Genomic DNA, 72,089 nt, shown 5'->3' on the forward strand with positions numbered 1-72,089 from the left:
TCAAACATATAACTATGCATCAAATTTAAATTTATCGAATAAACATATAGTTAATAACGTAATTATTTTTCACTTCTAAGATCACATATATATCCTTGACCAAATATATTCATTCATATATGAATGCACATAAATTACAATTACAAGGTCACATATACCTAACATTTAGCCAATTATAGATTTTCATATACGCATGTACTTTCATTTGCATCATGAATACATCAGTAGACTGAATGTATACTTTCACATATACATACAAATAGTTCACATTAACATGTAACATTTATATCATTAATTCAAACATCCAGCTTACCATAATTTCATAACTTAGTATGAATATATACCTGAGCCTTTTAACTCGATTTTTCATTCGGTCTTAACTTATTATTGCCTGTTGAACCATTCAGAATTGAATAGGATACTCAAGTAATCACACATATCGTACAACGCCAATGTCCCTAACGTGGTCTTACATGTAATCACATATCGATGCCACTATCCCAGACAGGGTCTTACACGAGAACACATATCGATGCCAACTTCCCAGACGTGGTCTTACACGAGAACACATATTGATAATCCTATGTCATGACATATGTATCCTAGCTATTCCTAAGGTTCGTACGAGGCTTTTGGATGTCAAAACTCGATCAAATCGAACTCATACACATAGCTTTCAAGCTTATTCATATTCGGCTTCCACATATATATACTATCACATTATTCATTTCCGCATATATAGTTTGTATTTAATCAAATAAATAACATCTATTTACTTATAAACGTACCTCGGACAACAATAATCGAAATGGGATGATTAATTGATAACTTTGGTTTCCCCCGATCCAAATCTGATTTCTTTGGTTCTTGATCTAAACATATTCAAATTAAACTCATTCAAACATAATTTCATTCAATTTAGTCCGAAAACACATAAATGGGAAAATTACCATTTTACCCTTGACATTTCACACTTTTTACAATTTAGTCCAAATTGCACAAAACATAAAACATGCAAAATTTGCACACACCATGCTTAGGCTAAATGTTACCCATGCTCATACAAGTCCATAAATTTCATTTATTTCACAATTTAGTCCCTCAATTTATTATTTTTGCAATTTAGCCCTAATTACTCAAATTCATCAAAAATTCCAATATAAAACATATTAATCCAAAATATATCTTTCATAATTCATCAACTAACTTCACAAAAATTAATTATTCATCAATGGCATAACTTAAAATATTCATCAAAATCAAAAATTAAAGCATGAGCTTTGTACATTTCACTGCAACGATCTCAAAAACGTAAAAATTATCAAAAACTAACTAGTTACATACCTTGATTATGCTACCAAATGGCCGAAACTTAAAATATTTGTTTTTCTTTATTTATTTTTGTTATTCGGTCAACACCAAAAAGATTAACATAATGGCTTTTAATTTATGTTTTATTATAATACATATTGTTTAACATTTTACCATATTAACCTTTACCATTTAATATAACAACTCATGCCATTACCGTCCATTCATATAATCAATGGCCTAATTGAAACATAATACTTCAAATTATAAAGACATATTCAATTCGGCCCTTACACATTAAACCATCAAATTTTTATTTTACGCGATTAAGCCCCTTTTTTTAAATCGGGCACTCAAACAACAAAAATTAAAGCACGAAAATTTCACACATACAAATTCACACATTATAAACATAGAAAATAATATTAAAATATTTTTTGACTCGAATTCGTGGTCCCGAAACCATCATTCCGAATAGGGTCTAAATCAGGCTGTTATAGAACCCTTGCTAATATTTAGAACCCCACTTTCAGCTGTATATTTGTGTCCTTTTGAATCAAGACTATTAATGAAATCAAATTCCTCTTCAATTTTGGTACATGTCATACGTAACTAAGTGATCTAATGACTCCATCAAACATATTGATTTTGATTGTGCCAAAACCTGTGATTTTACATGAAGCATTATTTCCCATCAAAACAATACCTTCAAACACTATTTCATAAGTTATAAACCAATCCCAATTGGGATTCATATAGAAAGTGCAACCAAAACAAGGATTCACTCCTCACTCACTTTAGAGATATTGGAAGAAACAACTAAGAGTTCACTATCATTGTAGTTTTTTACATCATCAACTTCACCAGATTTTTCTAGTTTTTATCCCTTTTGATTCGCAACCTCTATTTTTATCTTGTTCTGTAACTTATAGCACTCAGATTTAATGTGTCCTTTCTTCTTACAAAAGTTTCAGGTTTTACCTATGTTTAAAGATCTTGATCTACCTTTAGATTTACTGTGAGGATTTTGATCCTTTGTCCTTCCACGATCGTCATCGATATTTCGTTCTTGTCTCCCACAAATAGTGAGACCCTCTCTCTAGGAGTCGGATCCAACCACAATATGTTTCATCTTGTCATACGAGGTCAAAAAAGAATATACCTTATCAACTATAAGAGATTCGTGACTATACAAAATCATGTCTCTAAAGGTTGAATAAGATGGGGGCAATGAGCAAAGTAAAACCAACCCTAAATCTTATATATCATACTAAACCTCTATGGCCTCCAGGTCCTAGAGAATTTCTTTAAACACAGTTAAGTGTTCGTACACAAATGCACTTTCCTCCAAACGATGAACATAGAGATGCTACTTCATTTGTAACTTACTAGTTAGGGTTTTCAACATGCATAGCTGCTACAGTTTTGCCTATAATGTTGCGGCGGTCTTCACCTTCATCACATCCTGCAGAATTTAGTTCGACAAGTACAAATGTATTGCATTGAAGTCTTTCGATGTTTACGCTTCTTTTCTTCCTCCGTTAATGTCGAAGACATCTTAGCTATCCCTAACAGGGCATCCTTTAAATCCATTTGTCCAAGGCCTGCCTGCATTTTTATTTGCCACAACACAAATCTAGTGTTGCAATCCAACAGCAGAATTTTATACTTCAATGATGCCATTACCGTGATCGAGATAAGCAACCCAAAAAGCTTTGATACCAATTTATTCAAAATTGAACTTCGATAATGTCAATGTAGAAAGATCACAAAGAAAAAAAAGAAAAAAAAGAATATATATTTTATTTAGAAACCCTTTCGAGAAAAACCACGGGCATAGGAGAAGAAAATTTGACATTAGTGAATTTTATTCTCAAAAATTTTCTTCTTCTCTGCCCGTGGTTTTTCCCGAAAGGGTTTCCATATGAAATCTCTGTGTTTTTTTTTTTGCGATCTTTCTAAACTTCCATTATCGGTATTCAATTTTTAACACCAGTTAATATCCCAGCTTGATTCAATCTTGCTCCATATTGGTGGTGAAAAGCTGTGTCTCTTATGGCAGGATAAGAGAGTTTGTGGTCCCTACACAAATGATCCGGATTCTTAGTTGTTTATTATTATTATTATTATTATTGGAGGGGAATGGGGTTGCTTGGGATTGAACTTAAGTTTTAATGCCTATAGCATAAAGCTCTTGCTATTGGGCCAATGGGTTTTACTTGTGTTTATTGGCTCATTGGCTCTTAGGTATTGCATTGAATCTTCTAAATCATTTTTGATCGATAACTCGATGGCCTTGCGTTCCGCCATTGTTATGTGAGTTATAGCTTTGTTCTGTGCTAAGCTACTTTGTATTTATTTTAGTCTTTTTGGTTTAGGTTTAATCAGATGGATAGGTTGATGGATATACAAATGGATGGATGTATGATGCATGCTTAGATACATGAGAGTCCTTCAGAATCAAATAGCCCGAGTTATATTATATATTTTTCATTCATTACATCTAAATATACACAGTGAGATGTGCTTGTTTTCGATTTTGGTGCAATTGCACCACACTTCTCTGTTTGGATCACTTTCTGTTAAAGAGTAAAAATTCAATAATCATAAAAGAAGCGGAGGAGACGTAGCCTTCCGAAAAACTGATTGGTGCAAGCGCAGCATGTGTTGATGAAGTGATTATTAGAGAAATTGATGAAACTTGAATTGAGTGAATTGGGGGTTGTAGTTTGATTAGGAAAGCCCAAACCTACAATGCTCAATGATGCAAGGGTACTGATGCATTCTTTTTTGCTCGGTTCACTTGTGGGTATGACGGTGCTGATTGATCGATTTTTGGGCCTTAATTTTATCATTTATGGGATTCTGCCTTGGAGTTGTGACTATTTTTGAATGGAAACGAGTAATTCGTGAAGATCATATGATGATAAATATGAGAGAATGACTTTACTTGTTTACATGTGATGCTTTCTTCAATGGGGTGCTCTTGTTTTACTTTGCTGTTATTTTTCTTTTGCATCGTGTATGGTGAGATTTTTTTATACATAATATTAAAAATGTGAGATAAAAATAATACGATTCAAATTGATATGTGACAAAAAGTTTAGCTAAAAGTCTCGTTTTAAATTTAAATTAACGTTTCCGTGGTGATTTTGGTGGGGTGATGCAAGGGCATAATGTTAATGTATTGGGTATCACTTTTACAGCTTTGCACATGTTTGAGTTAGGAAGATATAGTCTAAAGGCCATCAAGTGAGGAAAAATAATTAAGTAAATAATATGGAAAACGATTCTTTATTTATTGGAAAACCTAAAATTTGGTCTCAATTTCTTATCCTATCACCTTTCAAATAAGTTTTTTACCATAAGGAATAGATAAAAACAAACAACAATAATACACGATCTTTAGTCTCCAGATTAGCAACTCCAACCCCGTCACCAAATTGGTACATGCATTGAGCCATCCTTGCTATGTTCTATGCAATATGTTTAATCGGAAGAGATAAGCAAGAGTGAGTCAGTAGATATTCTTCATTCATCCTTTTCCATGTTGCATCAATTAACGTCTTTATTTGTTCACGAGCTTCTACTTCAGAACAACCAGTTTCATGCATATAACATTGAATTGATTTAGGGACATCACCACTTTTCAGTTCACTACAGGAAAACAGACTTTTAGCGGCATTTTTTTTGCCTTTAGAGGTGTTTCTAAGCGCCGCAAATACTTTTAGCGGCGCTTTCCCAAGCGCCGCAAAAAAGGTCATTATATGCAGCGCCACAAAAGTTCACGGCGTTTTTTAGAAAAAAAGGCCGCTAAAGACCACGATCTTTAGCGGCCTTTTTTATAACAGCGTCGCTGAAGACCAGGACCTTTAGCGGCGCTCTTAAAAAAGCGCCGCCAAAGACCAGGACCTATAGCGGCGCTTTTTTAAAAAACGCCGCTATAGACCTGTACTTTTAGCGGCGCTTTACAAAAGCGCTGCTATAGACCAAGAGCTTTAGCAGCGCTTCTGTAAAAAAAGCCGCTATAGACCTGTACTTTTAGCGGCGCTTTTGCAAAAAAATGCCGCTAGTTTGCCCAGTTTTGCAATATATATATTTTTACACCTATTTCCAACCCTCCTGCAAGAAATTCAATAAAAAACAACAAATCTACCATAAAATCCAACCCAACCAAAACACGCGAATTTAAATAATACAAAATTATACAAAAAATATATTATATAAATTGGAAATGAATATTCAAAATATTCTTAAAATAATGTTAAAAGTTACAAGAAAACATGTCTATGATGGCGGATTTTGAAATTGGTGGAACATAGTCATCATAGACTGAAGCTGCTGCAGGAGTTCATTGTATTTCCTATTCTGCTCCACCTCCCTCGCTGCTGCCTCCGCATCCCTCGCTGCTGCTTCTACTCTAAGTTGAGAAATTTGCTAATCTGTACTAGCTTGTATCTGAACTATCTGATCTTTTAACCTCTGAACTTCAGCTTGACTTTGACTCTCGGAAGGCATGTATTGGTGTGAGGTGGATCCAAAATATTGGGTCGGGTTAACACCAGATCCTTGAAATCTAACCCGACCATACCTTTCAGGACCCAAAACTTCATTAATAATTCTGTTATCAATATCCTCAAAATTAACAGAACTATCAGTCGAAGCAGTCGCTTCATACTCTGCCTTCTTATCTTTAAGTTTCTCCTAATAAATCAGTTAAAGAGTTAGAAACGAAATATACAATAAAAAGAATATAACATAACATTATTTAAATTACACTAATAAAAACGACGAATTAAAACATTATAAGTAAATATTATAAATATTTATAATGAATCAATTTTTATTTGCTAAATATACCATAATTTCTGCAGCCTCAGATGACATCGGAGTTCCATCTTTTTTCCTGTGTGTAATGTCAAAAAGTTGAAGGCGTCCAACTTTTTGACCAGGCGAGGCTTCGTACAATATAGTAGTAAAAATATTATTTAATAGTAAAAAGTTATTAATACTTGATAGATTTAATAAATCCATAGTACCTCGGCCTGAGCTACACAAGCAAAACTTTTCGACCCTGCCGTGTGCGTAAATTTTTGTTTTTGCCTGCTGCTTGTTCCAACTCGCTCACGGTCCTACATAATGAAATTACTATTACGTATATAGTAAATACTATAAACCGAAAAATTTCTAAGAGTATGCAAGTACATAATACCTCTCCTTTCTTCGAATTCCAAAATCGAACCGCATCTTCCCATTGGTACCTCAGCATTCCCGGTGGGACATTTTGCAATTTTTCTTCGAGGCTTATGGGTTTTTTAAAATATTCTTTTTTCAAAATGATTTTATTGTCTCTCCATTTTTTACCCAATGCCTTCTTGATATAGGCATCAGAGACCTCTAAAGCAAACCTATCCTAAAAAACACAAGTTTAGGAAGTAAATATAAATGAAACTTAAACAAAAGGATTATAATTACATTAACGTTTTGTTACCTTAATATTAGAGAGAGCTTGATTTTTATTGCTATCAGGCATGTTATGCCATGATTCGTAGTTGATGGGCAACATATTGGCATTTCGTGCTATAATTCCCAAATAGCCTACTAAAAGTCGAGCTTCTTGTCCAATAGGCTGACCATGGCTGTTTCTAGTTACTTTGACACGCTCGACAGAATTTAAGTTATATAAATCTGTTAGGAGCATACGTCCTCGACCTCTGCGCGTCCCACCATTTTCAGCTGAAAAATAATAAATTATTACTATATTGAAATTTAAAAATAAATCAGTAATAAAATTTAATACAATTTGTAAAATAAACTTAACATTACTTTGAATTTCCACAGACTCGTCAAGTGTCTCCGGCACGCTTGAAGATCCAACAACTGTCTGCTGTTCAGTACTTACTTCTTCCGAATTGTTAGTATTCTATACAATACTAAGATCTCTTAATCTTCTTCTAGGCATTTTTCCTGCAACACATAAAATAGATAAAATTTTAGTAAGAAATAACAATAATAGTAAATATAAAATAGTTAAATTATATAACATGACCAATGTTAATATTGTAACAATACATATAAATAAAAAATCATAAAATCTTACTACATCAAAAATCGTAAATATCTTCGTCTACATCCTGACGAACCCATTGAAATTGTGTACTAGTACTAGGGATATTTTCATCTAAGTCTTGTTCTGGAAAAGGCAAAGTTTCTGATCTTTCACCGATGTCATCTCTACTTCCATTCCCCATGTCAAACAAGTCTCTAGGGGTGTTTCGGAGTACAACGTACCAACCCTCATCAATTGGATCTTTCGAGTAAAAAACTTGTTTAACTTGAGAAGAAAATACATACGGCTCGTCTATCAATTGTTCTCCAGTGTGAATTAATCGAGAGAAATTCACCATTGTAAAACCAAACTGATCATTTTTAATTCCGCGAGCAGTATTAGCATCAGCCCAATCACGTCGAAATAAGACAACTTTCCATTTTCCATAATAATCCACCTCAATAATGTCGGTTAGAAGTCCATAATACTCAACATTTCCCTCGATAGGATTACTGTCCCTAGCACTAGCGTAACTTGTAATTAAAGAATTAACAACTACTCCACAATTTTGAGTTCTCCTCAATCTCTCGCGATATTTGGTATGAAATCTGAATCCATTCATGATGAAGCCACTATATCTTTTTACTACTCGATTCGGACCTTGGGAAAGCCATTTAACTTCGTCATTAACGATATTCCCACTCCAAACCTATTGAATCGAAAGTAAATTGAGTAATTATAAATGTTATGAGAAAACATTATTATTTGTCAACAAAATGTTGAGTTGCATACCGTTTGGCTTAACCATTCATGAAAAGATTCTACGAATAACCTATTAATCTCGCGATGTTGTAATCTTCATGAGCGTGGACGAGATCTTAAGATTTGTTTGTACTCACTATGTTAAACACATGTTTAATTCGTTAAAAAATAAACAAATCAAAAAAGAAGAATATTTATCATATTCTAGAACTTACTTGCGTAATTTTTCAAGTGCATCGTGGTGGAAAAGAACATATCTATGTGCTTGTATCCAAGATCGGTCATCTAATTCTACAATTTCAACTTTGCCGATTGGTTCTCCATAACTTTGAAATAAATAAGTTTTGTCCAAGTTAAGATCATTGAGTCCGGCATTTCTACTTGGTTTATTCAATCTTGTTTCAACATCTAAATATCTAGAACAGAATGTCATACACTCCTCTGCCAAGTAGCCTTCAGCAATTGATCCTTCCGGATAACGCTTGTTACGGCAATAAGACTTCAATTTGCTTAGGAACCTAAACACCATATACAACATTATCAAAACTGGTAACTATAGGTATAAAGGTGAATGCCTTTGAAATAAATTAGCACCTTTCAATTGGATACATCCAACGATAGAAAACCGGCCCACCAATTATTGCTTCACGAGGGAGATGAATGACAAGGTGCACCATAATAGTGAAGAAGGAAGGTGGAAAGATCTTCTCCAAATTGCATAATGTCAAAGCGGCTCGAACTTGTACTTTTTCAAGTTCTTCAACATTTAGAACTTTGCCACAAATTGCTTTCATTATATTGGACAGCTCAATTATACAGGACGTTACCTTCTTTAACATACATCACCGTAAAGCAACTGGAAGTAGATCTTGCATCAGGATGTGATAGTCATGTGATTTTAATGAATATAGTCTTCGATCTTTAAGACTTACACATCGAGATATATTTGATGAATACGCATCCAGAACCTTTATATCCTTCAACACCGTGCAGAACATTTCTCTCTCTTCCTTTGACATTGCAAAAATTGTAGGCGGTAACCAATATTTTCCATTAAGAAGTACTTGGGGATGAAGATCACGCCTAATTCTCATGTGAACTAAATCAAGTCGACTTTGAAGATTATCTTTTGATTTACCATTGACGTTTAAAATTGTCCGGATGATGTTCTCGCAGACATTCTTCTCAATATGCATCACATCAAGATTGTGGCGTAATATGTGATGCTTCCAATAAGGCAACTCAAAAAAAATACTTCTTTTCTTCCACAAGTCCTCCTCATTAGGGTCATCCTCCTCGTCAGATTCATCATCAGATTCATCCCTCGATCGTCTATTTGTTTGCCTATTAGATGGTTGATTCAGCTTCCCGTAACTGAAATCCATATCTTTTAACATGAATAAGATTTCAGATCCAATGGTCTGCTCAGGAGCTTTTTTCAACTCTTCAGTACCGTCAAATAAAGCCTTCTGAAATCTATATCTATGATTTTCATCTAACCACCGACGATGCCCCATATAGCAGAACTTCTTCCCATTATATAACCACTGTGAACACGTTTGAGCAGCACAACAAGGACAAGCATAACGTCCTTTGGTACTCCAACCCGATAAATTCACATATGCCGGGAAATCATTAATTGTCCACATCAAAGCAGCACGTAGGTAAAAGTTCTCCTTTCTCAATACATCATACGTCTCAACACCTGCCCATAATTGTTTTAACTCTTCAATAAGTGGCTGCAGATATATGTCAATATCATTTCCGGGGCCTTTCTCTCCGGGGATAATCATAGATAATATCAAAGAAGATTGCTTCATGCAGAGCCATGGAGGCAAATTATAAGGAACAATGACCACAGGCCAAGTACTGTACGAGGTGCTCATGATTTTAAAAGGATTAAATCCGTCAGATGCTAACTCGAGCCTTACACTCCGAGGATCACTTGCAAAGCTTGGAAATTTATTGTCAAATGATTTCCATGCAAAAGAATCTGCAAGATGCCTTAATAATCCATCATCCATTCGTTGATCATGATGCCACGTCATAAACTCAGCTGTCTTTGACGACATGAATAGCCTTTGAAGCCTTGGGATTAGCGGGAAATATCACAAAATCTTGTTCGGCTTCCTTCTTGACTGTGGCCCATATTTATCCTCATTAACATCTTCTGCATCTCTATTCATCCAACGAGATTTACCGCAAACATGACAAGACTGTTGATTTCTCCGATCACCCCAATACAACATGCAATCATTTGGGCAACTATGAATTTTGTTGTACCCAAGGCCCAAATCTTTTATCACTTTCTTCATGTCTTTACATGATTGAGGGATTTTTGCAAATGGGAACATTTCTCTTAAAAGCTCTAACAGCATTGTCAAAGAGTTTCCGGTCCACCCTCCCAAACATTTTAAGTGGAAAAGGCGAATATAGAATGACATTTTCAAAAATTTTGATCCCTCATAAAGTTCTTCATTCATTTCACCAAGTAACGTGTAGAACTTCGCTGCTTCTTCATTCGGTTGTTCATCCGGTACACTTCTTCTCGTTTCCATAAAAGTATTCCCACCAATATTATAATCATCAGATGCAACATAGTTTGGTGGAAATGATTGGAAACTTTCACTCCGCATATTAAATGCATCCCGCATCATACCTTCCATGTCATCTTCTCTAACATGCTGACGGTAACCATTATAAGGATAACCTGGATTAATCGTCAAAGAGGCTCCACTAGTTATACACTCTCCATGGAAATTCCATTTTTTATACCCCTAAATGAAGCCATCAACAATTAGATGTTCGTAGACAACTTCACGATAATGCCAATAGATATTGCCACACTTCTTACACGGGCAAAGAATCATATTCTCTTGGCTTGAATTGTGAAATGCAAAATCTAAAAAAGATTGCACTCCATTTTGATACTCGTTGCTTGCCCTTGAGAAATTCATCCAAGTCCTATCCATTTCGTAGTTGTTGAAGTCTAAAGTTGGCAATAAGTTTCACGGGTAAGTTGTTTATTATGTAAGTCTTGATATGATATATATTTATGTTTTATGTAAGATATGTAGATTATGTAAGTTATGAAATTTGAACTTTTAAACTATATGCTTTTAAGGAAATTATTAGATTAAACTACATGTATTAGTTAAGTTATGTAAGTTGTTATGTACGTTATGTGAGTTATGTAATTTATTTAAGTAATGATCAATATTAATACTATTTTGATAAAAATTACTTATAATATATTTGATCAATAATGTTATGTTGATAAAATAATTTATAATTGGCCATTCAGTCGTTGAAATTTTTAATTCTTTTTTAAGGTCAATAGAATTATTTATAAGCTCCATAGAACTTTTTTGGAAATCTTATTAATAAAACAAAATTTTAAAGACATTTAAAAATAATAAATATTAAAATCAAACATGTTTAATATAACAAAATAGTAATTTGAATATAATAATATCAAGAAAGAATCGTAGTTTAATTTTTATAAGTAAACTGGAAATAAATTAAGGTTATATAAATATTCAATAGCGATAGAACATTTTTCAATTCTTTTTGAATTTTTAAGATTCATCATACGTGGCGTTGTTACACCTAGGGAGGATCCATTATATCTTGCAGCTCGATATAAGGCAACCCGTCAGGTTTCCAGCCTATATACTTTGAATCTTTAAAATATTTAAAATAAGGAATGGACAAACAAGCTACATATATGGTAATAAAATTAATTCATACTTAAGTTGAATCAAATAATACTTAAGTTGAACCAAAATATAAAAACTTATTCATACTTCAAATAATAATTAATAATACTATTTGATAAAAATTAGTTATAAATTTGAAAGACATTTAAAAATAATAAATATTAAAATCAAACATTTTAAATATAACAAAATAGTAATTTGAATATAATAATATCAAGAAAGAATCGTAGTTTAATTTTTATAAGTAAACTGGAAATAAATTAAGGTTATATAAATATTCAATAGCGATAGAACTTTTTTCAATTCTTCTTTGATTTTTTAAGATTCATCATACGTGGCGCTGTTACACCTAGGGAGGATCCATTATATCTTGCAGCTCGATATAAGGCAACCCGTCAGGTTTCCAGCCTATATACTTTGAATCTTTAAAATATTTAAAATAAGGTTGGAGAGAAGGTCAGCTATTGTTGTAATTATAATGGACAAGCAAGCTACATATATGGTAATAAAATTAATTCATACTTATTCATACTTCAAATAATTAATACTATAAGGTCAGGTTTCCAGCCTATATACTTTGAATCTTTAAAATATTTAAAACGTACCTTAATAAAACGTACCTGGTCTACTCCACTCTCACCAGCAAACAGAGGCTGGAGTCCAAAAAGTAATATTTGTTAAGTAATTTAAAGTGAAAATGCATAGAAATAAGGAAAAAAATTTAGCAACTGAACGGCCTGTACGTACCTAGAACAAATGTCAATGGCTGTGGTGTATTTAGTTGCACCAAATATTATTTCAGGTGTTCGATAGTACCTAGAACAGATGTAAGATTATAAGAGTAGCACCAAATATATTTCAGTTTAAGAAAATATAAAAAATTATCTATATCAGTACCAAATTTTAATTCGAAGATTAAATGGCAGCTTCAGTTGAACCAATACTTGCAGGAGGAGCAAGAAGCAGTAAATGAAGCTGTACCCCTCAGCAAAATCTGGCAAAACTACTCGCACAAGCAAGTAAAGTGTCTTTTTCTTGCATGCTAAAATTATTTTATTTGATTCAAAATGCATGAAAAGGAAAAATCAATATTAGGCTAGACTCTAGAGACAGCCGAGGAGAAAATTAGAAAGAATCTTCACATAATTTCAAGAATGGTGAAATAGAACATAATGTCAATAAAACTGTAAATTCATCTAAACCTGGTTTTGTTGCAGAGATTGAAAAACCAAACAACAGCCCAGTAAGCTCAAAACTCAAAAGGTCCCTTTCCAGGATGCAGAACAGTAAATGCAGTTTTTAACATTCAGTACCAGGCAAATAAATGCAAAACTACCCCAGGACAATTCCAATTCAAACAATAAAAAATAATAAACAAATGGATAAGAAAGCAGTCAAAGCACAGCCAATTTCTTCACATAACTGAAAGAAAATGAATAGAGGAATTCAACAATATAAAACGTGAGCAACAAGATAGCAATAAACTCTTAAATCAATCTAAGTCCGCACTAAACACATAAGTTGGATAGAAACATGAAAACAGACCAAAAGAACATCTAAATAACCAAAATGGAATCACCATTATTATGTAAACATGAAAATGCACAGATTGAAACAAACCAACTTTGCATGTGCAAAATCATACTCCACAAAACTCATAAACATTAACTTCTCCTAACCAGAATACCAACTTTATGTTTACAGAGGCCTTGATGGAAACTAACATAATTGTTGATATATAACTTATCTAATAAGAATCACAGAATATGCAGAAAGTACCTGAGTATTTAGTATCAAGAGAACCATGTATCCAAAGAAAAAGAGCCAGAAATTGATCAATGTATGCAAAACTTCAAATAATAATTAATACTATTTTGATAAAAATTAGTTATAACTTTTAAAGACATTTAAAAATAATAAATATTAAAATCAAACATGTTTAATCTAACAAAATAGTAATTTGAATATAATAATATCAAGAAAGAATCGTAGTTTAATTTTTATAAGTAAATTGGAAATAAATTAAGGTTATATAAATATTCAATAGCGATAGAACTTTTTTCAATTCTTCTTTGATTTTTTAAGATTCATCATACGTGGCGTTGTTACACCTAGGGAGGATCCATTATATCTTGCAGCTCGATATAAGGCAACCCGTCAGGTTTCCAGCCTATTATTTTGAATCTTTAAAATATTTAAAATAAGGTTGGAGAGAAGGCCAGCTATTGTTGTAATTATAATGGACAAGCAAGCTACATATATGGTAATAAAATTAATTCATACTTATTCATACTTCAAATAATTAATACTATAAGGTCAGGTTTCCAGCCTATATACTTTGAATCTTTAAAATATTTAAAACGTACCTTAATAAAACGTACCTGGTCTACTCCACTCTCACCAGCAAACAGAGGCTGGAGTCCAAAAAGTAATATGTGTTAAGTAATTTAAAGTGAAAATGCATAGAAATAAGGAAAAAAATTTAGCAACTGAACGACCTGTACGTACCTAGAACAAATGTCAATGGCCGTGGTGTATTTAGTTGCACCAATTATTATTTCAGGTGCTCGATAGTACCTAGAACAAATGTAAGATTATAAGAGTAGCACCAAATATATTTCAGTTTAAGCAAATATAAAAACTTTAACTATATCAGTACCAAATTTTAATTCGAAGATTAAATGGCAGCTTCAGTTGAACCAATACTTGCAGGAGGAGCAGGAAGCAGTAAATGAAGCTGTACACCTCAGCAAAATCTGGCAAAACTGCACATCTTTTCAAACCATTTCTGCAAAAAAATACAAAATCTTTTATGAGCATACAAAGGACTTCCATCTCTGCAAAAAAAATTGTAAATACAAGGCACATAACACAATTAGCAAATCCAGTCAGCTGTTTCTTCAAACCTTGACTTTCCTAAAGTGCCCAAATCGAACACATTATCCTACATCTGAAAACAAGTTTCAGAATAAGTACAAGCAAATACTAGCTAGCATGCTCATTCCCACTCACACATGAATCAGAGCATCATAGGAAATAATATCAATATTCTAAATACAGAAAGAAAAAGAAAAAAACTCCAATACTAACAATTTCGTTTAAGGACAATAGCCACCTCTTGTTCTCTTAACTCTCATCAAGAATTTTCAGCATGGCAGGCAATTCTCTTCTTTTTGGTTCATTACCAACATTTCAGTAACATTTTTTATAAAATTTCACAACCATCATTTTTATTAAGTTCTAGGTTTGGTGAACAAAAACTTTATAATGAAAAAAATATCTTAGAACTTTTGACTTTGTCTCACAGAGCACTTCCTTTTTGGTAGTATGGAGGGTATGAAACTAAAAAGAAACCAACAGGAAACAAGTGAGGATAAAATGATTCACACAGAACTAGACATGAACAGGTTAATAACCCAATGTGTAGGTTCCCAAAAGACCATGAAAAATTACTCTCGCAAGCAAGTAAAGTGTCTTTTTCTTGCATGCTAAAATTCTTTTATTTGATTCAAAATGCTTGAAAAGGAAAAATCAATACTAGGCTAGACTCTAGAGACAGCCGAGGAGAAAATTAGAAAGAATCTTCACATAATTCAAGAATGGTGAAATAGAACATAATGTCAATAAAATTGTAAATTCATCTAAACCTGGTTTTACTGCAGAGATTGAAAAACCAAACACCAGCCCTGTAAGCTCAAAACTCAAAAGGTCCCTTTCTAGGATACAGAACAGTAAATGCAGTTTTTAACATTCAGTACCAGGCAAATAAATGCAGAACTACCCCAGGACAATTCCAATTCAAACAATAAAAAATAATAAACAAATGGATAAGAAAGCAGTCAAAGCACACCCAATTTCTTCACATAACTGAAAGAAAATGAATAGAGGAATTCGATAATAGAGTTACAAGTTTCAAAACCCAACATTAGAAAAATAGTAATAACAATAATAATTTAACAAAAAATCCAGACAGGAAAGCAATAAGAAGTCAGTCAGTAAACAAAACCCAAATCTTAGAATCTCGAAAAAAAAACTACACCTTGGGTAGGACACATGAAGAATATAACTTACCTTAAGAAAGGAATCAGATTGGAAAAGATAAAAAGATAGGTACTTCCATTTCTTATGGATGATGAGAATCATCGAGATCAAACCCATTTCAAACCATTTCAAACAAAAAAAAGGCAAGTAATAAAGTAACTACACATTCATCTGAAGGGGAATAAAAAACTAACCACTTTATACCCATGAAGCGAATGACCGTCGACGAGAGGAAAGGGAAAATAGTTAGGGATTTTGGGGATGGGGGAACAGAATAAGGGAAAAAAAGGGGACTTGGGGAAAATGTTAAGGATTTCGGGTTTGGGAATTAGGGGATGATTTGGGGAAAAAAGAGAAGTGGTGTTTTAGGGATTTAGGGAAGGAAGCTTCAGAAATGGGGGAAAATTACTTAGCAAAAAATGAAACTGATTTAGGGTAAAGGGCATAAACCTCAGGAGAGAAAAAAACGACGCCGTTTCAAATATGGAAATTTTGTGGCATTTTCAGCAACGCGCTGGTAATGAGACCTTTTGCGGCGTTTTCAGCAAAGCGCCACTAATGTCTCTTTTATCTACACTACAAAACGACGCCGTTCTAATACGAGTTGTGGCGTTTATTACAGAAACGCCGCTAAAGCCATTACTAATTCAGAGGAAACGACGTCGTTTTACTGTAATGTACAATGAAATTTTATGGCGTTTTCTTGAAAAACGCCGCTATTTCCGATCTTTAGCGGCGTTTTATGTATAAATGCCGCTAATACCTTAATATTTTATAGAAATTGATCAAAATTAAAACTATATATTTAGAATTTCTTTTAAATTATATCTAAATAATGTTACTGTGATGAATGTTAGTGTAGTATAATATCTATATTTCATATATTTATATTAGGTTTAGTACAAATTCCCAAGAATCTCATAAAATTCTAAATATTAAATATTCAATAATAATATACCTTAAACTTTAAACCTCAAACAATAAACATACACTTTAAACCCTAACTATAGTTGAAACTTTAATTTTGATTTAATACACATTTTAAAATACATATTATGTATGCATATAAATTAATTTAAAAAATACATGATGCTATTTATTATATCAATAACGCGTAAATATTTTACAAGATCTACATCAAATTACAGAATTCATGTACATAATTGCACACTAAACCACTTTTCATATATATATTTATATATATATTCAAATAATAATATATATATTTATCTTATATACATTTATCTTCTAAATTAAAATCCAAAATTATACTCTAAATTTAAAACCCTAAACCTGAGACTCTAAACCCCTAAACCTTAGACCACAAACACAAAACCCCTAACCCCAAATTACTTTAAACCCCAAAACTATTCGGTAACCTTAAACCAACCATAACTCCTAGACCATAAAGCCCAAACTATAAAGTACTTTAAAAATTGCTAACCTTAAACCATAATCGTATACATATTATTGGGAATTTGTGTGGGCAATGTTAGTGTAGTACAAATTATATAAAACACACATATATATATGTTTATATTCTTATATTAAATAATATGAGTACGTATATACAGAATAGCATGAATCTTAAATGTTCTTCAGTTAATTTCTAGCTAATAGTTAAACAAATGCTAATTCCACATAGTTCAACAAATGCTAATTCCACATTCAAAATCACCCTTTCTTAATAGCATCCCATGTAAGAATCTGGAAAGAAAATTATCTCCTAAGAAGTTAATAATTGTCCCATTGTAAACTTCAACCCTAACCTTTAAACCCTAAATCATAATCCCTAAACCCATAATTCATCATAAACCTTCAAATACTAGTTAACTCGTAAACCGTAAATCTTAAACCATATATAGTTAACTCATAAACCTACTTAAACCCTAAACCATATATCTTAAACTATAATGATAATTAATTTAATCAATATTTTAAATTCAATACTATATATCTCTTTTACGATTATATAAGAAAATATTTAATATATTGTATAACCATAAATTTTAATAATTATTGTTTTAGGGGTTATAAGATAAGTGTTTATGATTTTTTTCGGGTTTAGGGGTTTATGACTTTTAGCGGCGTTTTACCAAAAGCGCCGCTAATGATCTAGTTTTTAGCGGCGTTTTACCCAAAGCGCCGCTAATGATCTGGTTTTTAGCGTTGTTTTACCTAAAGCGCCGCTAATGATCTGGTTTTTAGCGGCGTTTTACCTAAAGCGCCGCTAATTCTCTATTTTTAGCGGCGTTTTTTACTAAAACGCCGCTGTTGCTCTGTTTTTAGTGGCGTTTTCCTTAAGACGCCGCTATTGCTCTGTATTTTAAATTTTTTGTGGCGTTTGTTTGTAAAACGCCGCAAAAAACGCCGCTAAAGTCCTATTTTCCTGTAGTGGTTTATCCTAATCAACAAACACATACACAGAAAAAATATTGAATACATGAATCAAACAAAAAAAATTAACTAAGAAGTGTACATATATTGCATACCATTGATGTACCAAGATCATCAACGAGTCGTAAAATCATTGACGAGCAATAAGTTAGATTGGAATCATCCTTCCAGTACTCCAAGCACTCCTTTGTTGTTACATTTGATGAGAAAAAAACATGTGATAGTATTACGGGAGCCGCAATAGAAATCCGTGCATTATCGATATACTCTTTAAATGTTGGAATGTATCCACTGTGATACCACTTTGCCTCCACTAGGTAAGATTTCCATAACTCTGCCCACTGAACACTTAATAACTCTATTTTAATATGTAAAAATTAAAGGAAAATAGTGATGAATCAAAACTAAGATGAGAACTTAGTACTGCTTTCTTCAAGAAAGGAATGGTAGGAAATCCATGTTCCTTGAGATCACCAAATGCTATTTCGTTTATGGAGTTGTAAAGAGCAAAGAAACATATCTTCATATATTCTGGGAGAAGCTCCATTGCATTTATATCCCATTTAAAAAATTAAACGCAACTTTAAAGTTCTTGCCTATAATTATCTTAGATTTGGACTTTTAGATAACCAACCTTATCCAATCACCGAAGTGGGGGAAAAGAATATTAAACTTTAGAAAAGTCATATCATACCTCTCAACAGCTTGAGTGAAGTGTTCTAACTCGTCCAATGTACCATACACATCATCAGTACTTGTTATTAATGCGGCAATCTTTGTTAGAGTTCTTCTAAGGTTCCCAAAGTGAGGATCAAATGCAACGCCCATTGTCCATAGAAAGTTCTCCATCAACCTGTCTCTTGCAAATGGTAGTTTTTCTCCCAGACCTATATCCCTCCACCACCTGCACCATCGTTTTATTTCAAAAGATTAGATCACAAATATATATGTGTATTTAATTAATAAAATTCCATTCTTTGTTAGACCATGGATGCACTTACTTGGAAACATATCTTAGATCATCCTGGTGCACGGCTTGCACAATATTGAAGTCCAATTTAGCAAGCTCCAAAAGCATAGGATTTCTTTCCTCTCTTTTCTCGTACACATCTATAAACCACCTGGCTTCCAACCTTGACACCCTCCAATGTAGAGGAAGTTCCAACGCATGCTCCATTAGCATCCTAACATATTCATCTAATTTCTTTTGCTTCAGATATTGTTGAAGCTGTTTAGCCGCGAAATCCCTTGCAATGTCTAAGATACCTTCACCCTCCATGGAAAGATGTGAAGCTTCATACAAGTTTAGAAGCCCTTTGCAGTCCTTACAGAGACTCGACTTGAAATTCCCCATCTCGTCCATGAAACCGGAGAAAATCTCTGCACGTATAACAAATTTTATATGTTTATAATTGTTATATTTTTACAACAGCTTATTTTATACAAAATATCTGCACTTCTTACCTTGAGTTACATTATAACCATGCTGCCTTAGGAGCCTAAATTCAAGTGCTGTAGCATATAAGTTTCCTTCCTTCCATAAAGCCTTGCTCTGATCAGCCCGTAAATGAATATCCTCCAAAATCCTCTTGGTTTCATTCTTAAAATGATAAGATAAACCGAGCCTCTGCAAGGAATCGATCAGCTCAAGTTTCTCTAAGGGGTCCATAACATTCTCAAGCATCATTCTCACTTCTCCCACTAGTCTGATTGCTTGTTCATTAAATGATTCCCCCTGCATGGGTAGTAAATATATTCTCAGCTTGCATAAAAAATTGCATAATATATAATCTTTGTAACTTTAAAGTAATTTCCATGCTAATGTAAATAATATATATATATATATATGTACCAGATAGTCGCTTTTGAGCGACTGAATAAAATCGTACTCCCAAATGGGAGGATGGTACTTAGCAGACCGTCTAACAATTTTTTTTATCCGAAACATTGGCCGTAGCAACAGCTTTGGAGGCTCCAACAACACTCAAGTTACTGACATTTGATCTGTTGGAGGTGCCTTTCCTATTTGCTCTGATGAAACTGCTGCTAGGAGCTACAGTTAGGAGACGAAGGGCCATGACCAAAGCTCCACTTAGGCAACTTTAAAAAGATTGATTCAACTTTAGAGATTAGCTCTTCTTTACTTTACAAAACAAGAAGATTGATTAAACTTCGTGCGCAAAAACCAACGAATGCCACCACCACATATATATAATCAGTTACAAAGATTACGCTGTCTTGAAAAAAATAAAAAATAAAGGTTTCAGTTTCGTTATTGATGTTTTAAATGATTAATATAGTTTATTTTTAATATATATATATTACATTTTGAAATGAGTTAGTATCATAAGTTAACCGATTATCAGTTCAGATGGATAATGAGTAAATTGTTATATGTGAATTATCTGGTTATTAGTTACATATATTTTTTAGGTGCATAAAAATTTTAAATTTATTGCATAAAGTATTTAGCAATAAAACTTTAGAATATATGTCTAAAGATCAAAATAATTTTATTTAATTAGAGAATTAGCCACAACAATTTTAATTAAATGAAATTATTTATTGTAGTAAGGATCTCATAATGTTTATAGACATTAGATGTTGCATAATGACTTAGCAACAATCTTGAATAAAGTTTAAGGATTAATATCTAACTGAGTGATTTTTATAATTTTATTTACTTAAAAACTAGCCACAATATTTTGAGTTAAATAAAATTATTAAAGTTAAAAATCACATATGGAAAGCATATGTATTAAATCTATCAAAACTAGAGCTACGAGATGGAGCAGTCGGGAGAGAGAAGAATAGTGGAAACAATTTTCGTTTACAACATTCCAAACTCTATGCATTGAAAAGGATTGTGGGCATTATTTGGATACCATGTTGATGTTGTCGATGCGTTTATTCCATCTAAAAAGAGCAGAAATGGTAAAAGATTTGGGTTTGTGAGATTCTCTAATGAAAGGGACGTGCTAAGGGCAATAATGAGGTTAAATGGTTTCTTTTTACTGGGGAAGAGAATCGGGGTGAAAATGGCTAGTTATAATAGCAAAGGGAAGTCTTGGAGGATTGGTTCGGATAAAAAAGGTAAGGAACAGAGTGCTGGAACAGATCAAGAAGTAAAATGTGAAGAAATGAGTGATAATAACGCAAGAGGAGATATGATAACTGAGACCAAAAAATTGTAAGAGTATGCCCAAAGATCAATCACGAGATGGTTGTAATAACATACTTGATTTACCATGTTTATTAATATAAGGTGTTTCCATTATTATTTCAGTTTCTTTTCTGTGTGGATAAATAAACTGTTTTATAATAATGTCCTGAGAATAATATGATTGTTCTTAAAAGATCATTAGTCAAGTATTATTGTTGACTAGGACAACAATAATGCATTAAGACTAACATGTAGTTGATTGATGATAAAGAGTTTTCATTGATATGGAGTGTCAAAATCAATGCATGAATATATGTGTTAGAGAACAACATATTGGACTGACCCACTATGAGTATGTTTTTTGGATTATTATGTAATTGTCACAACATTACTCATAGTGATTAATATGTATATGATCCTTAGACTTGAGGTCATCATTATCCTAACATCGTGAGTTGTATATTTTGATAGAGTCAAATGTAAACCGTAACTGGTTGTTCTATAAAAGGCTGATGTTGGATATACCACAATCTATGTAGAGGGATATGGTTGATCAATATAGAATAAGTCCCTCCTACATAATGGGAGTAATATCTTAGGCCACTTGATTGAGTGAGACTAGAAATATATGGCCATGCTCAAATAAGTTGATATGATATGTCATACTTATTTGTATATCATAGTCTACTCAAGATATCAAGAAACATGAGATGGACTATGCAAGTGTGACTATTCCGTGACTTGTGTTCATTCCAGAGATAAAGGACTTAAGGATTAATGCATGAAAGGTAAATCACAAAAGGTTATGTCGAATCATGACTTCTTGTAACTTAGGTAGCAATGATGCATTGCTAGATGCCACTCATTGTATGTAACATTAGAATCGTTCTAGTATTACTGCTAATGTTACAAGAGCCTACAGGGTCACACCATATGATTGAAATGATCAGAATAAAACATAGTTGGTATTGTGTTTGGTTGTCACATGAATTAAATTAATTATAGAATTAATTTAATTGGGAAATAAAATATCGAACATATTATATTTACAAGGATGTTGTACACATAATGTGAACATAATTCTATTAATATATGAATTTGGTTCGTATATAAATTTAAATAAATATAGTTTACCGAAATATTTTTTATAATTAATGTAATTATAATTTTCGATTAAAACATTATTATATTTATTTATTTTAAAATTTTGTGAATTAAGATTCGTTATAAATATACCAATTCAAAAAGGGAGTTATATATAAATAAAACTCGAAAACCTAGCTTGAGTGGTCTAGCAGCCGTCAAGCAAAGAAATCTCTAAAACAGTTTTGGGGACTTCTTCCATTCATTGTCAATTGGGTGGGTTACGTAGAGGTCGAAATTTGAAAAAGTTACGACTTGGTTCGATAGTGGTTCTGAATTCTCGTTGCCGAGGCGTCGCTGTCTACTCAGATTGAAGTTTCGGTAATTTCAAAACCATTGTCATAATTTTTTTCCGATTCATTCCTCGCACATGGATCCATGGTTTGGATTGTCAGAATTTTATTTTTTCGCTGCACCTTGGGGGCACCAGCATTCCAGCAAAAAGTTCAAGGTCATGTTGAAGAAGAACTATTATGGAATTTACAGAAATGCTTGGTGTGCGAATAGATTTCGGTATGTGATTCAAAAAGCCTTGATGATCGTTTAATAAAAATTTGTCTTGGGGAAATAATAGTAAGAAGAATTCAAGGAAGACATTTCTTGGTCGAAATTCTGGATGAAGAACTGATGGAGTTGTTAAGGCAAACTGAGTGGTCATATTTGAAAGATTTTTTCATTAACATTGAGCCGTGATCAGAGAAATTGAAGTTAAAAGAGAGGGTATCGTGGTTTGAAATTTCTGGAGTGCCATTGCATTGCTGGAACTATGAAACTTGTAAAAGAGTTACTGGGTTATAGGGGAATCTGGTGTCAGTAGGTGAAAATCTAACTAAAGTTCACAATTTCGAAAAAATTGAGCTACTAATTTTTATCTTGCAAACAAACATGATTTATGAAGTTGTCAGCTTGGAAGTTGGTGATGTTATTTTTTTATCAGAGTTAGGGAAAAGGGTCTGTCAGAGCTAAAAGATGTTAGTTGTTTCAGCAAGGCTAGCTAGAAGAAAAAAGAAGAAGTTAGCATCTCGGAAACTGGTTCGGTGGCGAGCACAAGGTCAAAAATTCCGTAGGGGGAATAGAAAGCGTCAAGTCAGGATCATTAATGGTAGTTAATCTTGAAAATGAGAAGAAGAGTAATGAATGTCAGAAAATGATGGAGGTGGATAATGATGAGGTTGAGTCAGAGCATGTGTCTAAAGAATTAAATATAGAAGGGGCAGTTGTAACGGATAATGTCATGGAAAGGGCATTGAAGAATGTAAGGGACATGGGATTGGTTGTTGTAGAGGATGTTTTAGGAGTTTCAAATGATGGGGGTATTAAAAATGGATCATAAGTGGATTGTTGGAATGCTGAAACTTTTAGCCTCGAAGTTTTAATTAGTCTAGAGGAAGGTAATAATAGATGTCAGGAAAATGAAAAAAATAGAGATGGAATGATGGAATCAAATTTGGAATTAGAAGAAGAATTGAACTAGATGATTAGTCGCAGGAAAAAAAAGAAAGGATTGAATAGGAAGATTCAATCTATGTATGAAATCCAAATCAGTCTTTTAACGTCTAAAGAGAAGAAGATAAGGGATAGAGCCAAGCTGAAGGAAAAAGAAAGGGAGTTTCGAAAAGAGGATGAGAGGATTGTTAATCTTTCCCTATCAGATTTGGATATAAGTAATAGAATGGGGGTGGTTTTTAGGGAAGCTAATAACTCTTGGGCACTCAGAAAAAATTAGGATCTAGTATTCATGGTAATGAAGAAGAGGTAATTGAGGAAATAATGAGAGCAAAGATTCAGTAACTATGTTTTGAAATTAGTACGTGAGAGGTGATCAGGTTTAAGTGGTTAATAAACGGGTGATTGAAGCTCTCGTGCAGTTTTTGGTGTTGATAAGGGAAGGTGTTTCAGGAGTTGTTTGGTTTTTTTTTGAAGTAAGTAGGTTCTTAAAGAATGATAAATTTTATGAAATGTTGATGGTGTGAAGGGAATTATTGGAAGATGTATAGGACATTTTTAATAGATTATGGAATGGCAAAGAATTTTTGTGATGGGTGTTTGGGATTGAATTGTCTATGACGGCTTGGAAATCTTAGGGTGTGTTTATTGTTTATTTGATGTTTGGTTGCTTTAGGATTTTTTAGTTTGGCTTCAATAGGTAAAGGATATCCATAAATGGTTACAAGAAAAAGGGATTTATATGATGCTACTAGAAGCCTTAGTAGTTAGTTGGATAATATGATGTTGCTTTGTTTGCTGGAATTTTTCTGGGTGCTGTTGTTTGAATAAGAGTAGGATTTCTGACTATTATTTTGGTTTGCTTATTGCTTATGGTTTGTTTTTGTTCATTGAGTATTGGTTTTGCTTAAAGGTTTGAGTTGGAGTAATTGGAGATGTATGAAATTTTGAATTGTTGTGTGGATGGAGGAGGATTTAGGTTTTGTTTGGGTTGGGTTGTTTTATTTTAATGTTGTTGGGGTTATTTTTATTGTGTTCGTGTTGTGTAATGGGGTTATGGTTATCGGTCGATTAAGGGGTGGTCTTTTTTTCTTGGTTGTTTTTTGGTTTTATTTTCTGGTTATGGTGCTGGAGAGGTCATGGAAAGGGTGGTCATATTGGCAAGTAATGAGGTTGCAGTGTTGGTTAAGGTGTTGAGATGGAAGGAGTAGGTTTTTTTAACAATGGAATGCAATTCAATCAAAATATTAGATTGGATGTAAGTTTGTCGCATTCGATCGTGGTCGTTTTAGGAGTTATTCGTGATTTTGGAAGGTAATTTTGGTTGTGGTTGTGGTACGAATTGAAATCACATGTCGAGGTTTGCATGGTGCGAAAGTTGTTTCGTTTTTAGTAGGTTTCCCGTTGTTTATCTTGTGTAGAGCATTTTGGTTTCATTGTTGGGGAATTCTGTTGTGCTTTCTTATGTTTTTGGCATTGTTCTGCTATTGTTGCTTTACTTGTCGAACTTGTCGGGTTGGGTGATCCCAATGCCTTATCTTGTAATTATATGACTGAGCAAAAAAGAAAAATGTATTAAATCCCATTGCATAATTTATTAAGATAAAATTATTAGATAGACTTTTTAGAGTTACCCACAGAAATCATAAAAATGAATTTAATAATTTTTATCAAAAAGATAGTAAATAGTTCTATCAGACGACGGCTAGTAGACACATCATTGAAAAGTGCAATGCTTAATTTAGGTCATTAAAACTGACTAAGTTAATGTTCATAATATCTTTATTTAGCTCTATTTTCTTGCATGGTTTTTAGATTTATTGTAACGTCCCAATTAATTTATTCTTGCTTCTGTAAAATTTGACACAAGTATTTGTCTGCTCCAGTGGTTACATGTTTTGGGTGTGTGTGAGAGGTCCCAAGTTCAAGCCCTACCTTAAGTAATTTTTTTTTATTTTTGGATCCAAGCCTTATCATTGTTCGGTGGGATTATATTAAATCATCTGTAAATAAATCTTAGAATGAGCCTACTGCTTTGAGTGGTAAAGGGGTCTGTGTGTTAGCGGTCCTATGCTCAAATCCCTGCGCATGCATGGATATTAATTTTGCTTGGTTTTGTGGTAAAGTTTCAATGGAATTTAAATTCTGAAGTGGTTGAGATTGAGATGATAGTGGGAAGTTGGGGAATATCAAATTAGTTTTATTTTGTTTTGTTTTCCCCAAAAAATCCTTTTTTCCTTTTGACGTTACTGTTCCCCATATCCTCTGATCAATTTTCTTCTTTTTCCTACCCATTTCCGGCTTTTCTAATTCGATTCTCTTTGTAAAAATCCTAGCTGTGTTCGTTCGGTAAGTTCTATTTTGTTTAATCGTAACACTTTTAGGCTCAATGTTGATGAGGGGTTTGTTTTGTTATTCTCGGTTAGGTGAAGGACAAGATTTGGCTGGGGCTTCTACAGCAATTTAAGTGTTCAGGATCGCTGTACGATAGTAGTAATTTTTCCCATGCGCTGTGTGGTGTAAGGCTTCGATTGTGAATTAATTTCAGTTGAGTCTTCGTAAGTGTTACTAATTCGGGCTCTAGAATATTGATTTTTAGGTTTTGGAGGGCTCGAGATAGTTTTTACATCAAATTAATACTAGGTTGTGTCGAAAACATAGAACACGTGGCTTCGACAAAAGCTGATAAACGAATCTGTCAACTTCACACGAGAGTGTAGTCACTGATATGGATGGTCGTGCACGAGAGACGACTATGTGGTCGACGAATGCATGGCCGTTCGCAGCAAACGACCATGTGGTAGCTCGAGTGTGGTCGTGTGGGTCACACGGGCAAAGACCAATCTGGGCGTGTGGGCCAACACGGGCATATGGGCCCATAATTCTGAAATTTTCCCTAGGGTCACCCGGGTCGCTCTAATCGACTGTGGGCCTACTGTAGGGTTGGTAAGGGCTATTTAAACTTTTTTTTTGAATGCTATATACTAATTGTATGCCTCACTGTACTGCCACATGTATATCATTATTTGTTTAGAAACATGTCGAGCATGTTTAATCTGATAATTTTGTATTTGATTATCTGTATCTGATTTGGGGTGGGATTTGTAATTGAGGATGAAGTATTTTGATAGGCGCTAATCGCTTATACTCTAGCAGCATGGTTGTATATATTCTGATATGTGTCTTAAGGGCACAATGTGGTGTGTAGGGATGGGTGGGTATTTTTAAACCCACATGGTGTGATGGGATGGTCAGAGATGGTGTATAGAGGATAGGGGTAGGATTCATGCATATTTGATTCTAGATCCGATTCTGAATTTGAAACTGTATCTGCCTCTAACTGTGTTTATAAATTTGGATGTTTTCATTCTTAATTCTATTGGATTACACACTGAGTTTACGTAAACTCACATCTGTTTGTCTATTTTTTCAAGCAATCCACAGACTTAGGCGGACCGGTGCGGCAGAGACTCAATAGTGACCACTCGAAATTGATTAAACTTAATTATTTATGGGTTATTCATGAATTTGGTTATACTTTGAGAATTTGTAATTCTGGGACAATCTGGACTTTTTTGGGGGGCTTTACAACTGCTAGTTTTGGTTTTATATGTTGTTAAGCTACATGCTTAAACAAAATTTTTTCATCCAAAAACGACAATTTATACGTAAATAAAGGTTTTTCCTAAAATACGACTACGTTTTCAAATTATAACTATTTTAAGGCTTCCGTTGTAATAAGTTTTGGCAAATAGACTATTTAATGGTGTTTTCAATTAAAAATTGAATGTTCAGACGAGAAAACTCTGTTTTCAAAACCCCTACCTTGTGACACTTCTGGATTCGGCTATAACGTCTAGGCCGGGTTTGGGGTGTTACATTTAGTGGTATCAGAGTCAAGTTGCAAAACTAAGACTGTGAATTTTGGGTTACAAAATTATATTTCGAAAAGAAATGGCTTTTAATTGTTCTTGGATTAATTGGGAAAGTATGTGGTACACCGAGTGTCCGACGCTGATCCTATAAGTATTTTTAAATTTTTGATAGAAAACTCTGAAAACATCGTAGTTAGCACTTTCTGAAACTATACTAAGGAGTTAGAAACTGAAACCTTTAAAAACAATTTTAAACTTCTGGCAACTTTTGCATAAAACATCTGCTAATAAATACTGAAACTGATGCGTAAAATTTTTAATGTAGATAAAACTCGAAATTTACGATGAGCACTCATGGAACTCGTGGACATGGCATTCGTGGCCGTGGTAGAGGCCGTAGGGGGCTTGAGCTAAGTCTTCCTCTCTGGGCAGTATGCTGGACGTAGATACGAGTGAGACACCAGTTTTGCCTACTACTGAGACGGGGTCTCAAAGTTGCTCGGCTGGGGACGACGCATTGTCCAAACCCATGCTGAAGATCTTGAAGAGGGTCACTGGACCCTTTTCTGGAGCTGAGGGCTAAGCGTCGGTAACTAAATGACTCCAGTTCAATGGTGCTAAGTTGTTTAGGGGTGTCACTAGAGTCACTCCTAATGTGGCCGAGTATTGGCTGGAGGCCACCGAGAGGATCATGAATGATCTAGACTACATTCCCGAGTAGAAACTGAAGGGTGCAGTCTCTTTGCTTTGCGATGAGGCTTATTAGTGGAAGTTGACGGTTGAAGAGGGTACTAAGCCTGATCGTCTGAATTGGGTCCACTTTAAGACCACATTTTAGAGTAAGTACGTGGGGGCGAGCTATGTGGATGCTCGCAAGCGTGACTTCATGAATCTCACACAAGGCGATAGATCTGTGGTCGAGTATGAGGCTAAGTTTCTGAGGCTGAGCCGCTATGCTCAAAGCATGGTGGCTACTAAGTATGAGAGGTGCGTCCAATTTGAGGATGGCTTAAGGGATAATTTGAGGGTGCTGATTGCTCCACAGAGGGAGCGAGAGTTTGCGATTCTGGTTGAGAAGGCGAAGGTCACCGAGGATGTTAAACATTTGGAGCACCATAATAGGGACAATGAGAGGGGTAAGAACAGTGGGATTTAGAGCCCTCTAGTTCTGTTCAGAGGCCTAAGAAGAAGGCCAGATCTAATGGGCCAGTTAGAATAAGGACTCCTGTTGCTCCTATTGGGATTCAGCTATGCGGTGATTGTGGTAGGTGCCATCTGGGCAAGTGTTGGAGGAGGATAGGGGCTTGTTTGAGGTGTGGGTCATTAGAGCATCGTGTTCAAGAGTTTCCACAGAGGGCTGATCAGATGCAAGCTTTTGGACTAGGTTCTGCGCAGCCTCAATGGGCAGTTCAGCAACCACCTAGGGGCTGTGGACAGGCTAGGGGTGGTAATGGAATGGGTCTTGGGCAGAGAGCACCGGACAAAGGTGCTGGTTAGAATGAGGTGAGGCTGCATTAGTTTAAGCTGTATGACGCTGAGATGATAGAGATGCTCCTGATGTCATCACCAGTACGTTTCTTATATTTGATGAGCCTTATACTGCTTTAATATACATAGGTTCTACTTAGTCTTATGTAGCTAGTACTGTATCTAAAAACTTGGGGATTTCTGTTGAGAGCACTACTAGTGAGGTTACTGTACTGAGTCTGTTGGGGCAGTTAGTTTGGGTCAGTAAACTTTATAAGGATGTTCCATTAGTGGTGCAAGGGGTTATTTTTTTGGCAGATCTGATGGACCTTCTATTTGGGGAGTTTGATTTAATTCTAGGTAATGACCAGTTGGTTGATCACTGAGTCAATTTGGACTGCGCATCTAAGAGGGTCATTTTGAGGACCAAGGATGATATAGAGCTGGTTGTGATTGGTAAGCGTCGACATTATTTGTCCAATGTGACCTTTGCTCTTGTGGCTGAAAAATTGGTTTGGAAAGGGTATGAGGCTTACTTGGCTTACGTCAGTGTTTCTGATTTTGGGGACTCTTAAGATATCAAAACGGTGAAGGATTTTTCAGATGTCTTTTCTGAGGAGTTATCGGGTTTACCTCCAAATCGAGAGGTTCAGTTTGGAATTGAGCTCCTTCCGGGTACAACTCCAATGTCTATTACTCCATACTGTATGGCTCTGAAGGAGCTTACTTAGCTTAAAGCTCAACTTCAACAACTTCTGGATCCTAGTTTCATTCGTCCCAGTGTGTCTCCATGGGGGGCACCAGTCCTATTTGTTAAGAAGAATGATGGAACCATGAGAATGTGCATCGATTATCAGTAGTTGAATAAGTTGACTGTGTAGAATAAGGATCCATTTAGGAGGATCGATGACTTGTTTGATTAGTTCCGAGGGCCTTCAGTGTTCTCTAAGATAAATATTCGTTCTGGGTATCGTCAATTGAGGGTTAAGGATGTTGATGTTCATAAGGCTGCATTTAGGACTCGTTATGGGCATTACAAGTTCCTAGTGATGCCTTTTGGTCTGACGAATGCTCCTGCGACATTCATAGATTTGATGAACCGAGTATTTTAGCCTTATCTGGATCAATTCGTCACGGTCTTTATCAACGATATTCTGGTTTACTCTAAGAGTGAGGATGAACATGATGAGCATCTCACAGTGGTGCTTCAGATTCTTCGTCAAAAATAGCTCTACGCTAAGTTGAGTAAGTGGGCATGTGGTGTCTGCTGAGGGGATTCATGTTGATCTGAGAAAGATTGAGGTTGTACTTGATTGGAAACAACCTAAAAACATATATGAGATCCATAGCTTTCTGGGTTTGGCAGAATATTATCGACTGTTCTTCGAGGGGTTTTCTCTGATTGCAGCTCCCTTGACTATGCTTCTGTGTAAGGGTGATCCGTTTGTCTAGACTGATGCACAACAATGAGTCTGCTAAATAGACACGGGTGTGTGGTCTACCCGTGTGAGGAAGTCTAGGCCGTGTTAATTTCCCACGTTGACCCATTTTCTCTGTTTTTGGCCCGTTTCTCGCTTTTTTTACTCTCCTATGCTCACCTAAGTATAAAATATAAAATTAAAGGATTAGGAGTATCAAATTTCACAAATCTAATGATAATTCATCCAAAAATGTACTTAAGCATGGGATAAAATATGTATAAATTATGACATCAAATACCCCCACACTTAAGCGTTTGCTTGTCCTCAAGCAAAGTCCTCAATTCACAATTGAGAATTCATTTTTCTGAACTTATAATTCCTATCAATAATATCTCAAAATAATCCATAAGTAATCATACATTGAGAATTCAACTAGAAGAACATTAAAGTTTCAAACATTCCAAGTTGTGCATTTTATCATGAAAATATAGGTGTCTCCCCTCATCTAAGTAATCACCTTTGATTCAAAATATCACAGAATTCAACATCCTCACTAAAGATTCACTCAAGTCACTCGAGGTGTTTAAGGACAAAAAATTATTTGCAGCAATAGCAGACCTAACTATACTCGATTCAGTTCTAGTTAAATTAGGTTTAGCATAATCATACATAGTACGAGGAGCAGGATTCTGATTTACTAGATCAGCAGCAATCGTAGGAGGTAGCAGATTTTCCTGAATTTCAGCCATCTCCTGGGTTGTGGTGTGAATATCGTCCTCTCGCTCTTCCTCTATATATCACAGGCTTCGCCTTATTTCTCTTCAGCTTCTGCGAGCTGTGCTTTCGTTCTCACTATCAAAAAGTAATGGTCCCGACGGGTTTCTTCCACTCATAAACTATAAAACCTGCCAGAAGTAAATAGAAGAAAATTTAGTAATATACGCAAAATTAAAATAAAATTTAACTTGCAATAAAATAAATGACTATAGTAATAAAAATTAAGCGTTCCTAATATCTTAGTTCCCAGTAACGGTGCCAAAAACTTGATGTCTGTGATAAGTTTTATATTTATGATTGATCGTACTTGAAAACTAGCTATTATCACGATAAAGGCAAGCGCACCTATCGAACAGTAGTATAGCTTATAGCAGGATCGGAATGTCGAACCCACTGGAACTAAAAGTACTAGTATTAGCCTTCTTTTTATTATCTAGCCTAAAAATAAGGGGATTTGCTTTATCTAAACTAATTAGAAGTAAACTGGGGAAATACTTATGGGGAAACTGATTGATTTAGACAATACCCAAGGAAGAATCCACCTAGACTTCACTTGTTATTTGACTTTGAACTAGACAATTTATTCATTTTACTTGATTAATTTATATTATTATCTCTCTCGAGACTAACAACGTCTAACTCTAGGTTGATTAATTGAAATCTCTTTCTAATTAAAACCCCTAGTGTTACATTAACTCGATCTATGGATTCCCTTATTAGGTTTGACCCTAATCCGACAGATTTATGTCACCCTATGTCTAGAGGTGCAATCAACTCCGCTTCATTATGCTAGATCTATTCTTAGATAAAGACTTTTTCTCCTCAAAATAAGCACATCAATACTTAAATCAATATCCTGGAATATTAAAGTAAGAATTAAGAACACATAATTAAGAACAAATCAAGTACTTATCATATAATTCAGAATATAGTAACAAGATCTGTCTTAGGTTTCATCCCCCTTAGGTATTTAGGGGATTTAGTTCATATGTGTAAAAGACAACATCTTAGAAGAATAATAATAACAAAATAGAAGGAAACCCAAAACCCTGAAGGAAATTGAAGGGAGATCTTCAATCTTGAAGGAGAATTCAGCTTCTGAGATGGAGCAATCGGCTTTCTTCGAGTAATTCCTTGCCTCCCACTCCATGTGTCCCCTTTAGGTGCCTTATTGGGTGTTTATATAGACTTTAGAATGCTTCAAAACCCTTAAAAGTGGCCTTTTTCGAGTAGAACTAGACTTGGGCTCGACAGGGACGCACCCGTTTGGGGTGGCTTAGGCCGTGTTAGAGTCTACTAAATAGACTCGGGCGTGTGGTCTACCTGTGTGAGAAAGTCCAGGCCGTGTTGATTTCTCACGTTGACCTATTTTCTCCGTTTTTGGTCCATTTCTCACTTTTTACTCTTCTATGCTCACCTAAGTATAAAACATGAAATTAAAGGATTAGGAGCATCAAATTCCACAAATCTAATGATAATTCATCCAAAAATGTGCTTAAGCATGGGATAAAATATGTATAAATTACAACTTATCAAATACTCCTACACTTAAGCGTTTGCTTGTCCTCAAGCAAAGTCCTTAACTCACAATTGAGAATTCATTTTTCTCAACTTATAATTCCTATCAATAATATCTCAAAATAATCCATAAGTAATCATACATTGAGAATTCAACTAGAAGAACATCAAAGTTTCAAACATTCCAAGTTGAGCATTTTATCACGAAAACATAGGTGTCTCCCCTCATCTAAGTAATCACCTTTGATTCAAAATATCACAAAATTCAACATCCTCACTAAAGATTCACTCAAATAACTCGAGGTGTTTAAGGGCAACAAATTTAGCACTCATCAGTCAATATGAAAAGTTATTACCATAGGCTTGCGCAAAAATCAAATCTCCACCACTATATATTAAGATGATACATCAATCAAAAGGTCTTTAGAGGGTTGTAACGTGGCTTTGGTTAGGGGGTGTGGTCACAAGCTGAAAGAGAAAGTTAGAGTCGAGATTAAATTGAAAATTTACCTAACTAGAAAAATACAAAAACTGACAAATTACATCCCTAATTAGATGATCCTAGAATTGAGCTTTTCTTTATAGATAACATCATTTTAATCCAGGCATTACATAATTTCGTAATATGCTAGACGACAAATCTCAATTTCAACAACTTTGTTTTTTTAAGAACAAATCAAGTAACATAGAACTTTGTTAACTATCAAAAATAAAACATAGCTAAGCAATTTATTCAAATCAAATCTCGACAAAAATAGGGATCAAATTAATTGAGGGGATTTCAACAATAATGGGTTATGGGTTAATATTGAGGGTAAATCAATGAATGGCTTGTTAAGCTCAAGGAGGTTCACTAAGGGTTAAATATGAAGGTAGACTTTTATGGAGTCAATGAGTTAAACCTAAGTGCCTTTATCATCTCGACATATCAAATCAATGGTGTGGTCTTGACATGCATAATCGAAGCAAGTTCTAGAATAAGAAATCAATATTGACGCACTCATAGCAACAATAAAAGAGAGCATGAAAGAAATCTTATATGATCTAAAGGCTGAAGATCTCACAAAAATTATGGCTTTTTGATGTTAATCCTGTGAATTTCAACTTCAAGATTGGAGGAGGATACTCTAGTGGTGGTAGAGGTTGTTAGTCCACAGGTCTTGCGCCAAAATAATATTATAGCTGGTGGTAGCTATGGTCGTGGTTGAGCAAGGCATGGCAGTCATGGAGGACCTTTTCCAGTGGAGTTGCAAATTCTTAAGTAATAGTGAGCTTTGGAGCTCTTCATAACTGCGATAGAATCATTAACTCTTTAGGAAATATAAAGTAGCATGATTACTCGTAAAGAAATGGCCGAAAACATAAATTACATAATATAAATTGTAAAACCTAAAGATGAAATAAAAATAGTATTAAAGAGAAATAAAATGAAAAGTAATTTAAAAAGATAAATAAAGATAAAAGTAAAAATAAAAATAAAAATTAATAATTAAAAGTCTTCAAAAATCCTCATTGCCAGATGGTTGGCGAGGTGGGGGTGGCAATGAGATGTGAAGGTGATGACAAATCTGATGTAAGGTTGCATCAATGTGATTGAAACGCTGAAAACATTGCTACTCGAACCGAGTGAGACACTCAGAGATGTCAGAGAGTGAAGCAGCCGTATGAACTGGACGATGAATATGTGGTGGCTGAGATGGTGGGTCCTCGTGAGGTGGAGGGACATACTTGAGAGGCGGTACTGAGGAGGATCAAATCCACGTCGTTGCTCGATCATCCTCATATAGAGCATACTTGAGATGCCCTGTGGGGACATTTGACCGATGAGGGTGAGGGAGGATGATTGTGCCGCTGTGTTGAGGAGACTAAAGTACCGCGCCAGGTGAGTCACATAAGGGCCTATGGAAAGGACTCCCTTCCTATGCCACTCTGTCTAATGGCGAATGGCGAGGGCAATGAAATAAGTGAGGTTGAATACGTGCCCATGTGCCATACTCCATAAAAAATAGGCGTCATTAGTGTTGACGATGCCGGTACTCTCTTGCCGTCCTGTCAGGGTGTGGGCTAGGATGGCGTGTAAGTATTTCAGTGATGAGGCGAGAGCTAATGCCTTGGAGTGGCTAGGGTCATAAGTGGCTGAAGCAGGGACTAGGGCCTTCTAGCAATTTGAAGGAGAATAGTGGATGTGACGATGGAGACTGTCGAAGTCGTCGTCGTCCATGAACTCCTCTGTATATAGTCCTAATGTGACACCGAACTCAAGCATGCTCAACTGGCGAACTAAATCGCCGAGATGGAATTGGACCATTTTGGGATCATCGAACTCTGTCATAACAGCTTGAAGGTGGAAGGTCAAACAGAGTTCTAATGTGAGCTCGAGATATGTTGGCTCGACATTCTCGAAGAAGAGCCCCCATGGGTCAGTAGTTAGGAGAGCTCGGACTGCGTCAGGGAGTTGGATCTGCTCTAGGGCGGACCAATCAATGCAACGACCCACACCTAGGGGTCAGGCCTATAGTATTTGGAATAGTTTCTCCTGGGGTCCCGGTGGAAATTAGAGGAATGGGTGTCGTATCTAGTTAGTAGGACCCAAGGAGGATGCTGCGCCTTTTCGCTTCTTCGAGGCGGGGACGGGAGTCTTTTTCCCACGAGTGTTTGTCATGGTGTGCGTGCTAGTAAAAGATTAAGTAATCAATAATTCCCACATCTTCAAGCAAAATCTGAGTAATCCAAAAATAATGATTTGCTCGTAAGATGGTATGGACACCAATTCAAGAATGCTAAAAACACAACGTGGTGATATTGCATATGAATCAACGGCTAAATAGTGCTAAGGTTAAATTAAGCGAATGCTAAAGGACCAATCAAAGTGATAGTGAATAAAACTATTAATAATCCTAATCATGTGAGCAAATCAAGCAAGAGTAAAGATCAATAAAAACACAACGACTAAGTAAATCTTTATCATTAGTAAAATTGGAAATCACTAAACATAGATAAGGGTTAATAAGCATGCAAATTATTAACAGTGAAAACAATTATAAGTCAAGAAATCCATAAGTAAAAGAAATAAAAGTAATAGGGTGAAAGGGAAACAAACGACTGATGAACGATAGTGGTGCTTGACGGAAGAGGGGTACGACACCGGTGTGCAGCGGATGACGATGGCGGTGGTGCTGGTGTGACAGTATGGCTTAGGATGAGTGGAGAAAGAGGAAAGAAGAAAGGAATGTGTAGGGAAGGAATGATAAGAGAGAAGCTTTTGATGCGTATGGAAAAAAGTGAGGAGAAAGGGTGGATTTTAGGGTGATGGTCGGGGCTTAGATGGCGACGACGACGGTGAGAGCGGTGGCTAGGGTTAGGGTTTTGAGGAAGGGGATGATGAATAGTGGAGGTTTATATAAAAATTGGGGGTGCCCTTATTCAACCCGTGTGTTTCGTGGTTTTCAAATTTGGGAGCGTCTGAAATTTGGCCCACGCCCGTGTTATTTGGGAGTATTGGTGCACACGGCCGTGTCCTGTTTCTTTCGCTTCCCCCACGCCCGTGTATATATACGCACGCCTGTGTTATTTTGACAGTTTTGACCACGGGTGGTGGGTACGGGCGTGTCGAATGCCCGTGTTAATTTCTCAGTTTCTTCCACAGCTTATAGACACGGGCATGTTGCACGCCCGTGTTGATTTGGCAGGATTGCCCATGACCATATTGCATGACCGTGGCAACGTATCGAACCCCGTGTTTTGGGAAAAATTTTGCTCTATTTTCACATGGCCGTATAGCACGGCCGTGTCATCGCCCGAATCGCACGGCAGTGTCACCGCCCGTGGTATGAGCATGGCCTAAGGTAAGCCCACGTGCCTGGCCGTGTGGATTTGGAAAACCTATGTTCAAGGGCTCAGTTAATGATTTAGATGTTAAAAGCTAAAATTTAAAGAGATCAACACCGTTAGTGCTCAGGTTGCCTCCTAAGAAGCGCTTATTTATAGTCTAAGCTCGACTTACCTCTCTGTTGCGTGGTCATGGTGGTGTGAGGAGTTTACACTCCTCATTCTTGCTATCAATTTTATCAAAATAATGTTTTAGATGAGTACTATTTACCTTAAAAGTGCCAAATTTGGAATGAGTTACCTTGACTGTATCGTATGGGAAAATGTTAAGTACCGTAAAAGGGATTGCTCCATTGGGTTCAAAAGTAGTAATATGAGGGTCTGCTGTATCTAATAGTACTTTGTCTCCAACCTTAAGTTGATTTGATAAAACATTGAATCCGTCGTGGCGTGGTTTCTGTTTATCATGTTTTTTCGGTTTCTATGTAGCCATTCATCAAGTTCCTCGATCTATAGCCTTTGCTCTTCATAGATGGGTGCTTTGTTGTTACTTGAACATAGCTCATGTATGCTCTTTGAACGTGTTTCCTACAAAGAAGGTTGCACTACATGATCAGTATTAGTAGCATGATTTATACAACCACCTTCAATATTCGATGTGTTACTCGAATTACGAGCTTGAAGAGTGATTGTTTTATCACCACACGAAGTGTGAGTTCACCTGTATCAACATCAATAATAGTTCTAGTAGTTGCTAAAAAGGGTCGTCCTAAAATCAAAGGTACTCACTATCCTTTTCCATGTCTAGAACAACAAAATCAATTGGGAATATAAATTTGTCAATTTTGACAAGTACGTCTTCAATGATACCCCTAGGAAATCTAATGGTTTTATCTACTAATTGAATGCTCATCCTAGTTTGTTTGGGTTTCCTAAGACCTAGTTGTTTAAACATTTTATAGGGCATGACGTTAATGCTTACCCCTAAATCAGCCAATGCGTTATTAACATCTAAGCTACCAATTAAACAAGGAATTGTAAAACTCCCTGGATCTTTCAATTTGTTGGGTAGCTTATTCTGTAGAATGGCTGAGCAAACTACACTTAACTCCACATGCGACGTCTCATCAAACTTCCGTTTATTTGCTAAAAGCTCCTTTAAAAATATAACTGTGTTTGGCATCTGCGAAAGAACTTCAATAAACGGTAAGTTAATATGTAATTTCTTTAATAATTTAAGGAGTTTACCAAATTGTTTGTCTGTGTGGCCTTTCCTTGTCACTCTGGGATATGGCACGCGAGGTTTGTACTCTTTACTTACCAGTTTTACTCACTGTGGTCCACCTCACCTTTACCTTTACTTACCACAATTCCTTGCTTCGGTTCTGGTTCAGGTTCAACTAACCCTTCTTCATCTTGAACGGTAACCGCATTAAGCTGTTCCCTTAGGTTAGATTCAGTATTACTGGTCAAGCTACCTTGTGGTCATTCAGAAATCAGTTTAGCAATCCGGCCTATCTGAGTTTCAAGCCCTTGGATCGACGCTTGTTGATTCTTAAGTGCTGTCTCGGTATTCTAAAAATGAGTTTCTGATACCGAGATAAATTTCGTTAGCATCTTTTCAAGGTTCGGCTTCTTTTCCTGTTGGTAAGGTGGTTGTTGAAAACCTGGGGGAGGTTGTGGCTTTTGATTTCCCTGGCTACCCCATGAGAAGTTGGGATGGTTCCTCCAACCTGCATTATAACTGTTACTGTATGGGTTATTTTGAGGTCTAGAATTATTGTTACCCATTTATTGAACTTGTTCCTCCTCGGTGCTAGGGTTGAAGAATTGATATTCTGTGTGTACTCCTCCTCCATTTGAATTGCACCTCATCACTGGATGTACCTGAGTAGAACCGTACAACCCGTCAATCTTTTTATTTAAAAGTTCTACCTGGCTAGATAGCATAGTAACCGCATCGAGGTTGAAAACACCGGCTGCCTTTTTCAGCTTTGTTCTCATGACTTGCCACTGATAGTTATTCAATGGCATCTCTTCAATAAATTCGTAAGCCTCTTCAGGTGTTTTGTTGTTCAAAGTTCCATCGGCGGCTGTGTCCATAAGTTGCCTTGTTGAATGGTTCACACCGTTGTAATAAGTCTGAACTGTAACCATAAAGGTAACCCATGGTGAGGGCACCGTCTCAATAGGTCCTTCTATCTCTCCCATGCATCATAAAGAGTTTCTAGATCCATCTGCACAAAAGAAGAGATATCATTTCTCAATTTAGCCGTTTTAGCCAGCATAAAATATTTAAGTCAAAAATTTTTGGTCATTTATTCCCAAGTAGTGATTGACCCTCGTGGCAACAAGTTCAACCACTGTTTAGCCTTATTCCTCAACGAAAAGGGAAACAACTGAAGGCAAATGGCATTATCAAAAACGCCATTAATTTTAAAAGTGTCGCAGAGTTCCAAAAAATTCGCTAAATGAGTCTTTGGATCCTCATCCTGCAAACCATCAAACTGAACAAACTGTTGTATCATTTGAATCATGTTAGGTTTTAGTTCAAAATTATTTGCAGCAATAGCAGGCCTAACTATACTTGATTCAGTTCCAGTTAAATTAGGTTTAGCATAATCATAGATAGTACGAGGAGTAGGATTCTGATTTACTGGATCAGCAGCAATCGCAAGAGGTAGTGGATTTTCCTGAATTTCAGCCATTTCCTCGGTTGTGGTGTGAATATCATCCTCTCGCTCTTCCTCTATGTATCACAGGCTTCGCCTTATTTCTCTTCGGTTTCTATGAGCTGTGCTTTCGTTCTCACTATAAAAAATTAATAGTCCCGTCGGGTTTCTTCTAGTCATAAACTATAAAAACCTGCCAGAAGTAAATAGAAGAAAATTTAGTAATATAAACAAAATTAAAATAAAATTTAACTTGTAATAAAATAAATTGCTAAAGTAATAAAAATTAAGTGTCCCTAATATCTTAGCCCCCGGCAACGGCGCCAAAAACTTGATGTGCGTGATAAGTTTTATATTTATGATTGATCTTACTTGAAATTAACTATTATCACGATAAAGGCAATCACACGTATCGAACAGTAGTATAGCTTATAGCAGGACTGGAATGTCCAACCCACAGGAACTAAAAGTACTAGTATTAACCTTATTTTTATTATCTAGCCTAAAAATAAGGGGATTCGTTTTATCTAAATTAATTAACTAAGCTAAGAATGCAAAAAAAAGTAAATTGAGGAAATACTTTTGGGAAACTGATTGATTTAGACAATACCCAAGGAAGAATCCACCTAGACTTCACTTGTTATTTGGCTCTGAACTATACGATTTATTCACTTTACTTGATCCGTAGAAATCCCTAATTTATATTATTATCTCTCTCGAGATTAACAACATCTAACCCTAGGTTGACTAATTGAAATCTCTTTCTAATTAAAACCCCTAGTGTTGGATTAACTAGATCTATGGATTCTCTTATTAGGTTTGACCCTAATTCGGCAGATTTATGTCACCCTAGTCTAGGGGTGCAATCAACTCCGCTTAATTATGCTTGATCTACTCTTAGAAAATGACTTTATCTCCTCTGAATAAGCACATCAATACTTGAATCAATATCCTGGAATATTAAAGCAAGAATTAAGAACACAGAATTAAGAAAAAATCAAGTTTTTATCATATAATTTAGAATATAGTAACAAGATCAGTCTTAGGTTTCATCCCCCTTAGGTATTTAGGGGATTTAGTTCATATGTGTAAAAGACAACATCTCAAAAGAATAATAATAACAAAACATAAAGAAACCCAAAAGCCCTTGAAGGAAATTGAAGGGAGATTTTGGGTCTTGATGGAGAATTCGACTTCTGAGATAGATCAATCGGCTTTCTTCGAGTAATTCCTTGCCTCCCACTTCGTGTGTCTCATTTAGGTGCCTCCTTGGGTGTTTATATAAACTTTAGAATGCTTCCAAACCCTCAAAAGTGGTCTTTTTCGAGTAGAACTAGACTTGGCCTCGACAGGGATACGCCCGTGTGGGGTGGCTTAGGCTGTGTTAGTGTCTGCTAAATAGACATGAGTGTGTGGTCTACCCGTGTAAGGAAGTCCAGGCCGTGTTGATTTTTCACGTTGACCCATTTTCTCTATTTTTTGCCCATTTCTCGCTTTTTTTACACTCCTATGCTCACCTAAGTATAAAACATAAAATTAAAGGATTAGGAGCATCAAATTCCACAAATCTAATGATAATTCATCCAAAAATGTGCTTAAGCATAGTATAAAATATGTATAAATTATGACTTATCAGAGAAGCTCAAGTCAGTTCTGACTCAGGCTCCTGTTCTGATACAACCTGAATCCAGTAAGGAGTATGTGGTCTATAGTGATGCATCGCATATCGGTTTGGGATGTGTATTGATGCAGGATGGAAAGGTTGTGGCTTATGCATCCCATCATCTTAAGACACATGAAGGGAACTATCAACGTATGATCTCAAGTTTGCTGTTGTGGTCTTTGCATTGAAAATCTTTAGGCACTATCTATTTGGTGAGAGGTGTATCATCTACACTGATCAAAAGAGCCTCAAGTATCTCCTTACTCAGAAGGTGTTGAATCTTAGATAGTGTCGATGGATTAAGCTGCTCAAAGATTATAACTACATGATAGAGTTCCATCCTAGTAAGGCTAATGTAGTGGCTGATGCTCTAAGTCATAGGGCGATGACTGATCTGAGGGTGATGATCACTCGCCTTAGTCTGTTTGATGATAGGTTTTTATTAGCCGAGTTGCAAGTTAAGCTGACTTGGATTGATCAGATTCGAGTTAAGTAATTGGGGGATGAGTCTCTAAGATTGCTATTTTGTTAGGTTGAGAGTGGCAGCACTTCAGATTTTTGGTTGAATGCTGATGATGTGTTATGTTTTCGAGGATGGATCTGTGTACCGGATTATTTTGATTTGAGGCAGTCAATTCTAAAGGAGGTGCATAGTAGCCCTTATGCTATGCATCCTGGTGGTAATAAGATGTTCCGAAATCTCCATGAGTTGTAATGGTGGCCGGGGTTGAAACATGAGGTTACAGATTTTGTTGTTTGTTGTCTGAAGTGCCAGTAGGTTAAGGCTAAGCACCAGTTCCCTTCAGGTTTGTTGCAACCAGTTAAAATTCCATTATGGAAATGGGACCATGTAACGATGGACTTCGTTAGTGGGTTGCCCTTGACACCCACTAAAAAGGATTCTGTTTGGGTTATCGTGGACCGATTGACCAAGTCTGCTCAATTTTTTTCGTTCGAATGAACTATTCTTTGCAGACGTTAGCGAAGCTCTACATTTCTGAGATTGTGAGACTGCATTGGACTCCTGTTTCGATCATTTCTGATAGAGATCCTCGCTTCACATCTCGATTCTGGAAGAAGTTAATTGAGGCTCTGGGTTCGAGGTTGGATTTCAGTACTGTGTTCCATCCTTAGACCGATGGTAAATCTGAGAGGGTGATATAGATACTGGAGGATATGCATCGAAGCTATGTGATAGATTTCTGAGGTACTTGGGAGGATTATCTGCCGCTAGTTGAGTTCGTCTACAATAACAGTTTCCAGTTTAGCATCCAGATGGCACCTTATGAGGCTTTGTATGGTCGTAAGTGTCGTACTCTGCTATGTTTGACTGAGTTGGGTGAGCATCGGGTTTTGGGTCCTGAGTTGGTTTCTGAGACCGAAGATAAGGTTAGACTGATTCGGGATCGTCTAAAGGCAGCTTCTGATAGACAAAAATCTTATACAAATCCGAAAAGGCGTGATATTGAGTATTTTGTGGGGGACTTCATCTTTCTTAAGGTTTCTCCATGGAAGAAAGTTTTGAGATTCAGTCGTAAGGGAAAGTCGAGCCTCAGGTTTATTGGGTAGTATCAGATTCTGAAGCGTGTGGGACCGGTTACTTATCAGTTGATGCTACCTCTAGGGTTGGACCGTATCCACTACATCTTTCACGTCTCGATGTTGTTTCTATTGAGGAGATTGAGGTTAGGCTAGTTTTGTCTTTTGAGGAAGAGCCGATTCAGATTCTAGACCGTGAGGTTAAGGTTCTGAAGAGAAAGTCCATACCACTAGTATAGGTTTTGTGGCGGAATCATGGCACTGAGGAAGCCACGTAGGAGCCTGAGGGCTCGATGCATCAGCAGTATCCTCATATGTTCTAATCAGGTAAATTTCGTGGTCGAAATCTCTTCTATGGGGTAGAGTTGTAATGCCCCAATTAATTCATTCTTTCTTCTTGATACGTGATATTCGGGATAGGTTTTAAAAATTTATAATTAATCGTTCTTGAAACTAACTATTATCACGATGAAGGCAAGTGTACCTATCGAACAGTAGTATAGCTTTAGCAAGACTGAATTGTCAAACCCAAAGGAACTAAGAGTACTAGTAATTACTTTCTTTTTATTATCTAGCCTAAGAATTAAGGTATTTGTTTATCTAAATGAATTAACTAAACTAAGAGTGCACAGAGAGAAATTGGGAAATAGCTTTTGGGAAAATTCGATTGATTAAGACAATACCCAAGGAAAAATCCACCTAGACTTCACTTGTTTTTTGACTCTGAATCAGACGATTTATTCATTTGACTTGATCCGTAGAAATCCTTAAGCTATATTATTATCTTTCTCGAGACTAATAACGTATAACCCTAGGTTGATTAATTGAAATCTCTTTCTAATTAACTCACTAGTGTTTCATTAACTCGATCTATGGATCCCCTTATTAGGTTTCACCCTAATTCGGCAAAATCTTATCACCCTATCTCTAGGCGTGCAATCAACTTCGCTTAATTACGATAAATTTACTCTTAGACAGGGTCTTTTCCTCCTCTGAATAAGAGCATTAACTTTAATCAATATCATGGAATATTAAAACAAGAATTAAGAACACATAATTAAGAATAAGTCAAATATTTATCATACAATTCAGATAATAATAACAAGATTTGTCTTAGGTTTCATTCCCCTTAGGTATTTAGGAGGTTTAGTTTATAATTATAAAAGAAAACATCTCAGAAGAATAGTGAAGAAAAAACATAAAAAAAACCCAAAACCCTTGAATGGAAATTGAAGGGAGATCTTCAGTCTTGACGATGAATCCGACTTCTGAGATGGACCAATTGACTTCCCTTGAGTAATTCCTTGCTTTCTACTCTGTGTCCCCTATCTAAGTGCCTCATCCGATGTTTAAATAGGTTTTAGAATGCCTAAGAGCCCTCAAAAGTGGCCTTTTTAGAATAGGGCTATACTTGCGCTCGGCAGGGACACGCCCGTGTGCCATGCCCGTGTGCGATTACTCGAGCCTGTGGTTAAGGCTGTTGAACAGACACGGGCGTATAGTCTTCCCGTATAAGTCGTGCTTCGATCCTGCCAAATGGACATGCCCGTGTGAGGAAGTCCAGGCCGTGTTGGTTTCCCATGTGAGTCTATTTTCTCCGTTTTTGGCCCGTTTCTCGCTCTTTTTACTCTCCTATGCTCACCTAAGTATAAAACATGAGATTAAAGAATTAGGAGCATCGAATTCACCAAATCTAAGGAGAAACCATCCATAAATGTGCTAAGCATGGGATAAAAATATGTATAAATTACGGATTATCACTTCTATAAAATTTGACACAAATATCTGTTTGCTTCAGTGGTTAAGTGTTCTGGTTGTGTGTGTGATGTCCCAACTTCGAGCCCTACCTTTAGCAAAATTTTTTATTTTTCGATCCAAGCCTTATCATTGTTTGGTGGGCTTATATTAAATTATTTGTAAATCTATATCGGAATAAGCCTACTGGTTCAAGTGGTAAAGGGGTCTGTATGTTGGAGGTCCTGTATTCAAATCCTTACGCGAGCGTGGGTATTAATTTTGCTCGATTTTGTGATAGAGTTTCAATGGAATTTAAATTCTGAAGTGGTTGAGATTGAGATGTTATTGGGAAGTTGGGGAATATCAAATTAGTTTTATTTTGTTTGGTTTTCCCCAAAAATCCCTTTTTCCTTTTGACGCTACTGTTTGCCATCTTCTCTGATCAATTTTCTTCTTTTTCCTACCCTTTTTTGGCTTTTCTAATTGGATTCTATTTGTACAAATCCTGGCTGTGTTCGTTCGATAAGTTCTATTTTGTTTAATCTTAAAGCTTTTAGGCTAAATGTTGATAAGGGGTTTTTTTTGTTATTTTCAGTTAGGTGAAGGACAAGATTTGGCTGGGGCTTCTACAGCAATTTAAGTGTTCGAGATCGTTGTACGATAGTTGTAAGTTTTCGCAAGCATTGTGTGGTGTAAGGCTTCAATTTTGAATTAATTTCAGTTGAGTCTTCGTAAGTGTTACTAATTCAGGCTTTGGAATGTTGATTTTTAGGTTTTGAAGGGCTCGGGATAGTTTTTGCATTAAACTGATACCAGGTGTGTACTCGAAATGCAAAAAAAAGGCTTTGGTAAAAGCCAAAAAAATGAATCTATCGACGCCACATGGGTGTGTGGTAGCCTGTGTGGATGGCCGTGTGCGAGACACGATCTCGTGGTTAACGAATTCAGGGCTGTGCGCAGCATACGACCTTGTGGTGGCTTAAGCGTGGCCGTGTGGGTCACATGCGAAAAGGCTAATCTGGGCATGTGGGTCACACAAGTGTGTGGATTTTGGGCCTGGCCGTGTGGGCCACACAAGCAAAGGCTAATCTAGGCATGTGGGCCACACGAGCTTGTAGGCCCACACGGGCAAGCAACACAGGCATATAGGCCCATAATTTTGAAAATTTCCCTAGGGTCGCACAAGTCGCTCCGGTCGACTGTGGGAATATTGTAGGGTTAGTAAGGGTTATTTAAACCCTTTTTTTGATTACTATGATGTTCTGATAGACTGATTTGAGTAGGATACTAAATGTATGCCTAACTATACTGCCATACGTGTATCTGTTATTTGTTTAGAAGCATGTCGAGCATGTTTAATCTGATAATTCTGTATTTAATTATCTGTATCCAATTTGGGGTGGGATTTGTAATTGAGGAGGAAGTATTCTAATCTGCATTAATCGCCTATACTCTGGTAGTATGGCTACATATATTCTGATATGTATCTTAAGGGCACAATGTGGTGTGTAAAGATGGGTGGGTGTTTTTAACCCCATATGGTGTGAGGGGATGGTCGGAGATGGTGTATAGAGGATGGGGATAAGATTCATGCATATCTGCTTCTAGATTTGATTTTGAATTTGAAACAGTATCTGCCTTTAACTGTGTTTATAAGTCTGGATGTTTACATGCTTAATTCTGTTGGGTTACACTTTGAGTTTACGTAAACTCACATCTGTTTGTTTGTTTTGTCAGGTAATCCACAAACTTAGGTGAATCAGTGCAGCAGAGACTCAGCGGTGACCACTCAAACGTAAATTGATAAAACTTAATTATATATGGGTTATTCGTGACTTTGGTTATATTTTGAGAATTTGTAATTCTGGGACTATGTGGACTTTTTTTTTGGGTTTTTACAACTGTTGGTTTTAGTTTTATATGCTGTTAACCTGCATGCTTAAACAAAACATTTTTCTCCAAAAATGACAATTTAAACACAAATAAAGGTTTTCCTAAAACACAACTGAGTTTTCAAATTATAACTATTTTAAGGCTTCCACTGTAATAAGTTTTGGCAAATGGACTATTTAATGGTGTTTTTAATTAAAGATGTGAATGTTCAGATGAGACAACTCTGTTTTCAAAACTCCTACCTTGTAACACTTTCGAATTCGGCCATAACGTCTAAGCCGGGTTTGAGGTGTTACATTTATTTAATTAAACTATTGCAAATGTAAATTTCCCTGTAACTTTGTATAAATGCTAAGGAACCCTCAGTCTAATATAATCAGTAAAATACATACTTAACTAAGTAAAAGATCTGAGAGGACTTAATTTGGTTTCCAAACCCATAAGAGATCGAGTTGTCATGGAAGTAATTTCGATCATGTTAACATGATGAAGGTAAATTGAATTAATTAATATAATTATCCTAGCTCACTTAGAATTGATTTTTTTTATTGCTAAAGCCCTCGTTTATAGATTTAGGTAAAATCGCATAGGGATCACTCATTGCATTTAATTTAATTAAATCGACGCCATCCTAAAACCAGTGAGTTTTATTTTATATCAAATTGTTAATTATAGTTTTGCAATTGAATTGATTAAGCTTATATAGCCCCTATAGAGACGATAACTCATTTTCATTTACTTATTATTTGAACGACTACGTACATTTGCGTAAACACATACAAACCCATTACATATATATTGTGAATCCTAGTGAGATGTACAAACTATTGTTACATACGAACCATACTAATATGCACCTATGCATGCGCGAACATGTATGTGCACTGTGAGCTCTACTTAGTGCAACTAGTGTTACTACGATTTGTTATGTGCGAGCTTAGTAGTACTGTGAGCCTTGTAATTTTTGTGTAATGTGAAAGTGATTAACTCGTTATATTGGAAATGTGAACATTTAAAATCATTGGATATCTTTGGCATGCCATAGGATTATGAGAACTCACCCTTTTACCATGTGTTAGGGCTTTGTTGCCTGAAGATAGTGTTGGAGAGATAAGGGAATGTCGAGCTTAGCTCCATTCACCGTAGATAGTGTGGTGTGTTAGAAGAGTGTGAGCACACGTGCTACACTTTATTGGATATAGCGGCCAACTCATTTAGTCAATTAGTGTGTTTTAGAGATCTTCTTATCCAATGTATAAATAATTTGATTATGTTTCACCTTCACCATTGTCAATATATCATATTGTAGCATGGGAAAATTTTGTTATATGTGAACTATTATTGCTTGACTAGATATTAGCATGCTCAATGAATTTATTTGTGTTGTATGTATGTGCACTCATTGAGCTTCAATAATCTCACACTCCTTGCATTACCTTGCAAGCATATATTTCACGGGCAAGCAAGAAGGGTTGTAATTCGGTGATCCAACTCAAGGCAAATCCTTTGTGTATGCGCCATGTTTACAAAGCCCAAAGTGAAGGCAATGTGGGATCGTTCCAAGGGTTTAGAACTTAGAACTAAATCTTAGAAATTTTAAATAAATTTTTAACGGGTTGTAAACAGACATTAAAGACTATTTAAATTTGGGATTTTGGACTTTATAATTGCTTGCTTGAATGCTTGTTTGGATGGCTTGTATTACATGTTAGTGATAACTCTTGAAAAAAGTTATAATTCATGCCTTTAGACTGAGTCAATTATCTATACTTAAGTGAACTTAGTTGCATTTTAGGATATTATTTTAGCATTTTTAGAACATTGCATAAGAAGCTTGAATGATGCTTAAATATTATTATTTTTTACTTTTAATTGTATGTGGAAGTGTTGTGTTTAGTGGTTTGGCAAGTGCAGGTTAAGGAACGAGAAATAATGAAGTGGAGGTTTTTCTGGGAAAAAAGTTGGACAGTTTGCCAACACGAATGTCGTGGCAATTCCAGGAAGACCAAGTCAACACTCAAAGTATACCAGTTTTAGCCCAACTATACTTGTACCAGAAAAGTCTGCTTAAAAGGGAGGAAAAGATAATCTTGGGTTGTTGGTTTTTATCCTAGAAAAAAGAATTTAAAAAGAGGAGAAGATAATCCTGGGTTGTTGAAAAAATAATTTTTTTTTTAAAAAAGAGAAGATAAACATGGGTTGTTGGATTTACCCTGGAGAAAAAGCCTATAAAAAGCCAAAGGAGGAAACCCAAAAAGATGAACAAGAGGGAGAGATCCTTAGGTAAGAATAAAAGGTAGCAATTGAGTAGAGATGGAAAGAGGAAGACGAAAGAAGTCCTTCTCAGCCACCATAGGACACTGTGCCACTAGAGCATGAACTGGACACGCAAAAGTTGTCTTCCCGAAGTTTTTCTATTATTTCTTAATTTGTTCCTTCGTGAATTAATTTGATTGAAACGATGTTGAATGATATTTTTGTTTTGACTTTTGTTTTCCAACCCATGAGCTAAATCTTATAGGGTTGGGATTACATGATGAAACCTTTACTTTCTTTAATGGTTAAATCATAGATCTAAATTAATTTACTATTTCATTCAATTGTTTTATTTCTAAATTGTATGTGTGCAATCCCTAGACATAGATGACGATGCAACATGCCTATAAACTAATTTAATTCTGAAAAGGTTGGATTAGTTGGACCAAAATTAAATGATATGAGCAAGTACTCGACAAATACTTGTAGTAAACTCTAGAAATAGAGCAATGTTCATACAAAAGGAAACAGTGCAAGGTACTGTGTTAAAGGCCTATAGACACGGGCATGGTAACTTAAGGTTTCTACTCTCGAAAGAAGCATACCATTTTAGAACTCTTTTGAGCAGCAGGTTAAGTATGATTTTGCAAAGGCATTTCTGACAGTAAGGGTAGATTCTTAATAATTCTAACCTTACATATCAACATTGTATATCCCTTATCCCTTGCCGTAGAATTTTTGTTATAGCATTCTTAGTTGTTTATTTTTTCATTTATTTGTTATTCGGATAGTTATTCTCACAATTGCCACTGCAATTTTACTCTTACATTGCCATAGCATTTCAAATTATTTATCAGTTACACATATTGCTCATATCATTATTCCTTTAAATTAACATTGCATTCTTATTGTTTTTGCCATAACATTAATCAAATTTTAGTATAATAACTTAACCACTTTAATGCCTCAATCCAATCCTCGTGGAACGATACTCAATCATCACTTTATTACTTGATCCGACATGTATACTTGCACAAATCGCATATCATATCCATATGCGAAAATTAGCTATATTAATAACTGAATGAAATAATAAGCTTTCTCAACCAAAAGAAATTGTCAAGTTGTAAGTTACGCCATACCCTTTATTAACTGAAAAGATATGTTAACTTAGAAAGTATGTGAATGATTACCTACGATCCAACTTAGTGTAGTACAAGCTAAGGGTCACAATGTGACAGGACCATTCCATAATGTAACGTTCCCTGATTTTAAAAGTCCGCTGGCTATAGTACTCACCAAGTGAAGGGTTTGCCAAAAACCATGCGTTCGCCAGAACGAGTGTTCACCATGTAAGCTAGATCGCTAGTTTAGGACAGCTCGCCAGGGTAGCTAGGTCTGCCAACATGAGTGAGCACACCAAATAATTAGGAGTTCACCTTAGGTAATGAGTTCTCCGAAATAAGATTCGTTCACCAAGACCATAAGAGCCCACCCACTAGAAGACAACTAGTAGGTTTCACCAAATTTGGGTGGGTTTGCCAAAAGTTGGGTATTTGTCTACCTTTAGGTTTGCTAGAGTCAATTCACCTAACAATAGGGAGTTCACCATACTGTAAGGATCGTAGAGTGTGTTGCGTGTTGGGTTTACGGGTAGGTTGCGAGCTGTGCTCGCCAGGTGATGTGTAAGGTGGGTTCGCAGGTGGCTTGGAAATGGTATGCTTGGTGATTGCATTGGTGATGTGTTTAGAAATGCATGCAAATAGAAATATTAGTCATATGATTTATGTTGCAAATGTATAGTGTGTGTAGTTGGTTGGTGTGTTTCGAGATGTTCTAATGGAGAGTCACTTCGATGGCTAATTTGACATTCGAAATTCGGGTCGAACTGTCTCGGCTGGGTTTGGGTGCCACAGTCTTTATGGCTAAAAACAAAAAAAGTGGAAGTAAAAGTAAACATATCGACATTAAGTATCTAGCCATAAGGGAATGTGTTAAAGAAAAGAAAGTGATAATTAACTACATTAACACTAAGCAGATGCTAGCTGGTCCTTTGATTAAAGGCATGCCGCCACACAAATTTAAGGATCTTGTTGTCGCTAAGGGACTTGTTCCTACCTTGTAATTTTTTTTATAAGAACGATTATAAGGAAACTCTATTAAGTTTGATGCTTTTCATATTATGTGCATACATTAATTTGATTATTTTGAGAACTGTCTCTAAAGTTTGGGTCTAGAATAAACATTGGGTTTATTGATTAAGAAAATTGGGCTAAAATGTAGAGATATATTGTAATACATGTAAGATACTAACATTCTAAAAGAAAATGTCATCATAATTCGTTTACTATGTTTCGGCTTTCAATATTCATGGGCAATACGAACCAAGTGGGAGAATGTTGGAACTGCCTTTTGGTTCGTGAGAATGACACCATGTTTTACTGCCCACTACTTTCACACATTTGTTTGTAAGTTAGTAGGACATGTATTTGGTGGTTTTTATGGGGAACCACCATTAGAAATACCAACTAAGCTTAAGGTCCCTAAGCACCGAAAAATAATAAAAAAGTATTCCATCTATTAAAGTTTCTGAGTGCTTAGAAGACTTTGGCAGTTTTTAGTTTTTCGTACAGCTAAATTCGAAGTCCTCATCTATGGTTTGATATGCTCATCAATGGTGTCACAACATTTGGATTTTGGCATTTTGTTCAAACAATGGCTAGAGGTATTTATGTTTGATCTTTTTCACTACTCTAAATTGTAAACCGTTATGCTATCATGAGTTTTAAATGTTTTTCGAGTTTTTAAGAATTTCTTTTGTATTTTTTTCGCTTTTATCTTTATTATTATTGTTTAAGTGTATGACAGAGTTGGTGTCACGAGTCAATTCGAAACAAATTCATTCAATAAAATTTTAACTCGAAACAAATTCATTCAATAAAATTATTAAAATAACTTTACATATTTTAAATAAATTATACTATTATGAGGGTAATTTTATTTTTTTCTTATTTTTAAGAAAACCATTAAAAAATTTCAAATGTTGAGATTTTAACGCATGCCACTATCATCAATAAAAAATTGTCTTTATCACTTCAACTAAAGTTTTATTTTTATATTCATATACATTTTAATGTTTTGATACAAATTGTTTCACTCACATTGTTTGTATATCTATGTTATTATTTAAGTGTGACTGAGTTGGTGTCGAGAGTCAACTCGACAACAACTAGATCAAGCAAATTATTAAAATAACCTTACATGTTTTAAATAAGCTATACTATTACGAACTACTTCTATCTTTTTCTTATTAGAAAAAATAGGAAAAATATATATTAAGATTTGAACCCATACCATCAACATTTATAAAACCCTTTTTTACTACTTCATCCAAAGGTTTCTTTTAATATTTTTATATATATCAATTTTATTGCACAAAAAGTTTCACTGATTTAATTTTTTTATGCATCTTTAGTAATCCAAAATAAAAACAATCCAATAGAGTTTTTCTATAAAAAGTGTGAAAAATAATAAGTAGATAAGAGCTATGGAGAATATTTTTAATTAATTCTATTCTATTTTATTTATTTTAATATTATATTATCCTATAAAAATTTTATGTTTAAAATTTGATTTTGGTTTAGAATAAGGTGAAATGTTTAAAAATTAAGAATAAAATGTATAATTTTTTTTATAATTTAAAATCTATATTTATCAAACAATCTAATTATAATCATAATTAATTTTAAGTAATATATCAAAAATTTTATATTTAAATTCAGTACTTCAATTTTTAATACTTAATTTTTTTAACACTTATTTTTTCAGTAATTAAATTTCAATATGAATTATTAATATCTTTTTTAAAATTTTAGTTTTTAAGGTTTAGTTTTTTATTTTTTTATTTTTTTCAGCTTTTATCATTTTTAAATTTATGAATATTTTTAATTGCAAAATTTTAAATACTTGGTATTGTGTCATTTAGAATAGTCAACTCTCTTAATCATATTAAAATTCCCTTTTTTTTTTATTTTTGGCTTGGCACAAAATGAACTATATTAAATAAATAAAAAACAACTGGTACAAGATGAAAGACACGATACACGCTTACAACCAAGCATAGAAATGATGAAGTCTTTAATCATATGACAAAGGTGACCCACCTTCCAATAAGAAAGGTGGTCAATTATTTCTCAATAAAAAAAGGGCATACCAAACAAAATACATCAAACCAAATACATCGAAGTAGTTAATATTATATCTATGAATGTTTGATTTTTTACTAGTATTGATATATCAGTTTATTTTAGTGTATTATTTTAGATTATTAATTATTTTAAAAAAATTATATATGTATATTAAAAAATATACAAATATCAAATAATGAAATTAAATGTTAATTTAAATTATATTTTAATTCATTAATATTATCATATAAGGAATATATAACTTATATTATAATAAAAAATAAAAATAATTTATTAAGTAATTGATTATGATATATGAAATATATATATTAAATTATAATAAAAATTATGGTTGAATCATATATAAAGTATCCTTATTTCCACATGTTAATATTATTATCATGATGCCAAGTTATGATTATTTGATAATAAGTTATTATTATTTTGGTATTAAGAAATGTTGAACTTAGATTATAGTATAAACATAATAAAATAATTTACAGTAACCATAGTTAATATTGTGATAAGTGAAATACAAAATATAAATACTTTTAAATAATTAGTATAAATTATTTGTAAAAATTAATTTGAATATCTAAATCATAATTGTTTACCTGAAATAGTTTTTAAGTCTACACGTTAAAAATCACAGGTAACTAAGTATGAGTAGAAGTGACTGCAAAAGTGGGCACTTCTACAAGAATTGCAACAGGCACAAAGTAAATAGGGGAATTAAAGTTTGTATATGCAATTCTGTTTCCCTACGTCCAGGGACCTTAACTCAGTAAGATTCTAATTCTAACACAACCTACTGAAACCTACTGAAGAATCATCGCTTTTGTATTATAAAGCATAGATCTCTCACCACTAACTTATCCACCTAAGAATTTAATATGTAAAATCACAATAAAAAGATTTTATAATGTATGAAAATTTGTTACGCAAGTGCATGTGTTGAAGATAACGTTCCTACAAGTACCAAATTCTAAACTACTAAATGTCGTCAGTCCAATTTTATCTAATTTAGATCAAGAAAAGAAATTCTAATTACTACTAAAATTAAACTAAAGGAATTAAAGATATTTTATTAAACTAAAACGATGAAAATCGCTTAGCTTTTCAATCAACTTTAAAGATTTTGGAACTCTAACTTCATCTATTCCAATTAATCAATTATCTAACGTTCAATTGTTTAATCTATGTAATTACTAACTAAGGATTCAATGACATTAACTAAACCCTTCCACTATCTAACTAAGTTAATTTTCTTCCCCACTAGCTATATTACTATGCAAAGCAAATATAGTTTTATTACATTTTATAGTTTTTTCAACTTAATTATATTTTATTTTTATCATTTTTAGAGTCAGCTTGAATTTATTTGTTATTTTTCTCTTTACGTAGTAGGTTTCGGAGGAAGAATGAAAGACTTGAAGCATAGAATAAAAAGTAATGAAGAGAAACCTTCCATTCCACTGGATTTCAGTGTGGTGGAACACAATCTTCAATTAAAAATTTAAAACAATAAGCAATCTGCTCCACTACAATTCTATGTCCGCTGGAGCTGAACAATTAAAACCTTAAAAATATGGGGTAATGTGAGTTAATGGGGGAAAGGGAGAAAATGAGTAGGAACTCACCTTGAAGGCTAAGTAACAATTCTCTCACACCAATGAGAACTTCAACCTTGCAAATATGAGAAGAAAAAAAAGATATAGAGTGCTTGACATTAATTCAATTATTGTTTTCTCAAGTCAACGTGAACTAAGCTTTATTTTCTTAGAACAATAATGGATCTTATTTTTTAGTTAATTGAATATTTTGTTTTCAATTATTTCAATCTCTATTAATTATTTATTTAGTGTTGTTCTTATTTAATCTACTTGTCTAGCCACCAAGTTGTATTAATTTGATAATATCGATTTCCCTTGGAAGAGAAAATCAAGGTTTAGATTTAGGTTGAATAGATTAGGAGTAACTTTAGTAGCGCCAACGAATGAGTTGATCTGCGGCTAAGATAGGACTATACCTTATGCCCTAATAACTCCAATAGGTTTGATCATAGTGACTTCACCCAACTTGCCTAGCATAAGAATATGACTAGTGAGGAAGGGGATTAACTTAGCTAGATATAGGAAGGATATAGTTAACGCAATTTAATCCTAGGTTAGTAATGACATAGATTGAACAATTCAATGAAAGATAATTGATTAACTAAAACAGGTGAAGTTAGAGTTTCAAGATCTTTAAAAAGTAATTGAAAAGCTTAGTAATTTTTTTCATTTTAGATTAATAATATCTCTTTAATTCCTTTAGTATAATTTTAGTTGTAACTAGAATTTCTTGATCTAGATTAGATAAAATTGGATAATTGGTATTTAGCAGTTTAGAATTTGGTCCTCATGAGAATGATATCTTCTTATCACATAATTACTTGATTCGAGATGTGCACTTGTATAAAAGATTTTCATGCATTAATAGTCTCAAATGCACTCTAACAAATAATGTTCCACACTTGAATAGATAAGTGCTCTCAAGAATTAGTCCATCAATCCATTCAAAGTAAATTTACTGATAAACCATAAAAGTAACATGTTTTAATCCCATGCTTGGCATGTTTTTGGATGATTTATTATGTGAATTAGTGAATTTGATGCTCCTAATCCTTTAAATTTATGTTTTTATACTTAAGAGAGCATAGGGAAGTGAAAGGAGCAAAAAATGGGGCCAAAATCAGACAAAGAGAGTTATTTTCAGGAACCACACGACCTGGTCATTTTCACATGGGCTGGGCACACGGCTGTGCAAGCCACACTGGCTGGCCACTAGCCTATGTGCCAGCTCATGTTGATTTCAAACCCTGCTTCTCTTTTACACAAAAAAACCCAATTTTTAGGATTTCAGAACATTCTAAAGTTTATGAATACATATTAGAAGAAGAAAAAAGGAGCACACAGAGTAGAATGAAGAAATTACTTGAAGAACGCTGTGAGAATCAACTCAGAAGCAAATCTCTTTTAAGATTGAAGATCTCCATTCGAATTTCCTTCGAAGTTTTATTGGGTTTCTTATGTCTTGTTGTTATTCTAATTTTGAGATTTTTCCATCCCAAATTATGAACTAAATTCCCTAGGTACCTAAGAAAGATGAAACCTATAATGGATCTTATTATTTGATTTTTTGAATTACATGATAAATACTTGATTCTTGTTCTCAATTATGTATGCTTATTTCTTGCTTTAATATTTCCAGGATATTAATTCAAACGTGATGTGTTTATTTTTGTGGAGCAAAAGTCCCTGTTTAAGAGTAGATCTAACATAGTTGAGTGGAGTTGCATGCAATCCTAGAAATAGAACAACATAAATCTACTAGATTGAGTCAAATCTAATAAGGGAATCCATAGGTCGAGTTAATGCAATAATAGGGGTTTGAATTAGAAAGAGATTTCAATTAATCAACCTAGAGTCAGTTGTTCCTACTCTCAAAAGAGATATTAACATAATTTAGGGATTTCTACAGATCAAGGCACAAGTGAATAAATTGTTTAATTCAAATTCAGAATAATAAGTGAAGTCTAGGTGGATTCTTTCTTGGGTATTGTCTATCTCATTGGTTTTCTTTAAATATTTTCCCAATTCGCTCCCTATAACTTTCTTAGTAATTAGTTTAGTTAATTTTAGATTAAAAACATCCCCTTTAATTTATAGGCTAAATAATAGAAAAAATGTAATTACTAGTACTTTTAGTCCTTGTGGGTACGATATTCTCGACTCACCATAGCTATACTATTATTCAATAGGTGTGCTTGCCTTTGTCATAATTTTAGTTAGTTTAGTGACTAATCAAGTTTTTGTGTTGTTGACGGGGACTAAAATATTAGGAACACTCGATTTTTATTAATTTAACCATTTTTATTTTATTGCATTTTATTTTTTTAGTTTAATTTTTGTTTACTAATTTTTCTTTTTCTTTTTCTTTTTTGCTTTTGGCAGGTTCCTTTAGTTTATAACTAGAAGAAACCCGTCGAGACCATTACTATTCGATAGCGAAATTGAAAGCACAGCTCGTAGAAACCATAGAGAAGCAAGGTAGATTTGAAAAAGTGCAGTGGAAGAGCAAGAGGTCGTTACTATTATTACTGAGGAGATGACTGAAAATCAGAATAACTAGCTACTTCCTGTGGTTGCTGCAAATCCTCTAAATCCGAATCGTGCTCCTCATACTATGTACGATTATGCCAAGCCCACTCTAACTGTGGCTGAATCGAGTATCGTGAGACCTGCTATTGCTGCGAATAACTTCAAACTGAAGCCAAACACCATTCACATGATTCAAAAATTTGTTCAGTTTAATGGTTTGCAAGATGAAGATCCAAATACTCATTTGGCCAACTTTCTAGAATTCTGCAACAATTTCAAGATTAATGGCATTTCTGACGATGCCATTCGCCTTTGGTTGTTTCCCTTCTCGTTGAGGAATAAAGCTAAACAGTGGTTGAACTCCTTACCGCGAGGATCTATCACTACATGGGATCAAATGACCAAAAAATTCTTACTGAAGTATTTTCCACCGGTAAAGACAGCTAAGTTGAGGAATGATATCTCTTCCTTCGTATAGATGGACTTAGAGACCCTATATGATGCATGGGAGAGGTACATGTATTTATTGAGAAGGTGCCCTCACCATAGGTTACCTCTATGGCTACAGGTTCAAACTTTCTACAATGGTTTGAACCCCTCAACTAGGAAATTGATCAATGCAGCCGCCGGTGGTACTCTGAATAATAAAACACCTGAAGAGTCTCATGAGTTTATAGAGGAGATGTCACTAAATAATTATCAGTGGCAAGTCATGAGGACGAAGCCCACAAAGGTAGCCGGTGTTTTTAACTTAGATGTGGTCACCATGTTATCGAATCAGGTAGAACTTTTGAATAAAAAATTGATGGTTTATGTGTTTCTACGCAGGTAGATCTAGTATGCAAGGTCCTAGTATGGAGAATGAGCAAATAAACTATATGGGTAATAATTCTAGACCTCAAAATAATCTTTATAGTAACACTTACAATGCAAGATGGAAGAACCACCCACATTTCTCATGGGGTGGTCAAGGAAATCAAAGATCACAACCCCCTCCAGGTTTTCAACAACAACCTTATTAGCAAGAAAAGAAACAGAATCTTGAAGAGATGTTAGCAAAATTTATTTCAGTGTCAGAGACTCATTTTGAAAACTTTGAAAAATCAGCAAGCATCGATTCATGGGCTCAAAAATAAAATTGGATAGCTTGCTAAATTAGTTTCAAAAAGGCAATAAGGTAGTTTACCTAGTAACATCGAACCCAACCCAAAAGAGCATGTGAAAGCAGTTACACTAATGAATGGGAAAGTGTTGGCTGAGCCAAAAAAAGAAGCTGCAACAAGAATCTAATAAGGAAATAGACGAGGGAGTAAAACCCGAAGTGAGTGAAACACTGGTACTTAAAGAGTGTAAACTATCAATTCCATATCCGACAAAGTTAAAGAACGACCGCATGGATGCACAATTCGGTAAATTTCTTAAACTTTTTAAATAGTTACATATTAACTTACCTTTTGTTGAAGCTATTTCATAGATGCCTACATACGTAAAATTTTTGAAAGAGTTATTAACCAACAAAAGGAAGTTTGAAGAGCTGTCCACTGTGGAACTCAATGAGGAATGTTCAACTATTGTTCAAAATAAACTACCAACTAAGCTAAAAGATCCAGAAGTTTTACTATTCCCTGTCTAATTGGTAGTTTAAATATTGAGAACGCACTGGCTGATTTAGGTGCTAGCATTAATTTGATGCCTTATAAAATGTTCAAGCAACTTGGTCTTGGGAACCAAAACCCACTAAGATGAGTATTCAATTAGTTGATAGATCTGTTAAATATCCTGGGGGTATTATTGAAGATGTCCTTATAAAAGTAGATAAATTCATATTTTGTAATACCCCACACCCGTATTCAATGCTGGAATAAGGTTACGGAGCGTTAACGGACTTATAAAACAATTAAACATCCACTTAGCATACATTTTTACAATTCAAGCATTCATCATTCAATCTCAATCATATTGTCCCTAATTACGAGCCTACAAATCCCTAAACATACATTGGGAGTGGTTCAGGAATAAACCAATAACTTTGAAACTTTTTGAACACAAAAGAAATTTTCTCAACAACAGGGGACACACACCCGTATGGCTAGGCCGTGTCTCTCACACGACCTCAGACACACCCGTGTCACAGGCCATGTGGACATTCGAAATGGGAACACATGGCTGTATCCCAGCTCGTGTCTGACCCCGTGTAACTCTCTCACTTAGGTCACACGGCCAACACACATGCCCGTGTGGATAGCCTGTGTGCCCTAAAAATTGCCATACACGCCTGTGTGTCAAGCAGTGTGCTAGGCAGTACGAAACATGTAGGGTATACTGACTTATGCCACACGGCCAAGTCACACGCCTGTGTGTGAGGCCATGTGGAGCATACTAATTTGGTTTCTAAAACCGCACCATGGGACACACAGCTGTGCAATATAACTATGTGTCACACATGGTTGAGACACACGCCCGTGTAGACAAAAATAGGCTATTTAACAAGACAATTTGCCATCTTAAATACATGTACCTATTCCACAATTGAAAGAATCCAACCCAAAGCAGAAAATCAATCTCATAACAAGCATATACCATACCATTTCATTACCTATCAATACAATCACAAACTACCATAATATGCCATCTAATTTTATACCTAATCCACATATACAATTCAATTAACTATACATTCCCAAATATGCATCATTTAGCCTAGTTTCACAAACAAATCAATGTCCAAAAATCATCCACAACCATCAACCAACTCATTACACAAGACATAAACATATATATACATGTTTTAAACTATACCAAAATAACCCCAAATAAGCCATTACTCAAGGATATATATACAAACCAAAACATATACATTTACAAGCCAATTCAATTGACCAAAACATTACCAAAACATAACCAACATGACATAAAGACCCTATACATGCCATATACTTAAAATACCAAAGTTCATAGGTACCAAGTGATAGGTGGATAATGTGAAGCGATCGCCGAGGATCCCCAAATCTAAGCTAGCTTGATAACAATATAAAACAAGGAAGAAATAAACAAAGTAAGCTATAAAGCTTAGTAAGCTCATATGAAATAAATTCAATATATTCATAACCACATAATTCAACAATGGATTAAAGATACATGAATTCACATTAATTAACAAACCTTTCAATTACCCATTCACAAAACTATATACTTTCCTCACCAATTCTTCGATTCAAAGTTAATATGGTTTATGCACATACCTGTACCATCTCGTACTATTCTCATTCTCAACCACATCATTCATTTACCCATTAAACCATTCGCAATAGAAGTCGGATACTTAGGAGTCTTGCACACTAAGTACCTATACCATGGTCCGAAGCCAAATCAAGGTAGCTTATATTCAAAGTACTGATATGATGGCCAGAAGCCAAATCAGCCTATATTTATGGCCTGAAGCCAAATCGGTATAATTCACACCTGAAGTGCTAATATCATGGCCCAAAGCCAACTCAATGTATCCCTTAATGACATGTCACTACTATCCTAAACTATTCCTAAGGTTCAACCGGGATTTCGAATGTCGAATTACCATCAAGTCATTGTTGAACTTATCCAAACTCTCATATTTACAACTTATCCAATGACAAAGCATTTAAAATACATTTATAAGGAAATTTATCACATACAAACTTACCTTGGATGTGAAAACGACAGAATAAGTCGATTAGTTGATAACTTTAGTTTTCCCTCGATCTATATCTGAATTCCACTTTTCTTGATCTAAATATATTCAAAATTAACTTATTTAATAATCTCTCTATTCAATTTAATCCAAAACACAAATTTAAGCACATTTACACATTTACCTTAATGTTTCACCACTTTTACAATTTAGTCCTATTACACAAAATCACAAATTCATGAAATTTCTTTAATACCCATGATAACCATGTAACACCCCTCACCCGTATTCAACACCGGAATAGGGTTATAGAGCATTACAAGACTTACGAAACAATTAAACAACCATTTAGCATACATAACATCATTTCATACATTCATCATTCAAACTCAATCAATTTGTCCCTAATACAAGCCTACGAGGCCCTAACCATATTTTGGGATTGGTTCGAGACTAAACTGAAAGCTTAAGAATCTTTCGCGAACTTAGAAAATTCTTCTTAAAATAGGGGACACACGCTCGTGTGGCTAGGCTGTGTGTCTCACATGGCCACTAGACACGCCAGTGTCATAGGCCGTGTGGACATTTGAAATGGAAGAACATGGTCATGTCCCAGCCCGTATCTTACCCCGTGTAACTCTCTGGCTTGGGTCATGCGACCAACACACACGCTCGTGTGGCTAGCCCGTGTGCCCTAAAAATAGCCACACACGCCCATGTGCTAGGCCGTGTGCTAGGCCGTGCCAAACTTGTAGGGTATATTAACTTATACTACACGGCCAAGTCACACGTCCGTGTGTGAGGCCATGTGGAGCATATTGATTTGATTTATATTTTAACACTAGGGGACACATGGCCGTGTAACAAGACCCTATGTCACACATGGCTGAGACACATGCCCGTGTCTTTGCCCGTGTAGACAAAAATAAGCTATTTACCAGGCCAATTTGCCACCCAATTTTTGGTACACACCTTTAACTACTCATATGGCACTAAAGTAAAGAAAAATAGGCAATCCAAAACAACCAAATCAAGCCTAAATATTACCATTTCAATTCCAACTACTAGCATGCTTACTAACTCATGATTTATTCATTCAAATTATACTGACTTTACATATTCATATCATCTAATTAAACATTTTCCCAACATGTATCATCATACATCAAACCACAAGCACATAGCTTCTCAATTATCAACCATTTGACATCTATAACACCAACTATCAATAACATTACAGACCAACCTCAATCACTCAATATAACCATGTGCATACTTATATATATACATAACCAAATTAGCCAAATTGAGCCAAGTCTCATGGCTATATGTACAAAACAAAACATAACCATTCATAAGCCATCTCAAATGATAAAACATACTATCAAGATACATATCAAAATGACCATAATTCTATACATGCCATATGACCAAACCAAAAGCTCAAAAGTACCAAAGTGATGGTTGGATAGTGTGAAGTAGTCTTCGGCGATCCCTGAATCCGAGCAAGCTTTGAAATCACTATAAAACATGGAAAAATAAACAAAGTAAGCTTTATAGCCTAGTAAGCTCGTATGAAATAAACTTAACTAATCATAAATACACAATTCATCAATTTGAACTTATTAAATCATAATTCATAAATACTAACAAACCTTCTACATGCTTAATCATATACTGATATGCAAAATTCATAACTTCTTCAATTTATAGCTCGTATGATTCATATACATACTTGAACCAATCCGTAACAAACTCATACTTAAATGGAAAAATGTCGAATACTCAAATTCTCGTACACTAAGTGCCAATACATAGCCGAAGCTATTTCAATCTCGCACACTAAGTGACATTCATAGCCGAATCTATCTCGACTCACGCACTAAGTGCTATACATAGTTGAAGCTATCTCGAATCGCACACTAAGTGCCATACATAGCCGAAGCTATCTTGAATCACACACTAAGTACCATACATAGCTGAATTGTCGTCAAATATGACTATAGCCTCGTATACACAATTTATGCAATATCAAAGCATATAAGCATATTTATAACAATGCTTCTTACATACGAACTTACCTCGGATGTTAAAACGGCGAATCGAGTCGATTAGTCGATAACTTTATCTTTTCCCCGATCCAAATCTGTGTTTCTCCTTTCGTGATCTAAATATATTCAAAATTGACTTATTCAATCATATATCCGTTCAATTGAGTCCAAAACACACTTCAAAACATATTTACACTTTTGCCCTACATATTTCACATTTTTCACAATTTAGTCCTTTTTTCATAAAATCACAAATTAAAGAAATTCCAATTATACCCATACGAGCAGAATTACCATAATGCCCCTAACAGCCCATAATTTTCATTTATTTCACATTTTACCCATTAATTTTGCACATTTCTCAATTTAATCCCTAATTTGCATTTTCACTAAAAATCACTTTACGAAACTTGTTTAACTATCAACTACTATTCAAAATCTATCATCAAACTTCAAAACTCATACATATTCATCAATGGCATCATTCAAAATCTTTAACAGTTTTGCAAAATCGTCCTTGGGCTAGCTAGTACTAGATGCAACGATCACAAAAACATAGAAATCATTAAAAATCGAGTCAAAATACATACCTAATTGAAGAAATTAGGGTTTTCGAATGTTAAACACAAAAATATCTTATTTTCCCTTTAAATTTGGGCTATATGAAGAAGATAATGAATAAAAATGGTTTTTGTTTTAATTAATTAACCTTTAATAATCAACTACCAAAATTAACCTTTAAATTAATTCAAAATTTCATTTATACCATGCCATTATCATCCACTATTATAATAGTGGTCTAATTACTACTTAAGGACCTTAACTTTAAGGTTCTAGCTATTTGACACCTTTAGCTAATAGAACAGCACTTTTGCATTTTACGCGATTTAGTCTTTTTTATCAAATTAACTATTCAAACGATAAAATTTCTTCACGAAAATTTCACACATACATACTATCATGCTGTAAACACTTAAAATAATATTAAAATAATTTTTCAATCTCGAATTTGTGGTTCTAAAACCACTATTTTGATTTGGCTAAAAATGGGCTGTTACAACTCTCCCTATTTGGGATTTTCATCCTTGAAAATCTTACTAGTAAATAAGTTAGGGTATTGTTTTCTCATAGCTTCCTCGGGCTCCCATGTAGCCTCTTTGATACTGTGTCGTTACCAAAGTACTTTTACCAAAGCTATGCGTTTATTTCAGAATTCTGATCGATTCTTTGTTGTACGCCATATCAGGTTGAATTTCGATTCAATGTCTTTTCATTTCAATTTCGCATACATTCACTTTCACTTCTATTTCTCTAATCAAATCAACCCCGTAAATCTGTTTCTCGCTAAGTTCGGTCCAGTACAATGGAGTTTGACATTTGCGACCATATAAAGTTTCGTACAGTGCCATCTTTATGCTCGTTTGAAAGCTGTTATTATACGCAAATTCAACTAGCGGCAAGTATTTCTTCCAGTTACCTTCAAACTCTAAACCAAAACATCTGAGCATGTCCTCGAGAATCTAAATTACTCTCTCAGACTAACCCTCAGTTTGCGGATGAAAAGCTATATTGAAATCCAACTTCGTACCTAAAGCATCTTGCAATTTCTTCCAAAATCGCGACGAGAATCTCGGATCTCTATCTAAAATAATCGAAATTGGCACCCTGTGCAATCTAACATTTCAACAATGTACAATTCAGTTAATCTATCAAGTGTATAGCCCGTACGTATCGGAATGAAATGTGCTAATTTCGTTAGTTGATCAATAACAACCCAAATTACATTTTTCTTCTTCGGAGACAGGGGTAATGCTGATACAAAATCTATAGTCACTCTATCCCATTTCAACTTCGGTATCATCACAGGATAAAGTAAACCTAAAGGTACTTGATGTTTGGCTTTTACTTGTTGACAAATCAAACACTTCGATACAAATTATGAAATGTCTCGTTTCATACCTGACCACCAATATAACTTCTTCAAATCATTGTACATTTTAATACTTCCAGGATGAACAAACAAACAACACTTATGTGCCTCGTGTAGAATTTTTTGAATCAACTCTGGATTTTTCGATACACAGATTCTATCTCGGAACATCAAACAATCATCGAATCTGATTTGGTACTCTGAATCACTAGTTGACTCGTATTGCACTCTTTTATCTTGCAACTCAGTATCACACTTTTGAGCTTCGCAAATTTGTTGAATCAGATAATGTCAACCGTGTATTCATTGCTCTCAAAGCAAACAATTATTTCCTAGTCAAAGCATTCGCAACCACATTTGCTTTCCTCAGATGATAATCGATCACTAACTCATAGTCTTTTAGTAATTTGAGCCATCTCCGTTGTCACAAATTCAAATCTTTTTGAGTCATAATAAACTTTAAGCTTTTATGATCAGTAAAGACGTGACATTTTTTGCCGTACAAATGATGTCTCCAAATTTTCAATGCAAATACAATAGCAGCCAACTCTAAATTGTGCGTCGGATAGATCTTTTCATGCGGCTTCAACTATTTGGAGGCATAAGCTAAAAATTTTCCCTCTTACATCAATACGCAACCCAATCCATTCAATGACGTGTCGCTATAAATCAAAAATTCTTTACCCGACTCAGGTTGAACCAACATTGGTGCCTCTGTTAACAATGCTTTCAATTGATTGAAACTTTGTTGACATTCCTCGGACCATTCAAACATGACATCTTTCTGCAGCAGTCTGGTCATCGGTGTAGCAATCATCGAAAACTTCGAAAGTAACTAGCCAATCCAAAAAAACTTCTAACCTCAGATACATTTCTAGGTGGTTTCCAGTCAATAACAGAATTTAGCATACAATTGCTTATCTTTCAAGGTTTGCAACACAATCCTCAAATGCTCGGCATGCTCAGACTCATCTCGTGAATAGATCAAAATGTCGTCAATGAACACAACAACAGATCTGTCTAGATACGGTCTAAAATTTTGATTCATCAAATCCATAAAAATGGCAGGGGCATTAGTTAGTCCAAAAGGCATAACAAGGAATTCATAATGGCCGTACCTCGTTCTGAACATAGTTTTTGGCACATCTAAGTCTTTAACTCGTAACTGATAATATCCCGCTCTCAAATTAACCTTCGAAAACACTGTTGCACCTTTTAATTGATCAAACAAATTATCTATTCTCGGCAACGGATACTTATTCTTTATTGTAAACTTATTGAGTTGTCTATAGTCAATACAAATTCTCATTGATCCATCTTTCTTCTTTACGAACAATACAGGTGCTGTAACACCCCGAACCCGAGACCGACACCGGAGTCGGACACGAGATGTTAACAAACTTTGAAAAAAAAATTTTCAGACACTGCCCAGTCTGAGTACTAGTCGCTTCAAAAATCATATCTTGAGTTTCACAACTCGAAAATCAGTTTTGTGATTTTTCCCTGAAACTAGACTCATGTCCCCACCTATTTATTTTTTTCTAGAATTTTTGGTCGGGCCAATTAGTACAGTTTATTAGTCAAAGTCTCCCATGTTACAGGGGTCGACTACACTGACCTTTTCCCATTACGACTTGGATATCTCTCTGCACAGAGCTTCAATACTGATGCCGTTTGTTTCTATGGAAACTAGACTCAGAGAGGAATCCATACATATATGGTATGACCCATAATTATCTCTGGTCAATTTATAGTGAATTTCCAAAGGCGGAACAGGGAATCCAGAAACTGTTCTGGCCCTGTTCCACAAGAACCCGAATATCTCTTACTGTACTGTTCCTATGATTGTTTCGTTACTTCCATATGAAAGTAGATTCATCAAGGTTCGATTACATAATTTATTCACTATTTAATTCCACTCCTACGAATTCTTGTGATTTTTCCAATCCACACCACTGCTGCTATCAGCTTCTGTTTTCAAGTAAACCTTACCTAATTTGGGGTTTCATGGACCAACTAGGGCCTTGTCATACATAAGCCCACATATGATCATACTTAGCCATTCTAGTGGCTGATCATTTGCTCAACACTTCCATTCCAACTATAGTTACATCATGAAACCATCTATACATTCATAAACACGAATGGTCTAATGCCATACTCCACTTCTACAAGCCATTTTTGCATGGCTGTACACTTATACATTTCATAAAGTACTCGAAAAACAACAATGGGTAGTCCTATACATGCCATATCAAGATTCAACCAAAATAGTACCCAAAAGAGCCTTTGATAGTGTGGGCGACTTCGACTTCAAGATCCCGAGTCCGATAGCTGGAGAACCAAAAATCTATAAAACAGAGGAGCAGTGTAACGAGTAAGCAATTTATGCTTAGTAAGTTTGAGCAAGGAATTCCAGCATAAACAAAGAATAACACACATTTCGCTAAATGGAATATTTCATAATACGCAATTTACCGATATCAAACTTGCTTCACAACATTAACAACCCTTATGTACATACACAATAGACTAACTTAGCCGAAGCCGGTAGCTCGTTTATCAACTGAGCGAACATTTATTTGTAAGGGCTCGATTAAATTTAACACATACGTAACATATCCCCATATTGGGATGTTTTTCGAGTATTCGCTGGAATTTTACAGCAAGCTCATTCATTACCAAATCACGTACCTTCGGGATTTAACCGGATATAGCTCCTCGTTCAAATGCCTTCGGGACATAGCCCGGTTTTAGTAACTCACACAATGCCTTCGGGACATAACCCGGATTTAATAACTCGCACGAATGCCTTCGGGACTTAACCCGGATTTAGTATCTTGCACAAAGGCCTTCGGATCTTAGTCCGGATATATTCACTTAGCACAAAGCCTTCGGGACTTAGCCCGGACAGCATTCAATTAATCATGCACATTTAACAATAATTCATGGCACATTCATATTTCATTTTCATTTGCGAAACTCAAACACAAGGCACATATCGTCCTTGCACATTCGGCTCAATAGCCACACATAGAGCATGATTTAATCACATCGTAATTTAAGCTCTCTTACTCAAGAACTTACCTCGGGTGTTGTCGAACGATTCCGCTAGCTATTCAACCACTTTTTCCTTCCCTTTATCGGATTTATTTCCCCTTTGCTCTTGAGCTTAATCAAACAAATGAATTGATTTCATCATTTAGGCATCAAAAAGATGAACACAAGGCACTTAGCCCATATTTATACATTAGACATTAAAGTCTCATACATGCAAAAATCATGCATCAACACAACATATTAGCTAATTTCTTTCCCCTTGGCCGAATATGCATGTCTATTTCTGGGGTCGATTTCAACACTTAATACACACATATACACACTAGTAAAGCATCCTCCCCCTTTTCATCAATTTAACACATGCATTGCTCATTAAGATGCAAAGTTACATTCGGCCTTAGCACACATCTTGCTAGCCGATTCTTCTCCATTTAGCAACCAATGCACATATGTGCTCACACAAAAATGCTAAAAAGGAGGTTCAAGAATCATCAAGCCATCATCACATGCATCATTAACAAGCTTCATATTTTGCATGCAATGGCATTAACACAACCTCCACCTAGGCTGAATCTTAACTCATCCTCATGCCTCATCACCACAACATCAAACATCAACCAAGAATGATGCATCCATGGTCAAGTGCCATTTCCATCACATAGCAAGATTTAGACCATGGGCTAGGTAGAACTCAAGCTAACAACTAAAACATGCATGCATCTCATGGAACATCATCAAACATACCTTAGCCTAGCTACATGCATGGCCGAATCTCTTCACCTTTCTTCTTCTTTCCTCCTTAAAATTTTTGGCCAAGGATGAACCAAAGGATGAGAAATTTTTTCTTTGTTTTTCTTTCTAATTTAGGCTAAAATGAAGGTGAGAAAGGATGAACACAAATTTTTCTCCTTTCTTCTCTTTAGCTCACGGCAATGGGGGGGCAACCACACATTTTTTTTTCTTTTGTTTCCATTTCTTTATTACCCATACTCCTTATTTTATTCTTCCATTAACAAAACATGTTTCATGACATGTTTTGCCCATCATTCCTTGTCATGGCCGGCCACTACTCATTAGGGGGGGAAATTTGACATGCAAGTCCCCCCTTTGTCCACATGCACTAATAGGTCCTCACACATTGACCTATCACATTTTAGAATTTTCTCACATAAGTCCTATTAACTAAATTCACATGAAATCAACCAAATTGAAGCTTGAAATTTTCACACATTCATAATTACATATTCTAGACAATAAGTATCACATTCAAACATTTTGGTGACTCGGTTTAGCGGTCCTGAAACCACTTCCCGACTAGGGTCAACTTTGGGCTGTCACAACTCTCCCCCACTTAAGAAATTTTCGTCCCCGAAAATCTTACCGGTAAATAGGTTTGGGTATCGTTCTTTCATCGAGCTCTCGGTCTCCCAAGTAGCTTCCTTGATCCCGTGTTTGAGCCATAACACCTTTACTAGCGGAACTCTTTTGTTTCGCAACTCCTTCACTTCACGAGCTAGGATACGCATCGGTTCTTCTTCATAGCTCATGTCGACTTGAATTTCAACCTCTGATGGGCTAATTATATGAGATGGATCAGATCGATAGCGTCGAAGCATCGAAACATGAAAGACGTCATGAATCTTTTCAAGCTCCGGGGGCAAAATCAATCTATATGCAACCGGACCAACTCGTTCGGAGATTTCGTACGGCCCAATGAATCTTGGGCTCAACTTGCCCTTACGGCCGAACCTGAGTATCTTTTTCCAAGGTGAAACCTTAAGGAACACTTTGTCTCCCACCTGATACTCGATGTCTTTTCGTTTCAAATCTGCGTACGATTTCTGACGATCCGTGGCTACCTTCAGACTTTCACGGATTACTTTTACTTTCTGTTCAGCATCTCTAATCAAATCAACTCCGAAAATTTTACTTTCACCAAGCTCGGTCCAAAACAATGGTGTACGGCATTTACGACCGTACAAAGCCTCGTAAGGGGCCATCTTAATACTTGATTGAAAACTATTGTTGTAAGCGAATTCAATCAAAGGTAAATACCGTTCCCATGAACTACTGAACTCGAGGATGCAACATCTCAACATATCCTCAAGTATCTGAATTATCCGCTCGGATTGACCATCGGTTTGGGGGTGAAAAGCAGTGCTAAAATGCAACTTGGTACCTAGAGCTTCTTGCAATTTCTTCCAAAATCGTGAGGTGAATCTCGGATCTCTATCCGACACGATGGAAACAGGTACCCCGTGTAATCTCACAATTTGATAAACGTACAATTCAGCTAGTTTCTCCAATGAAAAATCCGTACGTACGGGGATGAAATGAGCCGACTTAGTCAGTCTATCAACAATAACCCATATCGCATCCTTCTTACTTGCTGACAAGGGCAGTCCGGACACAAAGTCCATTGTGACTCGATCCCATTTCCACTCGGGTATCATGATCGGTTGGAGTAATCCTGAAGGCACTTGATGTTCCGCTTTCACTTGTTGACATATTAAACATCTCGAAACAAAGTTGGAGATGTCCCGTTTCATACCATGCCACCAAAATTGACGTTTCAAATCGTTGTACATTTTCGTACTCCCCGGGTGAATTGACATTCGGCTACAATGGGCTTCGTTCAGAATCATCGAAATGAGTTCCGAATTCCTTGGAACACACAAACGATTTCTGAACCTCAAACAATCATCATCATCAATTTGAAACTCCGATTCCTCGTTCGGAAAACACTTAGCCCGTTTTGCAACCAATTCATCATCGACTTTCTGAGCTTCACGAATTTGGTGAGTCAATAATGGTTTAGCTTTTAATTCAGCTACTAACACACTGTCTGGTAGAACAGACAAATGCACGTTCATCGCTCGTAAAGCAAACAATGACTTCCGGCTTAAGGCGTCCGCAACCACGTTAGCCTTTCCCGGGTGGTAATCAATGACAAGCTCGTAATCTTTCAACAACTCAAGCCAACGTCTTTGTCGCAGATTCAAGTCTCGTTGAGTCATCAAATATTTGAGACTTTTTTGATCCGAAAATACAAGGCACTTCTCACCAAACAGATAATGTCGCCATATTTTTAAAGCAAACACGATGGCAGCTAGTTCGAGATCATGGGTCGGATAATTCCTCTCGTGTGGCTTCAATTGTCTCGACGCATAGGCCACGACTCGACCTTCTTGCATCAATACGCAACCCAACCCAAGTAGGGATGCGTCACTATAAATGACAAACTCTTTACCTGATTCGGGTTGCACCAAAATTAGAGCTTCAGTCAAATGAGTTTTCAGTTGGTCGAAACTTTTCTGACATTTCTCCGTCCACTCGAACTTAACATCCTTTTGAAGTAGCTTCGTCATTGGTGTGGCTATCATCGAGAAACCTTTCACAAATCATCGGTAATAACCGGCGAGCCCCAAAAAGCTCCGAACTTCAGTAACATTTCTCGGAGGTTTCCAGTCCAGTATGGCTGAAATTTTGTTCGGGTCAACTCGAATACCCGACGCGGATACCACATGACCCAAGAAGCTAACCTCTCTTAACCAGAACTCACACTTACTAAACTTAGCATATAACTGCTTATCCCGCAAAATTTGCAGCACTAGCCTCAGATGCTCAGCATGTTCGGTCTCGTCTCTTGAATAGACCAAAATCTCATCAATGAACACCACTACGAACCGATCCAAATACGGCCTGAAGATCCGATTCATCAAATCCATAAATACTGCAGGGGCATTAGTGAGCCCAAACGGCATCACTAAGAATTCGTAGTGACCATATCTCGTTCTGAAGGCAGTTTTGGGAATATCTGAATCTCGGATTCGCAACTGATAATAGCCCGATCTCAAATCTATTTTTGAGAACACTGAGGCTCCCTTCAGTTGGTCGAACAAATCATCGATGCGCGGCAACAGATATTTGTTCTTTATCGTCACTTTATTCAGCTGACGATAGTCAATGCACAACCTCATGGTTCCGTCCTTCTTTTTCACGAACAATACTGGTGCACCCCAAGGTGAGAAACTTGGTCGAGCGAAACCTCTATCCGTCAGTTCTTGCAACTGAGCTTTCAACTCCTTTAACTCGGTTGGTGCCATACGATACGGAGCTATCGAAATCGGCGTAGTCCCAGGTACAAGCTCAATACCAAACTCTACCTCCCGAACAGGTGGTAAACCCGGTAATTCTTCCGGAAAAACATCCGGGTATTCACAAACCACCGGCACAGATTCGGGTTTCTTTTCTAATTCTTTGTCACCAAGTACATACGCAAGGTATGCTTCGCACCCTTTTCTTACATATTTCTGTGCCAACATTGCTGATATTACAGCTGGCATCCCCTCCAAGTCCGCAGACTCAATTCGGA

The 72,089-nt window shown here is 35.4% G+C and overlaps 1 long non-coding RNA gene, 2 other non-coding genes and 1 pseudogene across 4 annotated transcripts; 1 reads left to right on the forward strand and 3 right to left on the reverse strand.

The window, feature by feature from the left end:
• Window positions 1-6,809: 6,809 nt before the first annotated feature.
• LOC121206547 (uncharacterized) lies at window positions 6,810-14,247 on the reverse strand. Of its 2 annotated transcripts, none has more exons than XR_005901591.1 (3): window positions 14,208-14,247; window positions 7,138-7,278; window positions 6,810-7,047 (listed from the first exon to the last, which is right to left on the reverse strand). It is a non-coding gene; the product is annotated as an uncharacterized lncRNA (long non-coding RNA). The 2 variants fall into 2 exon arrangements; XR_005901592.1 differs by having other exon boundaries at window positions 14,223-14,245.
• A 102-nt stretch (window positions 14,248-14,349) lies between these two features.
• Window positions 14,350-20,463, reverse strand: LOC107892139 ((-)-alpha-terpineol synthase-like; annotated as a pseudogene).
• Window positions 20,464-39,080: 18,617 nt separating this feature from the next.
• LOC121207259 (small nucleolar RNA R71) lies at window positions 39,081-39,187 on the forward strand. Its single transcript, XR_005902351.1, has one exon. It is a non-coding gene; the product is annotated as a small nucleolar RNA R71 (small nucleolar RNA).
• An 18,264-nt stretch (window positions 39,188-57,451) lies between these two features.
• LOC121207447 (small nucleolar RNA R71) lies at window positions 57,452-57,558 on the reverse strand. Its single transcript, XR_005902538.1, has one exon. It is a non-coding gene; the product is annotated as a small nucleolar RNA R71 (small nucleolar RNA).
• Window positions 57,559-72,089: the final 14,531 nt, after the last annotated feature.

This window comes from Gossypium hirsutum, chromosome A09, assembly GCF_007990345.1.
Source record: "Gossypium hirsutum isolate 1008001.06 chromosome A09, Gossypium_hirsutum_v2.1, whole genome shotgun sequence".
NCBI classification, from domain to species: Eukaryota; Viridiplantae; Streptophyta; class Magnoliopsida; order Malvales; family Malvaceae; genus Gossypium; species Gossypium hirsutum.